This window comes from Chrysemys picta, chromosome 2, assembly GCF_011386835.1.
Source record: "Chrysemys picta bellii isolate R12L10 chromosome 2, ASM1138683v2, whole genome shotgun sequence".
Classification (NCBI taxonomy): domain Eukaryota; kingdom Metazoa; phylum Chordata; order Testudines; family Emydidae; genus Chrysemys; species Chrysemys picta.
In genome coordinates this window covers 131,062,299-131,134,387 of record NC_088792.1, presented here as the reverse complement: position 1 = coordinate 131,134,387, position 72,089 = coordinate 131,062,299, and the positions used below count along the sequence as shown (strand labels likewise).

The window sequence follows — 72,089 nt, the reverse complement described above, 5'->3', positions numbered from 1 at the left end:
ACCAATGGAATGCAGTGATTCCTCCCACCATTGAAGGTGACCCGTGGTACCCTCCTCTACACCAATTAAGTGAGATCTTATAACCTGTAACTGCCACCTTCTGTGTTTTGTCCATGCTACCAGCAAGGATGGAGTGTCCTCTCCATGTGATATGACTGCAATAGCCTGGGGGGTTGATATGGAGGCGCTGCTTTGCCCATGTGTCAGTGTCCCTCTCTACTTCACTGGTTTGGACCAAAGGAAGGACTGGTATCGATACATTTGGAACCAGCTACGCTGCAGGAGTTGCCAGTGCAGTGGAGATCTTCCATCTGCCTGCCTTTCAGGGCTCCACTCCTAGTTTGGTTATCAGCCACAGATGAAGGGCTCAATCTGTCCTGTGTGGATGCCATTGGCAAAAACACTGAGTGAATTTGCTTATCCGCCTTTTGATGGCATTTACTCCATCAAGGGTTCCACTACGCTCCTCAGGTGTTCATCAGCCTGAAGCCGTTGGCGCTTCCTGAGGTTTCTGGGTTAATGAACCGCCGCTCAGCACTCAGAGTTGACCAATACAGGTTGTACCATTTATGGTCATAGGACTAGCAGGTTTTCAATTCTGACCTGACTGAATATCCTGTGGGCCTGCAATTAAATACCTGTCCCAGGATTGCGTATCATGACAAAAATCTTTTATTCTTTGACCTTGACTCCAAACCTTTGTCCTTTTGCAGCAGCTATCTCTTGTTAAACTTACAGCAGCATTTTGAGTTAGGGTGAGATTGTGGTTTGCCCTGTGAACTCACACAGGGAAGTAGTTTGCTTAATTTCTTCCCTGCATAGGGTAGCAGCAGTACCTGTTTCTGCTAGGTTGGGAAGTCTTCAAAAGTTGCTACACAGCCTATTCTGGCTTGGTTGGAAAATTAAAGATATGGTTCCCTTTTTAGTGAAAATAATTGTCTTTGACCTACCTGATGGTAATTGAAAATCCCAGATCCATTCATTCTCCTCCTCAGTCACAACACAGCGCTGATCAGAGCACTAACAAACAACATAGTCAAACTCAGGCTCATCATTATGCTCTCTTGCTGACATCAACTAGGCATATGCTTCTCTCTTGTTGGCAGCTCATTCTACTGCCCTGCTCAACTCTGTCACCTACCCCTACAACAGCTCAATTCTCTTTCCACTCTCCCTCAGCCCCTCTGACCACCCTCCCTGATAGGGAATCTGACCCAATGCATCTAAATACAACTTATCTGCATGTGATTCATTATAGGCAGAAGCTACAGAATACAGACTTGTAGCATCACGATATGAATTGTGTGTCTGACACTGAAATGAGTGGGGGACTAAGAGGCCTGTAAATTACAAGGCCATTTTTATATTTTATAGCTTTGGCATTTACTGTTTTGTTTTAGACTGAGTTGGAATTTTCATATTACTGCAGCTCACCAGATCTTCTTTTTTAGCAGCCTCCAGTATATTTGTGAGACTTTGTCATGGAGCACATTAGGAGATGCTCCCTGGCACTCTGAAAAATAAACCCCAAGCTTCTATAGCTTCCAAAATGTAGAAAACTCCTGGCCAATATGTTTGTAATTATGAAGTCCCTTGACTGAAATGATAGACTGTTATTCCTTCTTTCAGTCGGGAAATGTAGACTAAATGTCATTCATTTCTCATTCTGAAGCTTTATCAAATCTAAGTGGTGCCAGAACAGCTTAATGGGGCAATGGCCAGACACTAAGGTGCCAGATCTGAAGAAATATTTCTAATGGCTACTTCAGAAGGGTTGGGCATTGTGCAAATAGCTTCTCAGCAGACTAAAAAAAGAAAGAAAGAAAGAAAAAAGAAAAGAGCAGGCTAGAATTAATCCCTTCTTGTCCAGTACATGCTTCTAATAGCATTAGCCAGGTATGTATTAGAATGAAGTAGTTCAAGAGGCAGTGTAGCCTAGAAAAATTAGAACTATTTCATCTGCTTGGATGGTCTTGAATTAGCTATTGATATGTCTGATTGGTTGTGCACCCAGTGGAGGCTGAAGTGAGTAATTTTTTTTCTTTGCACAAGCCAGCAGGTTTTGTGCAGACACATTTAGAACCAGGAAGCTATACAAAAATCATCAGGCAATCAGTAATAGGTGTAAAACTGTCATTACAAATTGCCTCTACCATATTGGCTGCATCGTGTGAATATACAAAGCTATTTCTTAGTCTTACCATTTTTATCTAGTTTAAAACTAGCTCTGTTACCACCTCCTAATGTAGCTGCTTCTTTCTCCGTGCACTGCAAAAAGAGTCTAGCTGAAACTTCGGCTGGTTAAGATTGTTGGGAAACAAAAGCTAAGTGAAGAGGGTCAAGTAATCTACTATTTGAGAAATAAAAAAAAACTACTATTTGCATGGACAGATTATCTTATATTTTTTCAATGAAATATATAGTTGGGTGTTGTCATTTTTCAGCATTCATGGCTATATGTCCACAGAATTATATTAATATATTTAGATAATTTCTTTTCATTTTTTTCACCAATTCAAAATATAACTGTGATTCATTAGGCTTTTGGATCATATATGCATAATCTATGACCTTCTAATATGTTTTTAAATGATGGGGTTTTCTTTTATAACTAGTCTTGGAGGGGATTTATTTCTTCTGGCGAATTTTGGTAGTGATTTTAAGGCCTGGTCTGTGCTAGGAGCTTCACAGTAGGGTGAAAAAGCCATACCCCCTGAGAGACGTAGCTATACCGACCTAACCTCTGGTGTAGACAGATCTAGGTTGATGGAAGAATTCTTTCATCAACCTGGCTAGCCATTCTCGGGGAGGTGGATTATCTATGCTGTTGGGAATCCCCTCACATTGGCACAGGTAGTGTCTACACTGAAGTGCTACAGCTGCACCACTGTAGTGTTTAAGTGCTGAACTGCCATGGTAACAAAACAGAGGTAGCAGAAGGTGGAAAAGAGAGATGGGTTTATAGTATGCTTGCTATTACTACACACTGATATATGAGAGTCAGGACATTTTCAGGTACTTCAGTAGGATAATACTGTTTGGTATTTTTTCTGGGGAAGATTTACATTCTGTAGGTTATAAAGGATAATACATTTAAAAGGAAAAAGTGTTTTCTTTTTTCAAGTGGAGAACAATATAACCTCTGCAGTTGGCTAGAGTAGATTCTATTTCTTTGCTAAAGAGTTCAATTGTTAACTTTATACCAAGGAGCTGTTACCTTTCAAGATCTTGAAAGGTAGTTGATTGACTCTTATTTTCAGTCCTATTTTTTTTCAATCATCGGTATACCTCACAGGTAACAGTTCATCCTTCCACTGAACATGGTCTTTTTTCCTATCAAATAAAGCAAGAGGTTGAAAATGCCTTCCTGCCCCTTCTGGATTATCCGTCTGGGTGCATTTGGAAAAATAAAGTTCATTGTTAATTAATGGTCATGACTTTCAGTGATTATGAAAGTAAGGGCTGAGAGCACTGACTAGAATAAAATATACTGTGGAAAATTCTGTGCAAAGGATCTGTTACTACAAACTGGATCTCCTTTGAATACACGAGCAAGTTATGCCAAACTATAATGAATGATGTATAGAAGGGAAGAAGGAGGATCCGGGAAACTATAGGCCAGTCAGCCTCATCTCAGTCCCTGGAAAAATCATGTAGCAGGTCCTCAAGGAATCAATTCTGAAGCACTTAGAGGAGAGGAAAGTGATCAGGAACAGTCAGCATGGGTTCACCAAGGGCAAGTCATGCCTGACTAACCTAATTGCCTTCTATGAGGAGATAACTGGGTCTGTGGATGAGGGGAAAGCAGTGGATGTGTTATTCCTTGACTTTAGCAAAGCTTTTGATACGGTCTCCCACAGTATTCTTGCCAGCAAGTTAAAGAAGTATGGGCTGGATGAATGGACTATAAGGTGGATAGAAAGCTGGCTAGATCGTCGGGCTCAACGGGTAGTGATCAACGGCTCCATGTCTAATTGGCAGCCGGTTTCAAGTGGAGTGCCCCAAGGGTCGGTCCTGGGGCCGGTTTTGTTCAATATCTTCATTAATGATCTGGAGGATGGTGTGGACTGCACTCTCAGCAAGTTTGCAGATGACACTAAACTGGGAGGAGTGGTAGATATGTTGGAGGGTAGGGATAGGATACAGAGGCATCTAGACAAATTAGAGGATTGGGCCAAAAGAAACCTGATGAGGTTCAACAAGGACAAGTGCAGAGTCCTGCACTTAGGACGGAAGAATCCCATTCACTGTTACAGACTAAGGACTGAGTGGCTAGGCAGCAGTTCTGCAGAAAAAGGACCTAGGGGTATGGTGGACGAGAAGCTGGATATGAGTCAACAGTGTGCCCTTGTTGCCAAGAAGGCTAATGGCATTTTGGGCTGTATAAGTAGGGGCATTGCCAACATGATCGTTCCCCTCTATTTGACATTGGTGAGGCCTCAGCTGGAGTACTGTGTCCAGTTTTGGGCCCCCTACTACAAGAAGGATGTGGAAAAACTGGAAAGAGTCCAGCGGAGGGCAACAAAAATGATTAGGGGGCTGGAGCACATGAGTTATGAGGAGAGGCTGAGGGAACTGGGATTGTTTAGCCTGCAGAAGAGAAGAATGAGGGGGGATTTGATAGCTGCTTTCAACTACCTGAAAGGGGGTTCCAAAGAGGATGGATCTAGACTGTTCTCAGTGGTAGCAGATGACAGAACAAGGAGTAATGGTCTTAAGTTGCAGGGGGAGAGGTTTAGATTGGATATTAGGAAAAACTCTTTCACTAGGAGGGTGGTGAAGCACTGGAATGGGTTACCTAGGGAGGTGGTGGAATCTCCTTCCTTAGAGGTTTTTAAGGTCTGGCTTGACAAAGCCTGGCTGGGATGATTTAGTTGGGATTAGGTCCTGCTTTGAGCAGGGGGTTGGACTAGATGACCTCCTGATGTCCCTTCCAACCCGGATATTCTATGATTCTATTCTATGATTCTATGATAGGATACACTATGCAAGTCTATGGTATGTTCTCATATGTACATGCAGAATGTACCAGTTCAAATTTTGAGCAAATATAAAAGCTGGCTCTTTATTATATCCAATATGGGGAAAATTCTTTAAGATATATTCTCACAAAATGATTTTTTTTAAGTTGCAACTTTTGGATAAGGGCAGAAGATTGGAGCTTAAAATGAGAGAGCTTTATTAGGATGAAATTTAGCCACAGCAATCTTGAAATATAGACTCTTTAGGTTAGTCCCCACAACTTTGTTGTGATCAGTCATCCAAAACATTCATCAAGTACAGGAAATGAGACTTCTATTGATTTATAAAGTGAGTGCCATTCAGGGGACTGGCAAGAGAGAAAGCTTCTTAGAAAAGATAAAGCTATTTAAGTCATGGTTGATAATCAGAAAAAATATTAACTATTTGTTCAAGGTACAGAGGAAATAAATTAATTGAAAGATGAAGTGGCATCTGAAGCCCTTTCTAGAAAAAGTAATGAATGCAATGGTGAATTGGGTGCAAGATTCTCACAGACCATTGGGAATGGGACTACGGCGATGTTAAACCACCTTTGTACCCTCCCAGTCCTGGGCTGCTCTGGGGTCTGAAGCAGTAATTTAGACAGCCATGGGGACACATCTAAAATACGGAGCCTACCCTGAGCTGCACTATGAGCTGCAGCAGTGCCTAGAATTTATGCAGTGCTGCATGTATGACATTGTCTCTGACATGCCCCTCTTGTCCCAATCCAGCACCTGGTTTGCCCCGTATGGCAGGGCTTGAGGGGGTTGCGCAGCCTTAAGGCAGGAGAATTCCAGGGGGAAAGACTTTTATGCCACTGCTGTTCTTTAACCTGGCATGTGCATAAAGAGACAGAAGCAGGGATGAAGATTTGACACTAGGAGTTTTAGATTGTGATGAAGCAGAGAAACTGCCCACCAGTACTGCAGGGGCTTAAAAGAGACTTTGGGCCCACCTAGCCCTGCCTCATTATACATGCAGCCAATGCCAGGCCGGGGGGGAGGGAGGAGAGAAAAAAAGAAGAGAGCCTCGCTCAGTTTGGGGCTGACTGGTGAAGAGGCAGGAGTCAGCTGCCTCCCTACCGGAGAAGAATAGTTGCTAGCCTGCCAGTGAAGGCAACAGAGGACCTTTCAGGAGGCAAGCCACACAATGAACTGCACTCTCAGGGCCATGCCCCAGACTGAAAGGACTCTGGTAAGAAGTAGCCAACAGCAGCAGATTTAGAACCCCATAGGAGGTAGCACTCTGCAAAAGCCAGCATCCTGAGGGGCCTAAACCCACTCCCCCCTCATCTGGATTCCAGAGAGCCCGATGATCAAGAGGTGCAAGGATCCTCCAGCACAGAAGTCTGAAGCCATTGACCCACACCCCAGTCTGATAAACCAGCAGGGCCCCAGTGTTTAAGAAGGAAACATTACTGTTCAGGGGTTGACTCACACAGGGATCTGGGCTGGGACCTGGTGAAGAGGGAGGGCCTGGCTCTCTTTACCCCACTGCCAAAAAGACTGAGGCACCTCAGGGAAGCAAGGGGCCAGAAGTCAGGCATGCCAACCACTAGGCGCCAAGCAACCTGGTACAAGGATTTATCCTTTAATGGCTTTATCATCTTCTATGAACAGTAGGTCAGCAAACAAAATGGTATTGCACTGCTGCGCAATATATGCTTCAGCTTTGATGGCAGTGGTGGTGGTAGCTGTCTAATCTATGAAAAAGGTGGCCTGTGTTGGTGCTTAAAGTTATTCTCCAATCATTTTAACAGACAAGTTTGTTTATTATATCTTTCTCCCCTAGATGCAAAGACCTGGAGGCCTATTAGTAAGTTTTACAATATCTCCTGCAAGCCATATAAAATTTCTGACCCAGCGGCTCATACACAGGCAAAGCTTCCATTGAAGTCAATGATAATTATAGAGGGAATTTTGCCATGTAAGGACTGAAAGCTTAGTCCACTGGAGAAAAAAAGTAGGGATTAATTATTTAAAAGAAGAAACACTCTTTAGGGTACGTACTTTCTCTTATTTTATATGTGTACAGTACCCAGAAGAATGGGCCCCCAAACCCAGTTATGGTCTTTGCATTCTACTGCAATGTAATACACTACCACTACAAATGAACTATTGGCAATCTGATAACAACTGGGCAGGAGGTGTGTTGCAATCACTTCTAGAGTTGCTAAGAATTGTGCCTATACTATTATATTGTTACCCCATCTCCCTCAGCCCCCCCGACCTTCATGTTTGTCTCATCCATCTCTTCCATCTTGTCTTTTAGATTGTCTTTTTGTGGCAAGGACTGTCATTGATTACATGTTTTTACAGTACCTAGCACAATGGAGCCCAACCTGGTTGAAGCCGGTAGGTGCTAGTATAATAATTAACAATAACATCATTGTTTATCATTCCATCATTTCTCCCTCCCTAAAATAAACCATCAGCATCAGGGCTTAATGTTCTATTGTTTCCAAAGCAACAGGAGTCTTTGTGTCAGCAAGGGTATATTCTCAATATATTTTTTTTCGGTTTTAGTGCTCAGCAGCATTTGGTAATGAACAATTTGTGATCTGTGGTTTGTTCAGTATTATTAGTAAACAGCATGATGTTTATCAATAAAAAGGCCAGTCGGCTAAATGTTTAAAGCCTCATAAATTAGTAAACTGGAGATCAGCACTGCTCTTTAGTGTCTCCAAGTCCCACTTCATAAATTTCTAATTGTCTGTACATTAGAAAAATCAGATTGAATAGTGAAAAATGAATTACAGTAACTGCTAGAAATGTCTCTTCAGCTCAGAGTTAAAATAAAAATAAACTTACTCTGGAACTAAAAACAAAGCAAATTAAAAAACTCATTGGAACTATGAGTACCCAGCCAGAAATTGTTTTCTACATGCCGAAGGATACTATATACTATAAGAATTGCTTACAATGGGAAAACAAGTCATTTCTGTTAACAGCAGAGCAAAACACATTCTGAAGTTCAGTGTAATCTTGGATATTTCAACTAGTTGTCTGTCTCTTTCTCAGTGAAGCAGGGGTAGGCAACTTATGGCACATGTGCCGAAGGCGGCACACAAGCTGATTTTCAGTGGCACTCACACTGCCCGGGTCCTGGCCACTGGTCCGGGGGGCTCTTCATTTTAATTTAATTTTAAATGAAGCTTCTTAAATATTTTAAAAACCTTATTTAGTTTACATACAACAATAGTTTAGTTATATATTATAGACTTATAGAAAGAGACCTTCTAAAAATGGTAAAATGTATTACTGGCACGCGAAACCTTAAATTAGAGTGAATAAATGAAGACTCAGCACACCACTTCTGAAAGATTTAAATAAATATGGAGATATACCTATCTCATAGAGCTGGAAGGGACCCAGAAAGGTCATTACCTTCACTAGCAGAACCAAGTACTGATTTTTGCCCCAGCTCCCTAAGTGGCCCCCCTCAAGGTTTAAACTCACAACCCTGTGTTTAGCAGGCCAATGCTCAAACCACTGAACTATCTGCTGACCCCTGCAGTAAAGAGTATTAAAGAGAAGATACAGAAAAGTCCAATAAGCGTGTTTCATCCTGAGGAAATTTTTCTTCTTCTTTTGTTATGTTCAGTTTTTTCCATCTAAAGCAGGTCATAAAAATAACAGAATGGTTGGGTTTGGTGATTTTAGGGAAACACTATATAGAGTTCTCTATTAAAATGCAAAAAGCTATATTAGTACAATTTAATGGGTGAGATTTTACATAGTATAAAGTTCACTAAACCTAATGTTATGATTCGACATGACCATAACTTGATCCTTTTACATACATGTCATCTTTTACATAGGTGAAAAGGTTTGCAATGGAAGCCGTATCAGTTGTTTCTTTAAGCTGAATTGCAAATAAATCATTACTCTGAATTCTAGAAAGGAGTTGTTCTTTCACATTTTCAGTCACATCAGAGATTCTTCTCGATGCTGTATTGTCTAACAGTGGCATTACATCCAGCTGCTTATCTTCTCACCAACCATCATGAAGTCTTTCTACTTTGCTGCTGTAAGGAAAAACACTTTCCTAATATGATGAGGTTTTCCTGCCTTTGCAATACTCACAAGATAAGATGAGTTCAGAGTGGACAGTGACTGCATTCTCCTTTTTTTGACACATAGCTCAGTTAAAATTGACAGGCTTCGCTTTTATGTCAGAGTGTTTGATCTCCAACTGTCACTGCAGATTTGTTGCATTGAGACATCCATTGGCAAACACCTCATGCATAGCAGATGATGTGTAAAAGATGAGGCTCAAGAAGGAAGTCAGTCCATTTGATGTTCCATGTAGTTGTCATACTAAGAATCCTCCATCTCTTTGTCCCTCTTTTTTTCTTCCACAGTTGAAGGTACATTTCAGCACTGTCAATAATGGCTGGTGGCTCACTTGGTTTATTGCCCTTGGCATTTTGGCTTAGGTTACTAGACTTGTAGAATCACGAATAAGTTGCAGCTGCAGCATGTGGAGTCCCAAAAGAGAAGTAATGACAATTGGAGCTGCTTCTCCCTCCCATTTAGGGGCTTAAATAAAAGTAATCAGCAGCTCCAGAATGCTATTTTTAACATTTTATTTTTCCTAAAGCACTTTGCTTTGCAAGTGTATGATTAAATTAAATGCAATCCCCAGCAAGTTTTATCTAAGCAGTTTTCACAAGTATAGTTAATGTGTTCACAAATATTAAAATGCAAAACAATTTTCAATGTTTGTCGTCTTTAGAAAACATTTGCCATCCCCTTTTTGCTCCTTGTTTCATCTCTTCTCTCTCCATGTTTTTTCTTCTGTTCCCTTCTCAGCATGTGTTGTCCCCCTTTCCTCCCTCTCCTTTTCAACAGCATTAATGGCAGATATCAGTAGACATGCCTATGCTTAAGTGTCAAAGGGAAAGTATAACTTAAAAAACTGATTTTTGTCAGCTCCTCCTGTGTTGCTCTGACATGTACACAAATAGATATACTGAATCATCTACATGTAGATCAGATTTTTTAGGTTAAAATCACGTTAGCTCCTGCAAGTGGAAAAACAAACTAAACATAGTATGTGATGACAGACTGAGGTATGCTCTCTGCACATGGCAATGACACAGCTAGGCTTCAGATGCCAGAAGGAGCAGGACTGACATGCTCAAATTGCAATCAGCCCACTGTATACTGGTATATTGTAAATTATGTTTTGCAGGTGCTCATTATCCAAAAGAATTACCCCAAAAGTGCTTGGCTTGGTTAGATCAAGAGTAATCTCCATTTTATCCCACTAGCATACCAGGAGGAAAAAAAATCCACATACTATATATGAAAAAATGAGGCAATGCAAAGAAAGCAGAAGGGGAAAAATGTTTCTTAATCCTATATGGACTCTCTTTTTTTCTCCAAAATCCTCCTGCCAGCTCATTGAAGTCAGACAACTGGCATATAGATCAGCAGTGGCATAACTACAGCTGTGCTGATTTGCCAAACAGCTGTTCGAGCACGTATCTGCTTGCTATTCAGTCAGAAACAAGATTATTTTCTTTTGGGGACGTGAAGGGAATCCTGCACAGCTGTTTTACAAAATGTGAGGAAAAAGTACTTCACTCATGTACATAGTTCACTGCCTTTATTGTGCTCCAAAACTTATAAATTAGAGGGACCTAACAAGAGAGAGCTGCAAATTAGAGGAAGGCAATATAGGAAATAATCCTAATATGTCCTTTAAAAGGTGAGGCATGTGGGGAAGGGAAATAAGCATGTTCTTTTCTGTGTGCATCAGATGCAGAGGGGCTTTGTTTTGAATAGGTGACTGGGAATTAAAGTAGGCACCAGCTAGTTTTGCAAGAGCTAACATTGCAGTTTGTCAAGGGCCTTATTGCACTTTCCTTATTCACAGTGGTGAGTCATTCACATGATGGGGCTACTCAAGGGAGAAAGTGCTCACCAATGGTGCTGCTTAGAATAGGTAATGTAAAAATGTTTGAAACGTGAGCTAGCACACTTTAACTACTAAAACACTTTTAAATACTACTAAGCATCTAGTATAGACACTATTCCTAGCACATTTTTAAACTAGTATAAACCTAGTATATATAGTAGGTGCTAAATTATGTTTAAAAACATATTAATTAAGATGTGTTGTCTAACATGCTCAAATCACTAATTATTTTCCTTATCTGGAGAACTCCAGTTCAAATAAGGATTTGAACTAAGGGGGACAGAGTCATCCATCTGCCGTCCACACCAGAAAACTCGAGAAGTGTGCTGCTTGCCTGGAGCTAGAATTCAGGATGTGAACTCAGACTGCTACCCCCTCCTATTTCTCCAGGTGGACACCAATGATATTGCCAAGAATGACTTTGAGTGGTCACTGCAGACTATGTGGCTCTGGGAAGAAGGATAAAGGAGTTTGAGGCACAAGTTGTGTTCTTGTCCATCCTCCCTGTTGAAGGAAAAGGCCCAGATAGGGAGGTAAATGCGTGGTTGCACAGGTGGTATTGGAGAGAGGGCTTTGGATTCTTCGACCATGGGATGTTGTTCCAGGAAGAAGGATTGCTAGGAAGAGATGGGATCCACCTAACGAAGAGAGGGAAGAGCAACTTCACAAGCAGGCTTGCTAACCTAGTGAGGAGGGCTTTAAACGAGGTTCGCCAGGGGATGGAGACCTAAGGCCTGAGGTAAGTAGGGAAATGGGATACCGGGAGGAAACACAAGGAGGAGGGTGCAACAGGGGAGGCCTCCTGATTCATACAGAGCAAGTAGGGCAATTGGTTAGTTGTCTTAAGTGCTTGTACACCAACACAAGAAGCCTGAGAAATAAGCAGGAAGAATTGGAAGTCCTGGCACAGTCAAGGAACTATGATCTGATTGGAATAACAGAGACTTGGTGGGGTAACTCACATGACTGGAGCACTGTCATGGATGGGTATGAACTGTTCAGGAAGGACAGGCAGGGGAGGAAAGGTAGAGGAGTTGCACTGTATGTAAGAAAGTGGTATGATTGCTAAGAGCTCCAGTATGAAAAGCATGTTGAGAGTCTTTGGATTAAGTTTAGAGCAAGGGTAGGCAACCTATGGCACGCATGCCGAAGGCAGCACACTAGCTGATTTTCAGTGGCACTCACACTGCCCGGGTCCTGGCCACCAGTCCGGGGGCTCTGCATTTTAATTTAATTTTAAATGAAGCTTCTTAAACATTTTAAAAACCTTATTTCTTTACATACAACAATAGTTTAGTTATATATTATAGACTTATAGAAAGAGACCTTCTAAAAATGGTAAAATGTATTGCTGGCACGCAAAACCTTAAATTAGAGTGAATAAATGAAGACTCGGCACACCATTTCTGAAAGGTTGACAACCCCTGGTTTAGAGGCAAGAGCAACAAGGGTGATGTTATGGTGGGCTTCTTCTATAGAACACCAGACCAGGAGGATGAGGTAGATGAGGCTTTCTTTGGACAACTAACAGAAGTTTCCAGATCACAGGCCCTGGTTCTCATGAGGGACTTCAATCACCCTGACATCTACTGGGACAGCAATACAGCAGTGCACAGACTATCCAGAAAGTTTTTTGAGAGTGTTGGGGACAACTTCCTGGTGACAGTGCTGGAGGAACCAACTTGGGGCTGTGCTCCTCTTGACCTGCTGCTCACAAAGAGGGAAGAATTGGTAAGGGAAGTAGAAGTGGGTGGCAACCTAGGCAGCAGTGACCATGAGATGGTCAAGTTCAGGATCCTGACAAAAGGAAGAAAGGAGAGCAGCAGAATATGTACCCTGGACTTCAGAGAAGCAAACTTTGACTCCCTCAGTCAAATGGAGGCTAATATGAGGAGGAAAGGAATCCAGGATAGCTAGTTGTATTTTAAAAAAGCCTTATTGAGGGTGCAGTAACAAATCATCCCGATGTGCAGAAAGAATAGCAAATATGGCAGGCGACCAGCCTGGCTTAACAGAGAAATCTTTGGGGAGCTAAAACACAAAAAGGAAGCATACAAGAAGTGGAAACTTGGACAGATGACTAGGGAGGAGTATAAAAATATTGCTCGAGCATGTAGGGTGTAATCAGGAAGGCCAAAGCACAACTGGAGTTGCAGTTAGCAAGGGATGTGAAGGGTAACAAGAAGGGTTTCCATAGGTATGTTAGCAACATGAAGAAGGTCAGAGAAAGTGTGGGACCCTTAGTGAATGGGGGAGGCAACCTAGTGACAGAGGATGTGAAAAAAGCTGAAGTACTCAATGTTTTTTTTGCCTCGATCTTCACAGACAAGGTCAGCTCCTAGACTGTTGCACTGGGCAGCACATTATGGGGAGGAGGTGTGCAGCCCTCAGTGGTGAAAGAACAGGTTAAAGAATATTTAGAAAAGCTGGACATACACAAGGCCATGCGGCCAGATGCAATGCATCCAAGGGTGCTGAGGGAGTTGGCTGATGTGATTGCACAGCCATTAGCCATTATCTTTGAAAACTCGTGGCGACTGGGGGAGGTCCTGGAAGATTGGAAAAAGGCAAATATAGTGCCCATCTTTAAAAAAGGGAAGGAGAATCCAGGGAACTACAGACTGGTTGAGTCCTTTTCTGCAGAAAAAACTGCAGAGGGATACCCTAATGGCACATTTCATAATAATTGAAGTGTTAACCCTGGTGTCCTGCAAAGTTCCAATGTAGGTAATTCAGCCTAACTCCAATTCCCTCTGCAATTTCATTTGAAAAGACATTCTCCACTTCCTTTCCTAAAAGACTGTTGTCTAGTATAGATGTTGGTTTTATATTCCCCATCACAGGCTTTAGAAAATATACTGTATGGACACTTCATATAAAAATTCCTGGGAGGCTACATAGATGTATGTGTGATTCATTTTATGGGTTACACTGTTTTATAAATATTTTCTTTAAAAATAGTAACTTGATATTTCATTTAAAATAAGCAAAAGAAATAATATTAATAATTAATGGTATTAACACTTAACTTACTATTAGCATATCTCTTCCGCTCCCTTGCTGCCACACTTCTTTACCACACAGACGTCTCTAAATCTGAACCAAATCCAGTAGCCAATTAATTCAAACACACTAATCCATGCCCTTACCATGGCCTTTCAAATAATTGCTGCTTTTGCCATAACTTCCTTTGTAGACTCACATCCTATGGCAGGGCTGTCGCAGAATTTCCTGCAAGGACACAAGCTTGCCCTTGTTCTAGATGAGAGACACCGCCCAACATGAAGTACTCTCACAATCTGGTTCATTGCTCCATAAGATCATTTGATTTGGTGTCATCTGATTCTTTCCCCTGTACTGTCTTTGTGTTGTGTCCCATACATACAACAAAAACTATTTGAAGGTTTAAAAAATTTGCTGGGGGAAAAAGATCTGAAAAGTTTTCAAGGAAATAAAACCTTTTCAGGAAGCCATAAAATCCCCAAATGTCTTTAAATTCTCCAACTAGTAAAATAAAACTCATGTTAATTCCCAGACATGAATATTCTTTTAACATAAGAGCCAGCCTTTAAGAATATGTAAGTGGCCTACATTTACTTTCTGGTCTTTTATGTTATGGTGAATATTTATGCTTGCACTGTTTACATGGCAGCATTTCGAACAGAATATCTCCATTTATCTTTGGAAAAGAACAAAGTCAGGCAGAATCACTGCATGTTTTTTTTCTTCAGTGTGCTCCTGCTTTAACAGCAAACTCAGCGCTTACCTATAGGGATTTATCTATAGGGAGCACATATGTTCACTTTACAAAAGAGACATGCTAGGCTGCTGGGCTCAGACACAGGCAAACTTGTTTTTTTAAGTTCATTTTGCCAGGTTATTAGCTTGCTGTGTCATCAGCTATGCTACCTAGTGTTATGATCCCATCAAGTTGCATTAGAACCTGATCCAAAACCAATTGAAATCAATAGAAAGACACATTGATTTCAATGGTCTTTGGGTCAGGCCCTATATGAGGCAGTACTTGGACAGCAGATCTCCAACTAACACCCATGCGCTACAGGAAGCAGTGCTGGAAATTCAGTAGGTGACATTTTCCTTTCCTTTTGCGTCAGTACTAAACCTGTGCCCTAGCATGGTACTAGGGGATTCAGAAAAGTCATCTTTGTGAGGCTACAGTAGTGGAGTCTTCCTCATAATGACCCTAATCCAGTGGCGAGGAGCTTATCACTTTTTGAAAATCAGGGTCATATTTATTTAGGAGGCAAAATATGCATTTGGGAGCCTGACTTTAGACCCTAACTGTGAAAATATTACCGCCTGAGAATATATTATCCCTCTCTAAGCTGTGTGACATAGGATAGGGGAGAAACGTTTCTTCAAGCTGCATGGAGAAGACTATTCATTTCTACTTATCTAGAGCTGTATCTAAAACTCAGAGGCTCCAGTGAAGCAGGTATATAAGTCTTAACATTTCACAATGGGGAAACATGGTGCTTAAGTGACTTGGGGTCATTAAAATATCAAATAGGTGCTTGATCCAGGGTGTGAACAAAAGACTTTGGCTTACAGATCAAGGCCCATCCCGGTACTCCTCTATACTACTCAGACATGTCATTCAATCTTCTGCATCTCAGGTTTCCTAGGAGAATGGGTCTAATAATAATATTTAGTACAGTCATTGTACTTTTTGATCCATAATTCTCAATGTGCTTGCCAAAGTTGTTAACCATAAATAACCTCATTTTACAGACAGCATAGCTAAGCATGAAGTTGAAGCAATTTTTCTGAGAAATACTGTGGTCTAGTGACAGCAGGTCACAATTTTTCAAATGAAAAAAATCAGCAAAAAATTGCCTTTTTTCAAAATAGATTTTTTTTTATGAAACTATATTGAATTTTTGGGGTTCTCTACAGTAACATTTGAGGGGGAAATTAACCTGTTATTTGTTTTTACTTAGGTTCTTTGATTGTCAGTTTTTGATTTCTGGTTTTCTGTTATGAAATTGCCAGTTTTGGTTAGGCAGTTTATTCACATGATCACAAGACCACATAAATTTGATTCTAAAAACTACAAAACTTGAAAAACAGCTTTTTAAAATCCAAACAATGAAACTGGTCATGGCACGGATTACTGCTCCATATGAGTAAGAGTGAAAAAATCAGATCTTTGGTAATTTGTAGAAAAAAATATTTTTAAATGGATATTTTGTTTATCCTGCAAACTCACGTGTATTGTACAATTATTGTACAATTATTCATTTCTTTCAGCACTGTAACTGTCTTGTACTCTTAATTGTTTTTAAATACATCCTAATAGACTTAAATGCAATAAATATCAAGCAATTGTATACAGTAATAATATTTGATTATTTAATAGACCATGAAGAAAAGAACTTGATTTAGCTGAGTGTCTATTTTCTCTGTATCTTTTAATAAGGATACCATGTCTCACAGTAATTATACCATGGAGGTTTTCTCATCACTGTCATGACTAATGTAATCCACACTTGATTAAACCATATTGAAATATCAGGAGTTTCAATTTTCTTCCAACAATCTGTAAGGATACATCTAGTTATGTAAAGTCCAACTATACCAAAGTACTAAATGTAAAGTGATACTGTGACACACAGTACCTCAAAATAGGACCTTGTAACCCCCATATCACTATTCATATATGGTTGTGATATTCATACAAAACATGCCATGTAAGATATCACATGAAAGGTCATGATCTGTTGAAACCCATTATTCTGTCCAAATAGATATATCATTAATGTGTACGAAGTTATGAGATTTTTCTGTATGGCTGTTACTGAAATATGTTATAAGTTTGAGTCTCTACTGCTAGGTGATGAACCACTCGCAGGAGGGTGTTAATCGACCATTAATCAGCAGGAGAGTTGAAATCAAAGAATATACAATTCAATGACAGTTGCACAAGTACCATACAATGGGGACTGCTCAACTTTATGACTAAGTTGCATAAGACCACACCAGGGGGATTGCTCAACCCTGTGACTCAACAAAGCCCACCAGGACATGTCTGGACCAGTGTCTTCTAGGCACATGGACTAAGGACATCAAATAGGGGACAGGGGCATCATGCTTTTGCCTTTCTCCTCCCCCACCTACCCTGGAAGCAACAAGAATGCTGGAAAGACAGAAGAATTCAACTGAGGAGACTGGTCCAGGCTTATGTCGACAATAAAGAGAGAGGAATCTGTGTATTAAGAACTGTAACATCCAGTGGGGTGAGAAAATTGCTTGATCTAAATACTACCTAGTGTAATAAGGTTTAAGATTTAGATTGTGTGCTTATCTTTTATTTTCTTTGGTAACTATCTGTGACCTTTTATGCCTATCACTTATAATCACTTAAAATCTATCTTTCTCTAGTTAATAAATCTGATTGATATTTTACCTAAAACAGTGTGTTTTGCTTGAAGTGCTTGGGAAACCTCAGCTCAGATTACAAAGGCTAATGTATGTCCTCTCCACATTGAGGGAGGGGTGGACTGGGTAATAAACTTATACTGGTCAGGCTTCTGACCAGGGCAAGATGGTACAGTTGTGGGGTGTAAGGCTGGGAGGAATTGGCTGGTGCCAGCTTTATTGTCAACAAAACATGGTACTAGAGCCCTGTAGGGGCTACAGGTACACTAACACAGGTATGCCCACTGCAATGGTACAGGTTCATTCAGCATAACATGACTCAGTCCTCTAGAGCAGCACAAATATGCCCCTCCTATGATTTCTTCATTTATACAATGATACAAACAAGTTAGGTATTACACTACAGATGTTCTTAGTTACCACTCTAATCCTCATACCTGATAGTTCGAACAAAACAGCCTTATCCTGTCATCTCCTCCTTATCTTTACAAGGGGTTGGTATGTTCTTGTACCATCTCTTAGGAATGTATTTACTTAGTTACTTGAGAGATCTGTGTGTTTTTGTACCATCCTCTCCAGTCAGGAAAGTGCTTACTTGGCTAGCTGACACCTAGTATGTAACTATTCTGCCAAGGCCAGGGCTCCTTTAGATCACACTTTTAGTTATGCCTAGGGATCCAGCAAAGCCTAGAAATATGATCCTCCAATGTATAAACAAGGAAATATTGAGTCAGAGTAATGCTGTTGTTGTTTTATGTCTATTTGTCACTGATGAGACTGCTACTGCAATACTATGTCCAGTTCTGATATCCATAATTCAAGAAGGATGATAATGAATTGGAGAGAGTTCAGAGAAGAGCCCTGAGAATGATTAAAGTATTGGAAAACATGCCTTATAGTGATAGACTCAAAGAGCTCAATATAGTCAGCTTATCAGAGAGAAGGTTAAGGGGTAACTTGATCAGTTCATAAATACCCATATGGGGAACAGGGCTCTTCAATCTAGCAGACAAAGGTATGACACAATCCAGTGGCTGGAAGTTGAAGCTAGACAAAATCAGACTAGAAATAAGACATACATTTTTTAACAATGAGTTATTGGGACAATTTACCAAACACTGTGGTGATTGGCTTTCACTGGAAATTTTTAAATCAAGATTGGATTTTTTTATAAAATATACTCTAGTTTAAATAGGAATTAATTCAGGGGAAGTCTATGACCTGCGTTATGCAGGAGGTCAGACTAGATGATCACAGTGGTTCCTTCTGCCTATATAATCTATACATGTAGCTGGCGTAAGTCAATTAGTGGGCAACCAATTTTCCATCCCTTCATTGCTTTTACTAATTAGCCCTATGAAAAAAATGAACACAGGAAACAATGAGTAAGATGTTTTTCAGTAAGTATGTGACAAAGGAGATAGAGTTATATCTAATTTAAAATTAGCTTCAGGAAGAAAGCCTGGCTGCTGCCTGGAGGCTCCCGGTTCCTCACTGGGAGCCCAGAAGCCACCCACACTCTGGGTGCAGAGCTCTCTGCTGGGAGCCGGGGGGAGAGAAAGGGGGGACAGCCAGGCTCCCAGCAGTGGGGAATGGGGAGCCAAGAGCAGTGGGGCAGTGTGTACATGAACCACTGAACTAATTACTGCAGTGGTTGTAACTCGACTTACATAACCTAATTAACTTGTTACATAACTAACATAGGTTAACTTAAGTCTGTAGTGTAGACATGCCCCACCTTTTTTTTTTGTTAGATTGCCTGGAGCCTCCCATCAGAGATGCGAAGGGATTGTAGCATGTTGGTAGATTCTGTCTCCTGTTCCACAGAGCCATCTGTGTTCTAGTCTGGAAGCTACGTCCTGCTCACTTTATCTGCCACCAGTAGTGACTCTTCTGGGCAGGAACTTATGCTAACATCATAGCGCTGGATTCTCAGTAACACGTGTTTAAGTCACTTGGGTGCACTCAGCAGTGGATTTTTCATGATGCTTTCTAATGGCATGTAATCACACTGCACATCCATGTTGTGATCAACAGTGAACTGGAATTGTACCTTTCCAAAGACCACAGCTTGTAGCTCCTTTTCTACCCGAGTATAGTCCCTTTCTGTGTTTGTCAGAGCTCTGCTAGCAAATGCTATGGGCTGGTGGCTTTGCATCAGTGCTGCTTCTAGGCTTCCTTTTGCGCATCACACTGTAGCTCTTGCTATGCCATAGGTTGTCGCACTTTAGGACTGGTGCATTACTTATGATTTTCTTTACTCTTTCCAATGCTTGTTCTTGGGTCTCTGACCTTTCCTATGCTGCAACATTGCATGTCAACTGCTGGGGTAGAAGGGATCACAGGCTTCTGATAGGTGTGTGCAGAATCTGGAATTGGCCACCTCAGTAAATTGCTGGACTCCCTTCATGGGTCTCGGCATTTCCTTCATGGCTGTCAGTTTCCCAGGGTACAGTTAAAGTCCCTCAGAAGTCAACAGATGTCCAATATAGGGGACCTCGGTTCCCCTCTGCATTAGCTACTCGGCATTTAGCCTAACATTCTGCTCCTGACACCTCTTTAAGGGTTGTCACAGCCTCTTCCTTGGCCTCTCCTTCTTCTACAATAAGAATGTCATCAGCTACATTCTTGATGCCCAGGAATCCTTCTAACATCTGGTTTAATTTACACAGGATCACCTCTAGGGCTTAGCTGATGCCCATAGGCATTCACATTCAGTGGTACCCTTCTAAAGGTGTGGTAAAGGTTGTCAGGTGGCTGGCTGGATCATCTAGCTCAATATGCCACAACCCCTTATTGACATCTCAATAGCAAACAATTTTCTAACCGCACCATGCCCTTCAGCTGTCCATCTCCTTGACATATCTCCTTATTGTCTGTTGGAATGCTGGACAGGGCCAGTGGTGTCTGTTCTCCCTCCTCTCTCATGTTGAGGACATTTCAGTGTTGTACTGTGATCAAATCTATGGTTTGCACTGCCCTGCTGCCCTGCAGTGAGTGGTACCAGGGTGTTGCCAACTACTCTAAACTCCAAGCAATAGTGTCTCTTATTTCATGGGTATTTTATCCAGAGCTTAAATTTGCCCACTGGCATCAGAATGATTTTATTGTACATACTCAACACTTGGTCACATTTCTCCAGTCTAATCTTGCTGTGTATCTGTGTAGCTCGGATTACATTGCAGCTGGTGCCATAATCCTTCTGGAATCAAATTATTGTTGATCTAATACCATAGTTACAAATGTGGCAGTTGAATGGCTGGCAACCTTCTTCTGCAGTGCATGTACACTGAGAGTCTTTGGATCGCCTCTTTGCTGGAAGTCTACGTCCTCAGTCACTGCATGTACTGTTGAACTTTTCTTTCTGGGCTAGCTGTGGCACTGGGACATCAAAGCTTTGTTTCCTACATCCCCTGCACCAGAGAGGCTGAACATTTTTCCTTCTGCCTTTTGTGCTGATTTCCACAATATATACACTGGATCGTGATGCCTGCATTCTTGGTGAGTCTGTCTCTGTCCCGCTTCCTGGGCTCTTTCAGCTTGAGACTGTGTACTTATTCTGCACTGGTGTTGTCAGCGGCCCTTGCTATTTGGAGGTATTTCTCTAGGGTTAGATCTGTTTCTCTCAACTATTTCTCCTATAAATTGGAATCACATGTACCACAAAAATTTTGTCTGTAAATAGGGAATATTTCACTTCTCCAAAGTTATAATGTAGATGCCAGAGTTCCCAGCTCTGTAATGTAAGTATCTTTTCCCTCTTTTATTGCTTGGTTTCTGGTAAAAATAAAACAATTTCTCTCTACAGTCTCATTGTGTCTGGGGTCACAGAACTCATCAAACACTTTTATCAGCTGTTCCAGTATTTTGGGCATTATTCCTGGCAACAGCATCCCACTAACTTGTCATCCTTTTTTCCCAATGAGATAGTAAAAAAGCTTCTCCCCACTCCCCATGGTTAGCTCAGTGTACAGACTCAATTCTTGCCTGAATGCTTGTGCAAAGTTTTTTGTCTAGAAATCCAACATTCCTAGTGATCTGAGTCCCTCCTTGCCACCTGTTTACTCTCTTTCTAGATGTCGCTTTGTTTTACTTTTAATCACACTTTTCCCTGCTGTGGGTCTCACTAGCAATCTCCTATGCTTCATGTACAACATGCTGGGTAATAACAGGAAAGGAGTCCATGTTTCTAAAACTAAACTGACTCTTTACAGAAGTGCTGCAATAGCAGCTAGCATTCTATCCAGGTGCAGACAGACTGCACTCCTGATGCCTCCTCCTGTCCCAAGTCACATGCAGGTCGCTACCAAAGCTGCATTTTCTTGTCTTTTGCTGTTTTCTCTCTTTCCCTCCCCCGTCCGTGTGTGTGTTTTAAGATGAAACAGGATTGAAAACTTTAAATAAGAAAATCTGAGAGGTATCACTTAATGCTGACTCTGTCATTATTCCAACAAGGACATCTGATATCATCCAAGAGGCTGACAAACAAGGTTTTTTTTCTCTTTGAAATACTTGAGATGCCAATCTGACTTCAGGCCTCCAGGTATTGTTAGTGCTAGAGAGAGTTGTTAAGGCTTCAGCATTGTTACTGCTGCCAGTGCTACTGTTATTGGCACTCGATGTCATCTGCATTAGCAGACAGTGCAGCTTGCTGATTCAGCAAACTTTGATGTTACTCACAAAGAAAGACCACAGGTCTTTGGCAAAGGTGCTCGGCCAGGTTTATGTCAATGAAGCACAGTTCTAGCACCCTGGCTCTGTGGTTACATGTGCGCTAATATATGTATGCCTGCTACAAGGTACCCGCTCAATCAGCACACCAGGATACCTTCTCCCGGCGAATACAAAGTTGCCTCTCCTATGACACATTGATACAAAGAAGTTGCGTATTACTCTCCAGACCACCCTTAGTTACCACCCTTATCCTTGTACCTGCTAGTTTGAACAAAACATCTTTATCCATTATCCTGTCATCCCAACCTTATCTTACAAGGGGTCAATGTGTTCCTGCACCATCTCCTAGGAAGGTGTTTACATTGTTATTTGAGAACTCTGGGTGCTCCCGTACCATCCTCTCAGGTCAGGAATGTGCTTACTTGGTGTTAGCTAATACCTGGTGTGTTGCTATTTTGCCAAGGCCAGGCCTACTCTGGTTCACAGCCTTTGGTTCACACTGTTACGTATGCCTAGGGCTCCAGCAAGGCCTACACCAGGCACTATCACAGCAACAATAAATGTTTACCACATTTTTAAAAGATTTTAATATTTTTATTTTGCTTCCTTTTTATTACTTTTTAATTAATGTGCAAAGACATTTTTGTTCTTAAAATTTGCACACCAGCAAAATCAAGACCTTGCCAACGTAATCCTAAACTAAAATTACCATTAATGTTGCAGCAGTATTAACTTGTCATATCCTAAAAACCCAGTACATTCCTCAGAGTAATATAGAAAAAAAATAGTAGTAGTAATCACAGGTATGGCAGTTTCCTGCAACATCCTGGATGAACCTAATTGAATTAAGTTTAAGTATCTTAGGAGCTCATTGTGTTAGAGATACAAATGTTTATGTATTATTGTGGCACTGTATATAACAGGGATCGGCAACTTTTGGCATGCGGCTGCGAGGGATGTGCTGGCCGCGGCTTCTCATAGCCCTCATTGGCCTGGAACGGCAAACCACAGCCAGTGGGAGCCGCGATTGACCAGACCTGCAGACGCAGCAGGTAAACAAACTGTCCCGGTCCACCAGGGGGCTAACCCTGGTGGGCAGTGTGCCGAAGGTTGCCGATCCCTGGTATACAACACCTTTAGGGAGGAGACCTGACTAATGTGATATCTGGGAAATGATATGAGCTTCAAAGGGCTATTTGTATATAAAAAAATGACTCTCAGATCCATGGGAGTGCTTGTTCTGAACCAAGACAGTTATGAACTTGTGACCAAAGGAAAACCCCTTGGTGTCAGGGCCTGCAGCAGAACTAGTCTGGAAGCAGGGCCTGCAACAAAGCCAGCCTCTAGGCAACCTAACAAGTTTGTTGTAGGCTGCCTGACTAGCTACACTGCCAGAGTGGTTGGAAGAGTCAGCAGTTCTTAAACCCAGCAGCAGCAGCCCAATGTCTACTCAAAGCATTTGCCTATAGCTGTGATAGCTCCTGCCTTAGTCCTAGCCCTGCTTTTGCCTTGCTTTGCTCTACTCCAGGTATCCAGGTCCTGACCCTTGGCCCTGATTCCTGACTATGGTTCTGACCCTTGACTCTAGCATCTGGCCTCTGACTCTGATCCTAGGCTCTGATTTCTGGTGAGTGACTCCTGCTCTAACCACTTGGCATGACTGCCTATGCCCCAATCTCTGACACTTGGTGCGGCAAAGGACTGTTTATCGTTCAGAACCCTTGTTGGTGTTAGCATGGTCTCTAGTGAGCTTATTAGCATGTGTGTAAGTTCTTTTATTGTTTTAATGTTCTCTGTAATGCTTTTATCTTCAGAATCAACGTGCTTGCTTAGAAAAGCTGTGTGATACCTTATAACTGTGAGCAGTTACCCTGCTTACAGCTTCAGAGGAGAAAAACACAGCAGGCCTCCTTAGGCAGTCTGACTTGCTGAGGCATAGGCTGAGAGCTGTGCAGCTTGGAAATACCCTAGTTAGGAGGGAAAGAGACATGTGTCTCTGCCAAAGAGAGATGATTTATAGGGAACTGGAAATTTAAGAGCATATGCCCTTGCTGGACCACAAGAGGGATTCCCTGTACTGTTACAGTGGTCATTGCTAATAATTCTTAGTACAGTATTCCTTTAATGATTTTAAAAATATTTGCATTAATCTATGACTTTAAATACATTATTATTATTATGGTAGTATCCCCAATGTGCTAGGTGCTCTCTACACACACAGGAACACTAACTCAGGAACTGACCAGTATAAAAGTAGGTGCATGTTCTGAAAAGAGTTTAGAATAACAAATCACATAACTGTGCACAAAAGTGGGCAGATGAGTATTGAAGAACCAGATTTATATATTGAAATATCTGTTTTGCATGTTCAAAACCATAGTTGCACATACAAAGTCATCCTATTTCAAACTTTCGTGTTTCACAGAAGAAGTCACTCCCTGTTGGACATTCAGCCTCTTCAGTGACTGGTTGATAGTAGCGAGAGAGCAAGTCCCATTATTTTATGAAAATGTTCCTCTCTGCTGCAAGTGGAGTTGTCTTCATTACAGAGCAAGTTAATTAGAGTGGGAAGAACATAAAGTTAAAAAAACAACAACTCTGTTGCTAACAGATACAAGGATAATAGAAGTAAAATATAGATAAGAAAGACATGGTATAAACAATCACAAACCAAACTAGGAAAAAATGAATTATTGAGCTGCTTTCTAGATCTGTCTATCCTGCTCTGCTGCTTTAAAAAAAAAATCACACATCACATTGCAGCGGCTAAGAAAACAATGTGTAGCACCAGTGTATCTCTTCTTGTAAGCAGTACATCTGATTAAACAAACACTACTGTTTATTTACCTGTGTCTGCATTTCGGAGAGGAAATATATTAACATGACACTTTCCTAGCCCTGGTCTACACTACAAATGTATGTTGGTTTAATTACATCACTCAGGAGTGTGGAAAATCCACCCCCCCTGACCAACGCAGTTATACCGACCGAACTCCCACTATACACAGTGGTATATCAACAGGAGGGCTTCTTCCATCAACATAGCAACCATCTTTCAGGGAGGAGGAGTACCTATGCCGACGGAAGAAGCTCTTCCATCGGCATAGATAGCATCTTCACTAAGCGCTACAGTTATGCTGGTGCAGCTGTGCCACTGCAGCATTGTAAGTGTAGGCAAGCATTCACTTGAATGGTGACTGCTTTGATCAGCAGGAGGTAGACCAGGCTCTTACAAACATGCAAGATATATCAGAAAAACAAATATTTTTTTAACCAGTCATCAGAATAAATGAACCTTGACAACAATAATAATTTTATGCAGTGTCCCTTGCTAGCAGCTATGGGTTTCATGTCTACAATGAGTATCTGAATGACTATCATGAATTATTAAAATTATCTAATATATTCAGAACTGAAAAGTGCAGTATGACTTAATATGAAAAAGAATATTAGCCATAATATGACAAAATAAATTGAAGCACTTTCATGAGCCTGTCAACCTATTTTTGCACTCATATTTAATACTAGTGGTCTTAAACAAAATACTGACAGAATTTAATAAGGGATAAGATCACATTATGCTCAAAAGCATAGGACTCTGACTCAGTCTTTCTGTAAAGTATATTTGGCCAAAAACTAGTTGGCTGTGATATTTGTAGCTGGTAGAGTTTCATCCCTTGTCCATCAGATTGCATGCACAAGAGTAATTTGGTTAACATAGCTAATGAGTGGAGAACTAAATCTAAAAGTTAGATGTTTATTCTTCACTGTAAACATTGAGTACTACATGGTAATTTAATCTACTACCCTCAGAGATAAATTCTACTGATAAGAAAGCATTGTCTTTTGTTATTAAGCTGGTACCACTAACTTGAACTATATGCAGTTTGCACTAAACACAGGGTTTAAAACTGTACTAATGTGAGATTTCATAAAAATATAAACATAATAAATCCATTTATGCAATCCTCAGCATTGAGGTAGCTAAATGGTTTCACATACTGAACAAATGGCTTCCAGTGTATAGTATATTCTGCTATAATTCAGTTTCTGGAGTAATCTTACCTAGCTTTGCATTTGTAAAACATGTAATCACCCTAATTCCTACAAAATAATGAAGTGCTGAGATACATCACTCCAATACAACAGCAGTGTTATTTATTCCTCTGTAGAAACGGCATCTTAATTTCCTAGGTGAAAAGTTGAAAGGATTCTGGTGATACCCTTCTATAAGAAGATGACTGTGATACTGCTTAAGAATGTTACTATCTAATATATGTTGTGTTCATATAACTCATAGTTAATGCTGAAAGTGGAACCTTGCATTAAGTATAGTCATGTTCCAGATCCTATATATTTTTTGATATGCACCAACAATAATACATAAAACTAATAAACAATAGTTACTACATACATACAACCCAAGGCAACGCCTAACTGTTGATAGTGTCAAGTATCAGAGGGGTAGCCGTGTTAGTCTGGATCTGTAAAAAGCAACAGAGAGTCCTGTGGCACCTTTAAGACTAACAGATGTATTGGAGCATAAGCTTTCGTGGGTGAATGCCCACTTCGTCGGATGCATGTTGATAGTGTGTGTTTGTGTGGGTGCAATGTAAAGGTTCTGGTGCTATGCAGCGGGGTTCAGGGCAGGTACTCACGAGACAAGGGAGTGCTACTTCCCACTCCCCATGCACCTCCCACACCTGCTCCAAGCAGGGCCGGCTCCAGGCACCAACTTCTCAAGCAGGTGCTTAGGGCGGCCGCTCCGGAGAGGGGCGTCCAGGTATTCGGCGGCAATTCGGCGGACGGTCCCTCACTCTGCCTGGGAGCGAAGGACCTCCCGCCGAATTGCCACCGCAGATTGCGATCGCGGCTTTTTTTGTTTGTTTGTTTGTTTTGTTTTGGCTGCTTGGGGCGGCCAAAACCCTGGAGCCGGCCCTGGCTCCAAGCCCGCACCACCTTGCCCCCACTCCCATCACAGCTCCTTCCCCATTTTTTCCAATGCCTTCCCGCTGCGGGTGCCACACAGATCAGACTAGGCTCCAGACACCGTACTGCCAAGCCTAGGTAACTGTGGGTGAGGAGGGGACGGGGGGGCTCAGAGGAAGTGCTATGTGCTGGTGCCTTTCTCAGGCATGTCCTGCTCAACCGTGCTCAGCCTGACTTCCACTGGGCAGAAATCTGAGGGTGCACTTGACCCTGCATGCCCATCCCTGCATGTGTCACCTCTGCATGCAATATATTAAGAATAACAATAATTCCACTACTATTATGATGAGTACTATACATCTGAAGAGAGAAAGATCAAATTAAAATTAATAAAATATAATACATAAAAATTGGAATCTAAAATACCACATATGTAGTCTATATGGGTTAATGTTCTGAAATAATTAAATTTGCAATTTCTGGATTTTTGAGTGCTTGTTCCAATATTAATATTGCATTAACAATAGTTTGGGGTTTTTTTAAATGTAGTTTTCTAATTGTTTTAAAAAAATCACCAGTAAAGCATGCATGCTCCTTGAACTGCAGCTGTATGGATCGTGCAGCTAATATGTTGCATTGTCAGTATGGCAGTTTCAGGGTTTACTGCATCTTTGAACCCCCTCCTGGTCTTCCTTGAGGGCACCCACTTAAGGTTTCAAGCTTTCTAGCTGTCACCTCACCTGCATCTTGCTCCCCCCAGACTGGGGATTTAGGCTTGCAGTCCCTCTGCACCTTACTGTGCCTTCCCCAGGAGGTCTGATTGGGGTCCAGCATCTGTGGTTAACCGTTCTCCAGGGACTACAATAGTGTGTACCAGTTACAAACCAGCCATCACAAAGCAAAATACATTTATTCTCAGAGCAAAAGCATTACAGAGAAAACATTAAAACAACCGCACACATTCTAAAACCTTAGCAGAGCTCACCCCCAACTGCAACATCGGTTATTAGTTCATGTCAGATTTCAGTTCAAACAGTTTACTTATTTCTTTACTCAGTTAGGTACTTTCTTTTCTGACCTCCTATAACAGGTAATCACCAAAGAATGACCTTCTCCTCAAAGTAAAACTTCAAAGGGGTGTGTTTTTTGTTTTTGATTTGTTTTGCAGAAATGGTATTGGGGAATCTTGCATTAATGAACCCCTAGTGATTCTAGATTATGTATAAAACCCACCCCCAGTGAGCCAGGAACATACAAATACACATCACCTGCATTGATACAAAGGGCTATGAATATTCTACAACGCATACTGTTTGGCCCATCTCAGTTTCTGATTTTTTGAGGTTTTCATGCTTTAAGCATTGCCACTGTGCCTCAATGGGTCACAGCTTGAGAATGCCAAATTCAGGACAAACTGCTGAGTAATAGGAAAACTCATCCCCAAACTTGTGGTTATTCTAAAATTAGATTGTACCAAGCTAGTAACAAAAGTGAATCTCTGTATCAGCACACTGATTAACAAGGACTCAAACCCACAGTCTCCTGAGGCATCCCTGCCCTTGGCTCACCAACCAAACACTGGACTGTGTGATGAGTGGTTACTGAAAACCAATCCCATCAGGCATAGGGTCTTCCCAATCTCAAGAAACCAGCCACTTAGCCAGATCAATATAGTTCACATCTTACCCAATAATCATGCTGATGCCAATCCTCTAGTAACTAAAAAATAAAGGTTTGATAATAAAAGAAAAGAAGAAGAGATAAATATACGTACGAGTGATTTTTCAGTGTTCATAGATCAGGACAATAGCTGTGATGGAATAAACTGCAAGCTTGCAAAAATCTCTCTGGAAATTACCCAAGCATATTGGGGGGGAGGGGGGGTCATCAGTCCTTGTTCAAAGCTTCCTTGTTAGAAATCCAGTCCAGAAAAATGAAGCAGGAAATGAAGACAAAATGGAGATATCTCAGGGGGTCCTTTTATATCGTTTGTGCCACGTGCATGGATTTTACTGTCCCAAACAAAGCTCACAGCCTCTGTTTGTGGGAAGTTACTAGTCCAAGATGGAGTCCAGGGTCACATGAGTATATCACATGTCCTTACATGCTTTGATGACTCAGAGGGGCAGCCATTGCCATATTCTTGCCGGGCGTCTACAGTTTCTTGTATGTTCTATTGTTAGAGTGAAGTGTCCTTAGTGGGCCTTCAACACATAGCTATCTAGCCTGGATGTAAATCTTATATGGTGGATGTTACCCAGGAATACAACATATGTATAAAATACAAGTTCATGGCCAATATTCATAACTTTAGATACAGAGGTGATACATGCATATAAACAGGATAATCATACTTTGCAACCATAATTTTTCCATTGACACCTTACATGACATAATGTGTACAAGATTTGTTGCAATTGTATAATAGTGGTAATATCAATAATTTAGATGGTCATATTCAATCATACAAGCATCGCAAGCATACTATATGGTCCCCAAAAATGCTGCTTGTGGTTGCAATATCTGTCACAGTCAGCTTCTAGCTCTGGAGTGAATAGGCCTGCAATTATGCAGTTGCTGTAAATGTTCTCGTGTGCAGCTAACAAGTTTGTCATACTTAAAAGCTCCAAAATTCCTTGTTCTGAATCTGTTAATCCTCTCATTCTTATATTCTCCTTGTGCTTTGTCAACTGAGTTTATGCAGTCCTATAACAAAATTATTGTGTATTATATACAGTGTGTAATTGTTATTTTGCACTAGTCGTGCTCAATCTGGCCTTTTTAAGCATTCATAACTTTATCATTTTAAAATCAAGAGTTACCAAACTTAGTGAAGCATATTCATCAGGGCCTATTTATATATCAGTTTTGATGTTCTGAGTTGTCCCTGCAAGAAAAAAAGTTTATGCAACCTTTTTATAATGAGAAAAAAATCACTGCATTTTGTTAACCCTCAGATGAAGCCAAAACAGCACAGTTGCCAACTTTCACATGGTAAATAAGCACCCTGACTTTCACAATAAGCCAAAAATCAAGCTAATCCCATTTCAAAACAAGGCCAAAACAAGCCAATCCCTAAGAATCCCAACGATCTATGTGACTAGATCCCCCAGCGTGCAGTCTGGGACTGTGGTGGGCCTGCTGTGCACCCCTGACTCTCTCCCCCCTTTGACCCTGCTTGCCCCTTGCCCCTGCTTACCCCCCCTTGCCGGGAGCCAATCAAAAAAAAGAAGCAACAAGCTACAAACCAAACAAGCAGCAAGCCAAAAACTAGCCAACAAGCAACTCACAAACCAATTAAGCCAAAAACAAGCCCAATTTCTGTGTTTTTTTCCACAGGTTTAGCATGTCTGCAAAAGAGTAAACGGAATTTTGTTCAAATTTTAAAAAAGAAAAGAAAAAAATACCGTAATTCAGAGACCATGCATAGAAAATTTTAGCCTAAAACATGAATGATTCAGAAGGCTTGAGATGGTTACAGAAACATTAATGACTTTTTTGTACCATTATTATTTATGAAAAATAAATTAATGGAGATATCCTATCTCCTAGAATGGACCTTGAAAGGTCATTGAGTCCAGCCCCCTGCCTTCATTAGCAGGATTAAGCATTGATTTTTGCCCTAGATCCCTAAATGACCCACTGAAGGATTGAACTCACAACCCTGGGTTTAGCAGGCTAATACGCAAACCACTGAGCTATCCATTCTATATGCATCTGAAGAAGTGGGCTGTAGTCCACGAAAGCTTATGCTCTAATAAATTTGTTAGTCTCTAAGGTGCCACAAGTACTCCTGTTCTTCTTTTTGAGCTATCCCAGTATCCCCAGTACATTTATATAGAACATAAAGTGTACTAAGACAAGTAAAAGACTATTTCTGTCCTTAAATGCTTACAGTCTATGGTTACATAAGTACGGTCATACTGGGTCAGACCAAAGGTCCATCTATCCCAATATCCTGTCTTCCGACAGTGGCCAATGCCAGGTGCCCCAGAGGGAAGGGACAGAACAGGTAAATCATCAAGTGATCCATCTCCTGTCACCCATTCCCAGCTTCTGGCTTCTGGTTAGACATTACATTAGAGCTCTCATGTGCACTACATTACACAGAACATCCCAATGTGACCGACCCCAGGTGTTCAATAATCAAAAATCAGAACGCCCAAAATCATGAGTTAAAAAATATTCCTGTTTTTTTTGTCTTCTGGTTTCTGAACGCCCCCTCCCCCCCATATGTGTGGGCCAATTACAAGTTGAGAATTTAAGCTTAAATATGTGAAAATTGCAGGCCCCAGCTAGGGTGACCAGATAGTAAGTATGAAAAATCGGGATGGTGGTGGGAGGGGTAATAGGCGCCTATATAAGACCAAGCCCCGAATATCAGGACTATCCCTATAAAATCAGGACATCTGGTCACCCTAACCCAACTCCCCTCTGACCCCGCTCTCTGACTCCTTCCCCTTGTGCACAGCCCTTCCCACTTTGAGGCATGTCTCCACAGTGATGTGCCTGCTCCAGGGCTTCAACTCCTCTGGCAGATGATGGGAGAAATTGCAGGCCGCTCAGAAAACTTTAGTGAGCTGCCTGGGTTTTCTTGTGAGATCACAAGAATTCCCCAAATTGACCCAATATCACAAGTGTTAGTAGCACTGGTATGTGTGAGGAAATGGTCTGGGACAGGGAGCAGCTGGCAGGGGAGGGGAAGAAGACCTTCCTCAAGCAACTCTGGGTCTCTTCCAAGGACCAGAGAGAGGTCTGTGACGGAAGGAGAATTCTCTGCCTTGTGTATTTCTCCACAACTCCCAGTACTCCAAGTCAAGAGCCATTCAAGATCACCACCTGCAGCTGCACCACACATGTGAGTTATTTCAGAGCTAGGGTTGGAGTAATTCCTGCCTGGCTGAGTGTGGTCATCTAATGGGTTCTCCTACCTCCAACTAGCCAAATTAAAAATAAAAACCCTGGTACTGAATAGTTGGTCTTGTCCTTGTACTCTTCTCTCCTTCTAACCACTCATGACTGCCAGACCGCTGCATGACTGCCAGACCCTTTATCATGCAATTTCTATTGCTGGGGATTACCTCTTCTCTTCCCTACTCTAGCCCCACACTCCTAATCATCTAATTCTGGTTAAAGAGGAAAAAAATGTTTGGACTCAATGACCCTTTTTCTTATTCTGCCTAACTGTGCTCCAGAATGGGGATATTTGGCCATGGATTTATATCTACTTTTAATTCATTAATAGCTACAGAGAATGTAAATATATTTTCAGTTATTTTATTTATAGTGATTATGATAAAGTCTATTTTCTTTTGATCAGTTGACATTCTCGAGTATATAATGCCAAGAACACTCATTTAATCAAAACCTATTTCATTATAATAGCCACTTTATTGAGATATCTCTCAGAGAACCAATTTAACTCAAGATCGTTTTAGCAAGAATTCCTTTCAATGACATCTTCAGCCAGTACTAAAGGGTTGAGAATATTTAGTCAGGTGTTAAATAGGGATGAAATTCTAAGGTCTGATCTTTTATTACAGAAACTGCTCATTAAAAATGAAAAGAAAGAAGAATGGAATACATGCAGGGAAAATCATTGCTATGCATTTATTCTGATTTAGCACACTCACTCCCTCATTTCATTTCACTCAGATAAGCTGTTCACCAAGGTGTCCCCAATTAAGAGGATTCTATACCTTCTGTAAAATATCTTCAGGTGTCTTAGTGTAGTATTGTATGGTGTATTTAGTACTGTATACATTGCACTTTCTGTACAAATATGTTGGCAATATTTGTATAATTAATTCATTTTCATAACTCTCAAAATGCAAATAATCAGATTTTAATGATTGTTTTGTTAGGTAGATGATGATAGTTCAATAGTTTTAACAATTTTAAAATATATTCTAAATTGTCATTTAAAATAAAAAGATTTCCGTTAGAAAAAATACACTTGATTTAGTGGAACCTCTGCTTACATGATAAGACTCTATCAGGTTAAGAATAGATCCAAGGTAATGTAAAATGTCTGACTTTAAACAATAGAGAATGTGAAACAAATATTGGGAGAAAATATGAGTTCAGGAATAAAATAAATACACATGTAATACAGAACATGAAATCTGCATTATTTATTGGTCCTGGGATATCAATTGTGTGTGTGAGACGATACTTCAAGATCATTAAATATAAGTATTGTTAGGCAGAAGTTAACAATTCCCAAACAGGTAAGTTTATTGAAGAGTCAGACCCCGGCCCACATCAGGGCTCAGTTTTATGGGACCTGAGAGCATTTAAGGCCTAAGCCAAGAAGTGACTTAAAGACTTTATGGAAAAATGGAAATGTTTCTTTTTTGTAACTGTCCTTTCCTTCAGATTGTTTATGAGTGTTGTGATAACCAAATTCTTTTTGATACTTGATAGCGTGCTCTATATCATGATTTTCTAGGCAAGTGGTGTAAGTGCTCCAAACTTTAGTTCCCCAATGCTCTAATTCTTGAAAGGTTCACGCATAAGCAGCACGTGACTCCCACATTTGGGGAGCTGTGCCTGCATGCTGGAAGCTCCCTAGAAGAGTAGATGGCACTGGTGCCCGGACCGTGGCCCCACCCGCTGCTCTGCCCCAAGGTCTGCCCCCTCTTGGCCTACTCCCCCCAACGCCCTGCCTACACTCTATCCCTGCTCTGCCCCAGGCCCCACTGTCATTCAGCCCCCTCCCCCAAAGCCCAACCTGCCGCTCGCACCTCTTCACCCTCTCCCCTGAGGGGCTCCCCCGCCTGCACCTCTCTGTCCCTTTCCCCAAGAGGGCCCCTGCTGCTAGTGCCTCTCTCCATCCCTTTCCCTGAGTTGCACCTCAGGGGAAAAAGAGGTGCGAGCAGCAGGGCCATGGGGGAAGTGGTGGAGAAGCATGAGCTGTGGGTGGGAGGAGCCTCAGGGGAGGGGGTGAAGGGGTGCAAGAGGCAGGTGGGTGGGGGAAGCATGGGGGAAGGGGGCAGAGAAGCTCGAGCGGCAGGTGGGGGATCCTCAAGGGAATAGGAGCAGCATTGTCGGGGCCATGGGGAAAGAGCAGGACACAGAAGTGGTGCCTTGGGGTGGAGCATGGCCTGGACGACCTTTCGGCAGCGCACTCCAAAGGCATGCCTCCAGAGGGAGGTGCACCATATCCTGTTCGGAAAGGCTAAGCCTTCCCTGGCCTCTGATACCCACCACCCCTGGGTTCACAATAAACAATTATTATGCATCTTATTATAAAAGAAGATATTTTGCTTAGGGGAAAAGATAGCATGCAAATACTCTACATACAAAGTCTAAAGCCAATGTGTTCAAAACTGGATTCTTAAAGCCAGGTCCTAAATCAACTGGTGACTGGATGGGGATGGGAGTGGAGCCAGACAATGATAGTGGAAAATGTGATGAGGTGAGATTGGAATTGTCCCTGCATTCATTCTGACATGAAGTTTGGCAGCTCACTTTTATCAGAGCTAGTATGTTACTAGCTCCCCATCGTGCGGAAGGACTGTGGCTATGGCAAGAGTAAATCTGAACGTTGGATAATTATGTCAATGAAGGATTTTTAATAGCAAAAATGTTTTTTGTTTAGCGTATTACATTTATGAATCATTGGTGGTTTCAAGCAGGAAAAAAATAAAACTTGCCCTCGTGTAGCCTTAGGGGACTACATATATTCTTCATTTTCTTTACTGAACAGTTAACAGCTACTTTATTTCAGCTTACACAGCTAGGGCCCAGGCTGTGGGAGGGGAATGCTGATCTCAGCAGAGATGTGAGCTGTGAAAAAGGAGATCCCATGGGAGGCAGAGAATCCCATAGATGTACTTTGGTCTCCCTGCCTACATGAAAGAAAAATTTCATCCAGCTGCAGCAGTGTGCTTCTTATTATGCTGCAGAAATCAGGGGGCCTAGCTACAGAATGTAGGTCTATTGTGCTGCAAAATGCATGGAAACCTGGTTATAGTACTGATATTGGCAAAAATTTTAAGGAATTTGAATAGTTTTGGACTATAAGAAAGCCACTTAGGAGAAAAGGGGTGATTATTAAGATGGATATATGCATAGTTTTCCATTCAGTCTTTCAGAGGCCAATGACTCTGATATAAATATTTTGAAAATTTTTACATCTTCCTCATAAAGTCTTTTTGTCACCTCCCTGCATAGAGGCGTTCAAATACTCAGTTCTCATAAATCTGAGGCTTGATATAGGATGGGAATAGTCTATGTAATGCTTAGCAATTTGGAATTCTTATATTCTGCCTAATAGCACGTTTAAGGTTAATAATGCATTTCTTCAATGATCTTAAGGCCTCTCCCACACACTTGATACCACAAAGGTTATTAATAATACAGAAAATGTTATCTATATCACATACACAGTAATTCTTGATCTCATATTTTCTCCCAATAATTGCCTCATGTTCTCCATTGTTTAATCTCAAACATTATACATTGCTTTGTATCTATTTGTAGGGTGATAAGCCACTACAGAACAAAGTTTAGTTTAAACAGGGATTGAAATAGTTTTCTTTCTATAATAAGTACTTTTTAAAAAGGAACTTCGGAAAATATTTACATACTAAATAATTAAATATTACTATCTGACTAATGATAATACATTAAGTAAAAATGTAATTATTAATGTTAAGCATTTTGGAAACAATGAAATTAATCATCCCGATGAACAAATATTGCAAATACATTTGCATAGCAAGTTTAATTGATACATTACCTTCTCATGCTAAGTCATTTAAGATGCTTTACAGAAGATACAGAACATTTGATGAGGCACCAGAAGTCCTTTTTAATTGGGATATATTGGTTAGATGGAATATCAAGTAGATTAATGGACTGATGATTTAAAAGACTTAAAATGAAATTAAATACTGTACTGAATATCAGTGCAGACATCAGACACCAATCTTGGCTGAGCAAAGCATTTTAAATTCTCAGTACCAGATTCTAATATTTATACTGGTGTAAATCCAGATTAAGTCCACTGATTTCTGTATTTACATTATTATAACATATCAAAATCTAGCCCCTAATTTGAGCCTTGAGTATGGATCACTCTTTGGATGGTAATGGGGCTTGAAATTCTTGGTGTATCCACAACTGATTTTTAATATGCAGAGTTATTGTTCCTGAACCCAAACATAGCTCCCCCAACCTTTCACAGAGTGGTTAGGGGTGTATGTATGGAACCTTTATTTATTCTTGCCTCACTCATTGATAGGTGTCTAGTGCACAGACATCATTAGTGTTGGCATCAGTTGACATTCTTGATGGCATTCTTAGCCAAAGATAGAATGGCATCGACTGAGTGACCCCTATCTATAAACTCATGGGTTCATCTGTGCTGCTGCTACCGTTGGTTATGCTGCCTGTGATGTATCTTTTCGCCGGATAAACACTTAGTTCAGTCTCTAAAATTGTCCTCTTTAATGAGAGTCAGCCACTGTTGTCTAGGTGGGAGAGTCCAACACCTCACTGATGCTCAAATAAGTCAGCTGTTTTCTTGCAGTAAAATCATTTTTAAAGAGAGAGAGAGTTCAAAACCTTAGCTGTGGGTTGGTGGTCCTTTTCCAGTTGTGTGTGTGGGGGGCTATTTTGTACCTGATGTTTTGTCAGGTTTCATATACCCTCGCATAGAGGTTTCCCTCAGAAATAACAAATACACATATGCATACACTCCTGCCTCTCTCTCCACCTGCCACCTCCCCACCCTGCAGGCCTTCCAAGCATTCCCTTCCCCCCCCCCACTGCAGAGAACCCAGGAGTCCTGGCTCCGAGCCCCCTGCTCTAACCCACCAGACCCCACTCCTCCCAGAGCAAGGAGAGAACATAAGAACGGCCCTAAGGGGTCAGACTAAAGGTCCATCTAACCCAGTATCCTGTCTGCCAACAGTGGCCAGTGCCAGGTGCCCCAGAGGGAATGAACAGAACAGGGAATCATCAAGTGATCCATCCCCTGTCGCTCATTCCCAGCTCCTGGCAAACAGAGGCTAGGGACATCATTCCTGCCCATCCTGGCTAATAGCCATAGATGGACCGATCCTCCATGAACTTATTTAGTTCTTCATTGAACCCTGTTATAGTCTTGCCCTTCACAACATCATCTGGCAAGGAGTTCCACAGGTTGACTGTGCGTTGTGTGAAGAAATACTTCCTTTTATTTGTTTTAAACCTGCTGCCTATTAATTTCATTTGGTGACCCCTAGTATCTCCCCTTAGCTGTCTCTTTTCCAAACTGAAAAGTGCCAATCTTCTTAATCTCTCCTCATATGGAAGCCGTTCCATACCCCTAAACATTTTTGTTGCCCTTTTCTGAACCTTTTCCAATTCCAATAGATCTTTTTTGAGATGGGGCGACCACATCTGCACACAGTATTCAAGGCGTGGGCGTACCATGGATTTATATAGAGGCAACATGATATCTTCTGTCCAATTATCTATCCCTTTCTTAATTATTCCCAGTATTCTGTTTGCTTTTTTGACTGCTGCTGCACATCGGGTGGATGTTTTCAGAGAATTATCCACAATGACTCCAAGATCTCTTTCTTGAATGGTAATAGCTAATTTAGACCCCATCATTTTATATGTATAGTTAGGATTATGTTTTCCAATGTGCATTACTTTGCATTTATCAACATTAAATTTCATCTGCCATTTTGTTGCCCAGTCACCCAGTTTTGGGAGAGCCTTTTGTATCTCTTGGCAGTCTGCCTGGGTCTTAACTATCTTTAGTAATTTTGTATCATCTGCAAATTTTGCCACCTCACTATTTACCCCTTTTTCTAGATCATTTATGAGCATGTTGAATAGAACTGGGCTCAGTACAGATCCCTGGGGGACACTACTATATACCTCTCACCATTCTGAAAACTGACCATTTATTCCTACCCTTTGTGTCCTGTCTTTTAACCAGTTACTGATCCATGAGGGGATCTTTTATTTATTTAAAGTGTAATTTCCCAAGTTTATTTTTGAAAGGACAAAAAGTCCAAAATAGAATAAATGGTCATGATTCATGAATGGCATTTCTATTACTAGAAGAGTGTGCTGGAAGATTCTTTAAGTATTAATGATATAGCTCTCCCCACACCTGGAAGTAGTGCTGACACTTCTGTGTTACTTCTAGGTCAGTATTAACAAAGCTTTTGCAAACACATATGACTCTGTTCCCTGCTTCTACTTGTACCACAGCATGAACAAAACAATGTTTGGTTACAATGATTTAGGCCAAGAACTGTCTTTGTTATGTTTGTACAACATCTAGCACATAGGGGCTGAGGCCTCTAGGTGCTATTGAAATACAAATAGTAATATAAAGCTGGTTTGGATTCAGGTTGCTTGCCTAGAAGTTAAATGTTTCACATCTCATTATCAATCCCCTTTTCTCTCCACTCCATCCAGGCAAAAGCACTATTTCACATGTGAACTGGCTGATTTTCTAATTTTAACTTCACAGTTTTACATAAACCTTACCCAAAGAAGTCTGTGCACAACATTATGGATTAATAGGCTAAAAGTTCAGTTTTCAAACACGTGAAGCATTTTTTTTATTTTAGAGACCAAAGTGAAATGATGGCCTAGTAAGCTACAATTAAACGTTATACATATTCCATTTAGTGTATTTTTAAATGCAAAATTCAAAACTGAAGGTTTTCCCCTGGAAAATCCTTGTGTATCCTTGGCATTGTCCAAACAGCCATCTTTGTTGGATAAAAGAAAACCTGTAAAGAAAATCAAGTGTTTAAACATATTATATGAGTATTATCTATATATACACAGGATTGTGTGATCATTATGGATATGAAAGGAATACAAAGCTTGGAATACAAGCTGTCAGGAACAGTATCCCTGATGATGACACAGCACAACTTATTGCTGAGCTCTGTGACTTTATCCTCATGCACAATTATTTCAAATTTGGTGACAATATATACCTCCAGACCAGTGGCACTGCTATGGGCACCTGCATGGCCCCACAATATGCCAACATTTTTATGGCTGACCTGGAACAACGCTTTCTCAGCTCTCGTCCACTCATGCCCCTTCTCTACCTACGCTATATTGATGACATCTTCATCATCTGGACCCATGGGAAGGAGACCCTGGAAGAATTCCACAATTATTTCAACAGCTTCCACCCCACCATCAACCTCAGCCTGGACCAATCTACATGGGAGGTCCACTTCCTAGACACCACCGTACAAATAAGCGATGGCCACGTTAACACCACCCTATACCGAAAAAACCACCGACTGCTACGCCTACCTTCATGCCTCCAGCTTCCACCCCGGTCATGCCACACAATCCATCGTCTACAGCCAAGCACTGAGGTACAATCACATCTGCTCCAACCCCTCAGACAGAGACCAACACCTACAAGATCTTCACCAAGCATTCTCAAAACTACGATACCCACACAAGGAAATAAAGAAACAAATCAACAGAGCCAGACATGTACCCAGAAGCCTCCTGCTACAAGACAGGCCCAAAAAAGAAACCAACAGAACTCCACTGGCCATCACCTACAGTCCTCAGCTTAAACCTCTCCAATGCATCAGTGATCTACAACCCATCCTGGACAATGATCCCTCACTTTCACAGACCTTGGGAGGCAGGCCAGTCCTCGCCCACAGACAACCTGCCAACCTCAAGCATATTCTCACCAGTGACCATGCACCGCACCATAACAGCTCTAACTCAGGAACCAACCCATGCAACAAACCTCGATGCCAACTCTGCCCACATATCTACACCAGCAACACCATCACAGGACCTAACCAGATCAGCTACAACATCACCGGCTCATTCACCTGCACGTCCACCAATGTTATATATGCCATCATATGCCAGCAATGCCCCTCTGCTATGTACATTGGCCAAACTGGACAGTCACTACACAAGAGGATAAATGGACACAAGTCAGATATCAGGAATGGCAATATACAAAAACCTGTAGGAGAACACTTCAACCTCCCTGGCCACACAATAGCAGATGTAAAGGTAGCCATCTTACAGCAAAAAAAACTTCAGTACCAGACTCCAAAGAGAAACTGCTGAGCTCCAGTTCATTTGCAAATTTGACACCATCAGATTAGGATTAAACAAAGACTGTGAATGGCTATCCAACTACAGAAGCAGTTTCTCCTCCCTTGGTATTCACACCTCAACTGCTAGCAGAGCACCTCACCCTCCCTGATTCAATTTCAGAGTAGCAGCCGTGTTAGTCTGTATCCACAAAAAGAAGAACAGGAGTACTTGTGGCACCTTAGAGACTAACAAATTTATTAGAGCATAAGCTTTCGTGGACTACAGCCCACTTAATCCGAAGAAGTGGGCTGTAGTCCACGAAAGCTTATGCTCTAATAAATTTGTTAGTCTCTAAGGTGCCACAAGTACTCCTGTTCTTCTCCCTGATTCAACTAACCTTGTTATCTCCATACTGATTTATACCTGCCTCTGGAGATTTCCATTACTTGCATCTGAAGAAGTGAGGTTCTTACCCACGAAAGCTTATGCTCCCAATACTTCTGTTAGTCTTAAAGGTGCCACAGAACCCTCTGTTGCTTTTTATGGATATGAAAGCAGTCCTTCCCCTTACACCTTGCTGCTGGTATTCTTGCCTTCTCAGGGCTTTTGTAAGCAGTTTTCTGAAGCCAGAACAGTCTATGATAGTCTTTACTTGACAGGCACCCTCCATTGTGAAAAGACCTCCCTGATTTCTTTCCTGAACAGTTAGCCCAATCTATTTTCTATCAGACTACTGAGATGGTAGTTTAAGACAGTAATGATTCCTGATTTAGTACATTCCTTTTTGCTTCAATGTACCTTGTGAAGAGTCCAGTGATGTGACGAGGATATCAGTGAGATTATTGAGCATGTTCCAGATCTCAGTGCTGTTAAAGAGATGCCTGTTGGTGCCATTGTCATTGCTAGACAGTTAAACCACTTACAGAATTTTTTTCAGTTTTCACTGTAGTGTAACACTAAGCTTTATCATTTATTCGTTGAGTGCTGCAAATTAGTTTTTGAATGTTTTGTGACAAATTTTCAACAGTGAGTGCAATATTTACACCCACAAAATGCACATGCAACCAGTGTACTTCTCCAATACATGCACTTTTATTTTCAAAAGAGTCATTTGTTTACACAAATGAGGTAATTTCACTTCCAAATGCAATTTGAACCCATTTTGCCTCTGTGTATGTTTGAGGTGACTTGCCTTTTGATGCCCTCCAAACAAAAAAAAAACAGGATTCTGTTTTTATGGGTAAGCAAAAAACCATGGATATATTCTGCAAAAGACAGTAACAATGTGTCAATACAAACAGTGTATAAAAGGCTTGCCAGTATAATATATGCAGTCAAAATTTGTAATCAGGGGGGATGGAATTAATATGAAAGTTAGAGCACAAGATGACAAAAGCTAGAAAATTCACATGTAAGGCTTTACTTGCTAAAAATTTTAATTAATATTGAGGAACACTGTTTTTGAAGCAAATTACATGTTTGGCTTGAAAAAAAAATAGCCACCCCCAAGTGATTAGGCCTCATTTAAAGGCTATTCCCAGAAGATTTACTTTGTATATCTAAAAAACATAAAATCTGTTATTGGTTTCCCCTTATAGAGCAAATTCTAAATTGATTTTCTTCAAATGTGGCACACAAAAAATTCCTACATGAATCAGGGAGTTTGAGTATCTCTGGAAGTACTCCATCGCTAAGTTAAAACAACAAACACCCTCACTTCCTGCTCAGAACCCTATTCTGAAAGGGAAAACAGGGCTCTGTGAAATACTCTGCAAAAGTGAAAACACTCACAATTTGCACTTTTCAAGTTCATATTGTGTTTGTGAAAATTAAGTAGTGTGTGTCGATTTTTCAATGAAAGCAAACATTCAAAGTTAAGTTTAGAATTTATTTCCACTATCTGCAATCCCATGAACATGATTCATATACTGCATATTTAAAGCTAGCTTGGGTATGTCTGCATGTGCTGCAATCACACCTCTGATTGCAGTGTAGACATACAATGAGGGAGGAGTTATAGTTAAGCTTCTGTGTGCAAGATAATGAGAAAAATACAGTGTAAGTGCTTTTATCCATACATTTACAATCAATATAATAAGCAGCTGGAGATCTGATTATTAGTATTAGTACAAGATGGAGGAGAAAATGATCTAGAAACAATTAGTCAAATCTCCCGCTGAGTGTGATTACTTACAAACAGGCAGCCCAGGTTCTAAGAAGAATCAGAAACCTGACGTTCTTTGAGATGTTTTGCCTCAAGATGCATTTCTCATCATTGCCTTTACTTTCCATAAAAGTTCAGGGCAGGGTGATAAAATGGTGAAATTTGGTCTACAATAAAGAATTTAACACAATGTTTAGGGAATCACAACTGCTCTCTCCCTTGTCTTACTGTTTGTAGATAGAAGGCCCGCTTGTGTATTTTGTAGGGGGCATGGCTAGCTGGGGTAGCTGATTCAAAGAGATCAGCCATAAAAAACAGGAGAGGAGAAATATAAATTAAATATGTCTAACTGGTTAGTGTAGGAGCACACACCCTCAACAAAAGGGGGGACAGCAGAAGGGCTGGCCAGGAACAGCCACATCACTGTGTCAATATTGCTAATCCGAAGTGTTCAAAAATCATGAGGCAAGCCCCCTAAATTTTCGAGTGGCTTAAAAATAATGAGATTCAAAAATTAGGGTTACCAGGTGTCTGGTTTTTGACCTGAATGCCTGGTCAAAAAGGGACCCTGGCGGTTCTGATCGGCACCGCTGACCAGGCCGTTAAAAGTCCAGTCAGCAGGGCTAAGGAAGGCTTCCTGGTCGCCGTGGCTCCACCCGGCTCCTGAAAGCAGTGGCATGTCCCTCCTCCGGCTCCTATGTGTAGGGGCAGCCAGGGGCTCTGCACGCTGCCCCTGCCCCAACCGCCGGTTCTGCAGCTCCCATTGGTCAGGAACCATGGGCAATGGCAGCTGTGGGGATAGTGCTTGTGGATGGGGCAGTATGAAGAGCCTCCTGGCTGTGCCTCCATGTAGAAACCGGAGGGGGGACATGCCTCTGTTCCCAGAGCTGCTTGAGGTAAGCGCCACCTACACCCCGACCCCCTCCCATGAGCCTACACCCCTGACCCCCTCCTGTGCCCCATCCCCCTGCCCCAGCCCTGATCCCCCTCCCACCCTCTGAACCCCTTGGTCCCAGCCTTGAGTACCTTCCTACACCCCAAACCCCTCATCCCCAGCCCCACCCCAGAATTTGCACCCCCAGCTGGAGCACTCACCCCCCTGCACCCCAACCACCTGCCCCAGCCTGGATCCCCCTCCCACCCTCTGAACCCCTCAGCCCCAGTCTGGAGCCCCCTCCTGCACCCCAAATCCCTGGCCCCACACCAGAGCCTGCACCCCCAGCCCCCTACCACATCCCAACCCACTGCCTCAGCCCTGAGCTCCCTCCCGCACTCTGAACTCCTAATTTCTGGCCTCACCCTGGGAGCTTGCACCCCCAGCCAGAGCCCTCACCCCTTCCCACACCCCAACAACCTGAGCGAGCCTGGTGAAAGTGAGTGAGTGTGGGTGGTGAGAGTGAGCAACAGGGGGAGGGGGGATGGAGTGAGTGGGGGCACAGCCTCGGAGAAGGGTCGGGGTCGGGGCAGGGCCTCAGAGAAGCAGCGAGGCAGGGGGGTGGGGCAAAGATGTTTGGTTTTGTGCAAATAGAAAGTTGGCAACCCTATCCAAAAACATTAAATGTTTGGATTTTTATTAATTGTCTTCAAGCTATTCAGCTTTTAGGCAGCCACATTTTCAAACTGAGGGGATTGAGGAGGGAATGCATGCCAGCACCTTTGCACTCACCATAGAAAACTGGGCAGACCTGGGAACAGGATCTAAAAAAAAAAAAAAAAAAAAAAAAAATCACTCACATTAGCAAGTAATTATAGACTGAATCATAATGTGTTTTTGCTGAATATCTATACAGCATGTAGTACAATTTAACACTTTGATCTGGTGCCTGTAGTTCCTTTAATTCTGGCATTTCTTCTGAGTGCTTCACTTTACAATCTAAATAATGTTCTTTTAACATAGTACACGTGCGAGTGTGTGCACATGCTTGTGTATATAAGGGCAGATTTATCCCTTTACCCAATCTGACTCTCACTTTTGAGAAGTGACTGAATGAAGAAAAATAAAATCAATGCAGTCAAACTTCAATTAATCTCATGATTTATACAGCTCAAGATTTGATTACATTTTACTCTATTTGAAACTATTTTAGATTTCTTCACATTACAGTAGTAAGCCGTTGTGTTTAAAAGGCAACAGCCCAATGAGAATCTATTCTGTTGTAGTTGTGACTTATTACAGGGCTAAGGCCAAATCCAGCAATTCCATTTACTTCACCAGAGTTACACCAGGGGATGAATTTATTCCCCAGTGCCTGTACTGTGATTGAAACCGGACTCATAAATAAATTTAGGCCACTGCTTTTTAATCCTCCCTTAACTATATGGCCAGTGAACTGACTGGTTTTCAATCTGTTCCACTGAGATTTGCACTCTTAAATTTAGGTCACTGCCCTATTAAATCCTTCCTAACTATATATCCAGGGAACTGATTGGATTTTAATCTGTTTGACATTATAATTAAGTCTCACATTTAGTTTAAAGTTTTATAATTGCAACACAGCAAAAGAGAAAGATCAGAGGTCTCCCTTGTTCAGCTGAAGCATCAGAGCATTTCTACACATAAAGAAGAGGTCCTAGCACCACCAGCAGCAGAGCAGCATTGGTCCTTGTGTATGTGGAATAGAAAGAGACATGCAGCTGAAAGGGGCACCCTGACAAGTGGCCACAAGTGAAGGGTAAAGCCTAGACATAGGAGCTGCAGTATAGCTACCTCATCATTGTGTATCTTCCAACCTGGCAGCTCTGCTTGCAGATGCCATAGAGCTGCTGGAGAGAATTTTACGCTCTGTTTGCCAAATTTAACTCGCAGGAGCAGGCAATCAGGGCTAGGGTGACGCTTGGAGTCAGATGTGGGGATAGGTTTCTCCACATAAAGGAGGAGGGAGATATCACAGCTTCTGGAAAAAAGGGTTTATCGGAGGATGTCATGCTGTCGCTGTTGTAGATGCTGCCACAAAACCAGACAGCTAGAGAGATGAAGGAGCAAGAGGGCTGTGCTGATGAGAAATGCCAAGTGGAAAAATAATGACCAAGAGCAGGAAAATAGGTTGATTTCTTAGTGTGAGAGTGGGATAGGTAGCTGCTGCCACAGCTTCTCTCCACATGCCTTATTAATCTTGGATAAGATAGAGCCTACCAGAAAAAGCTCCTCTTTCTCACCTGGGTTTACAATGTCGAACAATAGTCAAAATTTGAAGAAGGCAGAGCATATCTGCCCTGCATTGCCCTTCTGTTCACACTGTCTCAATTTAATTGAGAGAATTCCACAGTGGGAACAGAGAAAGGATGTCATCTACAGAGCTTTATGGTCATGCTGCAGCTCTTTGGACTTACTTAAAAGGCACCTGTAGATGGGCAGACTCACCCCTGCAGTGCCTCCTGCTGGTCTCTTCCGGGAATTAGCTCGTTCCAGCTCCGGAGCGCCTTCTCCCAGTGGTGTCCCGTCCGTCATCTCGCCCTTGCTTGGCGTTTGGACCCGCATTGCTCCCTGCTCGGCGACTTCCTCTTCCGGACCACAGCTCTCAGGCAGTGCCCCTTAGTCCATCTGCACCCCCTTCGGGGGGGGGGGGGGGGAGGGTGTTGATCAGCAGTCTCTCTATGCCTCAGCCACCATGTACAACTACACATCCCAAAGTCTAAACCCTCTTGTCAGGGATCTGGCGTAGTCTATAATGGCCGCTCCTTATGGCCAATGGCTGGGTGTACTGCAAGGGGGAAAGGGGGGACCCAGGCCCGCCCTCTACTCTGGATCCCAGCCCAGGAACCCTCTGGCAGCAGCCTTGCTGTCCTCCTTCTCTCCCCTCCGTCTGTCCACGTCCCTGGGCCACTTCCCCTTCGGCCCCTCGCACTGGCTAGGCCCTTCCCCTCAGGGCCTGCAGTCTGGCAGACACCAGGCTGGAGTTCCCTTCTGCTGCCCCAGGCCTGCCCAGCACTGCGCTGTCCCAGGTGCTAGTCTCCCCCTCTGGAGACAGACCTTCCCCTCTTGAAGGCCTGGGACAGACTGACTCTTCTCTCCCTGAGCAGCCTTTTTATAGGGCTGAGTCGGGCCCTGATTGGCTGCCTCCAATCTGGGCCCCAATTGGCTCCCACTAAGCCCTTCTCTGATTGGCTGCCCGTCTGCGCAGGCGCACTGGCCTGCTGCAGTCCACACTCTCAGGGAGTGGGGCAGTCTGCCCCACTACAGCACTCAAAGGAGGTTAAAGTTCGTGGCTTCTCATCTTTTTAAATTGAAGGCCCTCAATTGTACAGAAGGTATGGAGGGATGGCAGAAGATAAGAAGCCACCACTGGGACCTGTTGGAGTTGTCTCACCCTTTTGGACAGCCTTCCTCTTTCTCATTCGCCTCCTAAATGCCTCTTAAGTAGGTTGAGACAACTTCAGTCCTGATACATACTGTAAAAAGCCTCACAGCTGACCTCCTTTCCAAATGCATTACAAGTGGCATACTGGTGCCTGCCACATGGTCCCAGCAGCATCAGCATTGTAGATTTGTGCATAATGAAAGCAAAATGATATTTCCAGCAGTTGTTCTATCAGCCACTTAAGGACAAAAGCTTCCTTTATCCAATTTTTGTACCTCAGTGCTTTTCCTCAGTTTTCTTCACACTGCATGCTCCAGTTAAATTCTTGATTTTATTCATGTGTTTAATCCAATGCCTACTTCCAAGGGTTTCCAACCTGCCCCTGAGCCACCATTTTTCTCCATGTGTCAATGGGTGATTTTTTTAATGTCCTAAGAAGGTCACCTACCTTAGGCAATCTCTGACCATTTCAGTTTATTTTCTTAATTAAAATTTTATTTATTAAAGCTAATGTTAAAATTATCTAATACACAGGTTAAGGAAAGCATGTCTATACATCTGGACATAATGCTTAAATTATCCAAAAGTGCAAAGTTTGGTTTAAAAGTCATAAAATACATATAGTACTTAGTCTGCAATATCCCAAATTTAGGTGAATAAATTTAACAATACAGTTTAGATATTAGCTTCCAAATATTCAGGTACATCACTCATAAAAGATTATACTAAGAGTAGCTTGTGGAAAGCAAATATAGCAATGAGTGTAGATTGTCCCTCAGGAAATATAATCCATCAGAGAAGTATTTCAGTTACTTTCCCGACTTCTCTTCTCAGTGGCACTCCAGCTCATTTCTCCTGGTATTGCCGATGTCCGGTGATGTGTTTTAATAGATGGCCCTTGACCACCTGATGGTGTCTGATACTATGAGTTGCCACATCAGTTGAACATAGCGCTGACTGATTCAGCATTCTGGCAACACTCACTCATTACTGGGATCCCATGCGTCCAGGGCTCCAACAATCAGGACATATGTTTGAACCTCATAACCCCTAGCTCTCAAGGCATCAGACATACAGCTGTGTTTCTCTACCTTTTGAGCTCGGGCATCGTGGAAGGCCAGGGTCCTGTTCTTCAAGACAACTGTGACATTCACCAAGACAACTTTCTTCTGTTCCTCATTAGTGATGGCAATGTTCAGTCACAGTTGATGGTCTGTTCTAGCGATAGCGGAGTTACACTGTAGGCTAACCCAGACTCTTTTTTGTTTCCCTTTTACAGAGCACTAAAATAAATATTTCTGTAACCACCTATTGCCATTGTTATTCTGTTGTCTGTACTCTTACTTTCCTTTTCACTATTTTGCTATTAAGATCTTTGACTCAATTTTACACAGCAATACCAGAAACACTCGTTGATCAAATATTTTTCTCTTTAAAACAGATGGTGTTCTACTCTTCATCATCCTGGGTAGCTTCCCAATATATCCTAATCTATATTTTCTCTTCACTTTTTGCTATAAAAATATGCTTAATAGCACTGTAGTTAGCTTTCCAAATAAACTCATTTGTCATCCTTCTCAGTGATATCACTTCCAAAAACTGTAGTTCTTTCTTGATGCATAACATTTTCATGTGGCATCTGCTCTACAGAATGCATCTTTGATCTTAGTTTAATATTGTTCTCTCATACTTTGTGATCAGCTACTTTAATGACTCTAGGTCTTCTTTAGTTAATGCAAGGAATTTAATATAGAGAATTTGAGATGCATCACTAAATCTCAAATGAAGACCTTTTTCTCTCAATTCACCCTAATATATATCTTGCTGTATTTACCAGAATACTGCATGTGTTTAAATTTTATACTGACTAGATTGGGAAGTATCATATCTCCTTATTAGAGAGATTTTCCCAGCTGAAAATTCATTTACCTTCTTATACATCCTCATTCTTGGTGATCTCCTTTTGCAAAGATACTTTGAAATACTCACTATTCTGAGTTATCTACCTATTTATCATCTTATGTTTACATAATTCATATTGATACCAAATGCTTTTTTCCTGGTAATCTGTGAGAGCTAATGGATAGTAATTACTTAGATGTATTTGCTTTTGTAATTATGTTTCACTTAGTGCAGTCAACCACATTAAACCTTATTTTATAACTCTATCTAACCTGAATGATACACCTTATTATATTGCCTTAGTGAGCTATAAAGCATACTCTAGGAAAACTGATCTGCTTTAACTAAATTATGCACCTTATTTTTTTTTGGTCTGTCTTATTCCTCCCTCTGCCAAATGAGGGTAAACAATATGCATCTGCTCCATATGTTATGCTCAACTTATATGAAGAAAGCTGTCAGGAACAGTATCCCTGATGAGGCCATGGCACACCTGATGGCTGAGCTTTGTGACTTTGTCCTCACTCACAACCATTTCAGGTTTGGGGACAACTTATACCTTCAAGTCAGTGGCACTGCTATGGGTATCCACATTGCCCCACAGTATGCCAACATTTTTATGGCTTCCTCAGCTCTCATCCCATAGCGCCCCTCCTCTACTTGTGCTTGCGCTATGATATGACATCTTCATCATATGGACCCACAGGAAGGAGGCCCTTGAAGAATTCTACTTGGATTTCAACAATTTCCACCCCACCATCAACCTCAGCCTGGACCAGTCCACACAGGAGATCCACTTCCTGGACACTACAGTGCAAACAAGTAATGGTCACATAAACACCACCCTATACCGGAAACCTACTGACTGCTATACTTACCTACATGCCTCCAGCTTTCATCCAGGACACATCACACAATCCATTGTCTATAGCCAAGCCCTAATATACAACCGCATTTGCTCCAATCCCTCAGACAAACACCTAAAAGATCTTTAACAAGCATTCTTAAAACTACAATACCCACCTGGGGAAGTGAAGAAACAGATTGACAGAGTGAGATGGGTACCCAGAAGCCACCTACTACAGGACAGGCCCAACAAGGAAAATAATAGAACACCACTGGCCATTATGTACAGCCCCCAGCTAAAACCTCTCCAGCACATCATCAACGATCTACAACCTATCCTGGAAAACGATCCCTCACTCTCACAGACCTTGTGAGGCAGGCCAGTCGTTGCTTACAGACAGTCCCTCAACCTGAAGCAAATACTCACCAGCAACTATGCACCACACCACAGAAACACTAACCCAGGAACCAATCCCTGTAACAAATCCTGTTGCCTACTCTGTCCCCATATCTACTCTAGCAACACCATCAGAGGACCCAACCACATCAGCCACACCATCAGGGGCTCATTCACCTGCACATCTACTAATGTGATATATGCCATCATGTGCCAGCAATGCCCCTCTGCCATGTACATTGGCCAAACTGGACAGTCTCTACATAAAAGAATAAATGGACACAAATTAGACATCAAGAATGGTAACATACAGAAGCCAGTAGGAGAACACTTCAATCTCCCCGGACATTCAATAAAAGATTTAAAAGTAGCCATCCTTCAGCAAAAAAAGTTCAAAAACAGACTTCAAAGAGAAACTGCAGAGCTACAATTCATTTGCAAACTTAACACCATTAATTTGGGCTTGAATAGGGATTGGGAGTGGCTGGCTCACTACAAAAGCAATTTTCCCTCTCTTGGTATTGACACCTCCTCATCAATTATTGGAAGTGGACCACATCTACCCTGACTTAATTGGCCTTGTCAACACTGGTTCTCCACTTGGTTCTCCCTTCTCTTCATGTGCCAGTATATTTATGCCTGTATCTGTAATTTTCATTCCATGCATCTGAAGAAGAGGGTTTTTTTACCCACAAAAGCTTATGTCTAAATAAATCTGTTAGTCTTTAAGGTGCTACTGGACTCCTCGTTGTCTATATGAAGAAAGAAGCAAATAAAATGAAATAAACAATTCTGTATATAATTTCAATATTTCGAGGGATGGGTGAATTTATCTGTGTAAAATAATAATTAATATTGGGCAAGTTTCTGTTGTTGTGCAACTCCCATTGATTTCAATATAAGGTTTTTTTTTTTGCAAGGAGTACCTCTAGAATGATGTCTCTAGGCCTTTATTTATGCCTGGAGACAAACCCACAACTTTACTGAGGTTGCAGAAATCTTAATATCTCTGTTTGTGTGACAATTTTTGCACACTACTTGCAGCTTCAGGCTTAATCTTATTTCGAAAGCAGAAACACTAAACTATTATTGTAATATTTCTGATCCAGTTGAAACCCTGATGTACTGTCAATCTTTTAAAAGAAGCTTATTCGAGAGATTTCCAGCAACATTTCCCCCCCCCCCCGCCAAATAGATTTGGATAAATTCTGTCAAGATTTGGACACACATGCCATCTTTTTTTGGGTGGGGGTGTTTACATGAACCAATTCCCTGAATGTTTGGAGGAGTGCTCTTTATTGCCACCACTTGTGAAACATAGTGTTAGAGCCACTGTGATGAACCACTGGAATTTCATATCTCTGTCCTTGTACATCATGACATTGAAAAGGATTCCAAAAGGGAACCCAAAGAAGAAAAGTAAAATTCAGAATAAGCTCCATGTTATTACTTAAATGAAAGGTAATGATGTCAGAACAATAATAATATGTAGATCTTATATAGTTGTTTTCAATCAATAGATGTCAAAGAGCTTTACAAAGAAGATCAGTCTCATTATCCCCATTTTGCAGTTAGAGAAACTTAGGCCTGGTCTACACTACGAGTTTAGGTCGACTTTAGCAGCGTTAAATTGAATTAAGCCTGGACACGTTCACACGACAAAGCCCTTTCTTTCGACGTAAAGAGCCCTTTAAACTGATTTCTTTACACCACCTCCGATGAGGGGATTAGCGATAAAATCGGCCTTTGCGGGTCGGAATTGGGGTAGTGTGGACGGAATTTGATGTTATTGGCCTCCGGGAGGTATCCCACAGTGCTTCATTGTGACCGCTCTGGACAGCACTCTAAACTCAGATGCACTGACCAGGTAGACAGGAAAAGCCCCGCGAACGTTTGAATTTCATTTCCTGTTTGCCCAGCGTGGAGAGCACAGGTGACCACGCAGAGCTCATCAGCACAGGTAACCATGATGGAGTCCCAGGATCGCAAAAGAGCTCCAGCATGGACCGAACGGGAAGTACGGGATCTGCTCGCCATATGGGGAGATGAATCAGTGCTAGCTGAACTCCGTAGCAGTAAAAGAAATGGCAAAGTATTAGAAAAGGTCTCCAAGGCCATGAAGGACAGAGGCCATAAGAGGGACGCACAGCAGTGCCACGTGAAAATTAAGGAGCTACGGCAAGCCTACCACAAAGCCAGAGAAGCAAACGGAAGGTCCAGGGCAGAGCCGCAAACTTGCTGCTTCTACGCGGAGCTGCATGCCATTCTAGGGGGTGCAGCCACCACTACCCCAACCGTGTGCTATGACTCCCTCACTGGAGAAACACACAGGAAGAGGGTTCGGGGAATGAGGAAGATGAGGATGGAGGTAATGTAGGTAGCTCACAGCAGCAAGGATGCGGAGAAACCGGTTTCCCCAACAGCCAGGATATGTTTGTCATCCTGGACCTGGAAACAGTAACCCCCGAACTCACCCAAGACCCTGAGGGCACACAGGGGAGCTCTGCTGAGTGTACCTTTGTAAATATTACACATGGTTTAAAAGCAAGCGTGTTTAATGATTAATGATTAATTTGCCCTGGCAATCGCGGCCAGTACAGCTACTGGAAAAGTCTGTTAACGTGTATGGGGATGGAGCGGAAATCCTCCAGGGACATCTCCAGAAAGCTCTCCTTCATGTACTCCCAAAGCCTTTGCAAAAGGTTTCTGGGGAGGGCTGCCTTATCCCGTCCGCCATGGTAGGACACTTTACCACGCCAGGCCAGTAGCACGTAGTCTGGAATCATTGCATAACAAAGCATTGTAGTGTATGGTCCCGGTGTTTGCTGGCATGCAGACAACATCCATTCCTTATTGCTCTTTGTTATCCTCAGGAGAGTGATATCATTCATGGTCATCTGGTTGAAATGGGGTGATTTTATTAAGGGGACATTCAGAGGTGCCCATTCCTGCTCTGCTGAACAGAAATGTTCCCTGCTGTTAGGCACGCGGTGGGGGGGGAGGGGTGAAATGATCATCCCAGAGAATTGGGTGTGGGGGGGGGGAGGGGGGTTAGTTGGGTTTGTGCTGCATGTTAACCCGGAAACCGCAGTCCCTCCTTTTACATTGCAAACCCATTTTAAATGGCCAACCCAATTCATCCTTGATATGGGAAATGAGGGCGCTGCTGTTTGAAACCATTCCCACATGTTAAGAAGGTTAAAAAAGCCAAAAGACTGTGGCTTACCATGGCTGCCTGCAAGCCGAAATCTGTTGCCTGGCACTGAGTGAGTGATCTCTCACACAAAACTGGCAGGCCCTCACTATAAGAGGAAAAATGCGACCTTGTAACGAAAGCACATGTGCTGTGTAATGTGAACAGCAAAATGTAACGTGAAAGAGTGTACCCATTGTTCTCTAAAATGTATCTTTTTTAACCACCTCTCCCTTGTCCTCCACCAGCTGCAAATGTTTCTCCTTCACAGAGGCTAGTGAACATTAGAAAAAGAAAACGGAGGACGCAGGACGTTATGTTCATGGAGCTGCAGATGTCCTCCCACGCTGATAGAGCACAGCAGAATGCGTGGAGGCAGTCAATGTCAGACTTCAGAAAAGCACAATATGAACGAGAGGAGAGGTGGCGGGCTGAATCGCGGGATGAACAGAGCAAGTTGCAGGCTGAAGATGATAGGTGGCGTCAGCTTGCAGATAGAAGGCAAGAGTCGATGCTCCGGCTGCTGGAGCATCAAACTGATATGCTCCAGCGTATGGTTGAGCTGCAGGAAAGGCAGCAGTTGCAGAGACCGCCGCTACAGCCCCTGTGTAACCAACAGCCCTCCTCCCCAAGTTCCATAGCCTCCTCACACAGACGCCCAAGAACACGGTGGGGGGGCCTCCGGCCACCCAGTCACTCCACCCCACATGATTGCCCGAGCATCAGAAGGCTGGCCTTCAATAAGAGTTAAAGTTTTAAACTGCAGTGTGTCCTTTTCCTTCCCTCCTCCCCCACCCATCTCGGGCTACCTTGGCAATTATCCCCCTAGTTGTGTGATGAATTAATAAAGCATGCATGAATGTGAAAAAACAATGACTTTATTGCCTCTGCAAGCGGTGCTCAAAGGGGGGAGGAGAGGGTGGGGTGGTTGGTTTACAGGGAAGTAGAGTGAACGGGGGTGGGGGGGCGGAGGGTTTATCGAGGAGAAACAAACAGAAGTTTCACATCGTAGCCTGGCCAGTCACAAAACTCATTTTCAAAGCTTCTCTGATGCGCACTGCGCCCTGCTGTGCTCCTCTAACCGCCCTGGTGTTTGGCTGCGCGTAATCAGCGGCCAGGCAATTAGCCTCAACCTCCCACCCTGCCATAAATGTCTCCCCCTTACTCTCACAGATATTGTGGAGCGCACAGCAAGCAGCAATAATAATGGGGATATTCTTTTCGCTGAGGTCTGAGCGAGTCAGTAAGCTGCGCCAGCGCGCTTTTAAACGTCCAAATGCACATTCCACCACCATTCGGCACTTACTCAGCCTGTAGTTGAACAGGTCCTGACTACTGTCCAGGCTGCCTGTGTACGGCTTCATGAGCCATGTCATTAAGGGGTAGGCTGGGTCCCCAAGGATCATGATAGGCATTTCAACATCCCCAACGGTTACTTTCTGGTCCGGGAAGAAAGTCCCTTCCTCCAGCTTTCGAAACAGAGCAGAGTGCCTGAAGACGTGAGCATCATGTACCTTTCCCGGCCATCCCACGTTGATGTTGGTGAAATGTCCCTTGTGATCCACCAGGGCTTGCAGCAGCATTGAAAAGTACCCCTTGCGGTTTATGTACTGGGTGGCTTGGTGCTCCGGTGACAAGATAGGGATATGGGTTCCGTCTATGGCCCCACCAGAGTTTCGGAATCCCATTTCAGCAAAACCATCCACTATGGCCTGCACGTTGCCCAGAGTCACTACCCTTGATATCAGCAGGTCTTTGATTGCCCTGGCAACTTGGATCACAGCAGCCCCCACAGTAGATTTGCCCACTCCAAATTGATTCCCGACTGACCGGTAGCTGTCTGGCGTTGCAAGCTTCCACAGGGCTATTGCCACTCGCTTCTCAACTGTGAGGGCTGCTCTCATCCTGGTATTCTGGTGCTTCAGGGCAGGGGAAAGCAAGTCACAAAGTTCCATGAAAGTGCCCTTACACATGCGAGAGTTTTGCAGCCACTGGGAATCGTCCCACACCTGCAACACGATGCAGTCCCATCAGTCTGTGCTTGTTTCCCATGCCCAGAATCGACGTTCCACGGCATGAACCTGCCCCAGTAACACCATGATTTCCACATTGCTGGGGCCTGTGCCTTGTGAGAGGTCTATGTCCATGTCAATTTCCTCATCACTCTTGTCGCCGCGCTGCAATCGCCTCCTCGGCTGGTGCGGGTTTCGCTTTGGCATGTCCTGGCTCTGCATATACTCCAGGACAATGTGCGTGGTGTTCATAGTGCTCATAATTGCCGTGGTGATCTGAGCGAGCTCCATGATCCCAGTGCTAGCTATGGCGCCTGGTCTGAAAAAAGGCGCGAAACTAGTATCTGACGGACCAGGGGAAGGAGGGAGGGAGGGAGGGAGGGCCGAGTGACGACATGGTGTACAGGTACAGGGAATTAAAATCAATAAAGGTGGCTGTGCATCAGGGAGAAACACAAACAACTGTTACACAGAATGGTCCCCCCAAAGATTAAACTGAAAACCCTGGGTTTAGCAGGCCGTTGATTTCACGGAGGGAGGGGAAGCAAATGAATACAGAACATATCTATTTTTTACATCTTAATCCGGCAGCCGACGGTGCAGCATGACTGATAGCCACTGCAGTACAACGACGATGGATATCAATCGTAATATGCCATTTTCTACCAAAAGGCAAGGGGCTGCTGCTGTGTAACAATGCAGCCCCACATCTGCCAGCCCCACGTCTGCCAGCACCCAGATTGCCCTCGGCCTCTTCTGGGTGCTTAGCAGACAATACTGGGCAATTGGCAGAAAATAGCATATTACGACTGATAGCCATCATCATCGAGACAGTTGCATGTCTGCCCAGGTGCCCATGATTGACAGCCACTGCAGTACGACAATGACGGATACCAGTCGTAATATACCATCTTCTACCAAAAGGCAAGGGGCTAGTGCAATGCAGCCCTATGGCTGCCAGCCCCATGGCTACCAACCATGCTAAACTGTCTACCGCCAAAAGGCAGTTAGCTGCTACTGCTGTGTAGCAATGCAGTACCACGTCTGCCGGCACCCAGATGACATATGGTGATGGTGAGCTGAGCTGAGCGGGCTCCATGCTTGCCGTGGTATGTTGTCTGCACAGGTAACCCATGTAAAAAGGCGCAAATCTATTGTCTGCCGGTGCTCTGACGGAGGGGGAGGGGCCTGACATGTACCCAGAACCCCCCGCGACACTGTTTTGCATCATTCAGGCATTGGGATCTCAACCCAGAATTCCAATGGGCGGCGGAGACTGCGGGAACTGTGGGATAGCTACCCATAGTGCAATGCTCCGGAAGTCGACGCTAGTCTCGGTACTGTGGACATGGTCTGCCGACTAGAGCACTTAGAGCATTTTATGTGGGGACACACACAATCGGCTGTATACAACCGATTTCTATAAAACCGGCTTCTATAAATTCGACCTAATTTCGTAGTGTAGACATACCATTAGTCCTAGTTGTGTTCTGTCCATGAGGTAATACTGCCTCCCTACAACACAATAGTATGCCGTTCATTCAAATTAACAGATTTAATATAAACAGGTTGAAGGATAGAAAAGGGTTTAGTTAGCTTAATTTAATGAAAAAAAAAAACGTGTTTTATAGTTTGTGTATAAACTGCAGGTTTTGTTACCAGTTGTGGGAAGGCCTTGAAATAATACAGCTTAACTGGAAAAGCTGGATCTGAAAGGTAACTGATAAGACAGAAAGAAGAAGCCCCATTTAACAGGGACAGTTAATAATAAGAAAGGATTGTGCGCGTTGAACGAGCAATGACCCCAAAATGACAAATTGATCATGTATCTCAGAATTTTCAAACTGGAAAACAGCAAAAGTAATAAGAAAAGATATTCATATTTACCATACACTCGAGAAATAGCCATACAGTTATTGAAATGCCTTCACTTTGATTGGCTAACAGACATCACTAGCTAGTGTACTATGAATACTGAGAAATAACAATATCATAATTATATAAATTGGAGACCCTATGTACACTATATTCTTATATGTGATAACTTTTTGAAAATATTTTAACATTGTATGTAGAAGAGATGGAAGGGAAAGGTGAATGTAGAATTATTAGGTAACTATAATTTTCCAAAAAGAAAACTCCTCCTGTTAAATCCTTTCTGTTGTGGTTCTCTGGCTGGTACTGAAGCTGTTTCCAGTCCTGCTCTAATGGAGAGGCTGATTGCTATGATGTGTAACATTGGCGGTGGAGATTAAGGGCCAGGGGGTGGGGGGAGAAATGTGGAAAGCCCAGAGAGCTGATCAGAAAAAAAAAAAACCTGCTACTGTTTTTAATACTTAGGACATGTCTCTTCTAATTATCCACTTTCAAGAGTCAAAATGCTCACCTAAGTGGTTTCCTCGTTTATTGTTAAGCTATTTAAAAAGTCAAAGACAAACACATTCGGGGATTATAACGGATTTTATTTTTTATTGAATGAAAATTGGCATGATATAAATTAACTGTTATTGCCCCCATGAGACATAAGTTTTCTACCAATTTCTACCATTTATACCCAGGGTTCTGTATAAAACAGCTCCTCAAAATGTGTAAAGAGGTTTTTGACAATTTGTTCTTGCAGAGTTTTTTTTTAAGAGTTGTTTCCATTTTTCTCTTGCTGACATTTCTTTATACGCAGGAAGCCAGGATTTTGTGAAAATACAGAACTGTAAGGAAGTGTGAATGAATAATCCTGAGGGTGAGGAAGCCAGACAATGAAGCAAGTGAATGTGAGACTATGAGTGAACAGCAGCATCACCTAGTGGCTAACAACTCATTATTAAGTAAAGTGATTATAGACACAATTTGCAGTTTATTTTTAATAGGAAAATTGGGGGCGGGGAATTAGGGGAAATGCATACTTTTGGATAGAAATGGCATAGCCTAGGGATTCAAGCACAGTCTTGGGAGCCAAGAATTCCTGCATTCTTATCCCAATTCTGTTCAATTATTCTTTTTGTGGCTCCAGGGAACTAAATTGTGCCATTGGGTATAGCCCTGCATTGAGAGCAGGGCTGGCTCCAGGGTTTTTGCCGCCCCAAGCAGCCCCCCCGCCTCCCCCCCCCCCCAAAAAGTCGCGATTGTGATTCGGCGGCAATTCGGCAGGAGGTCCTTCACTCCGAGCCGGAATGAGGGACCCTCCGCCGAATAGCTGGACGTGCCGCCCCCCTCAGGAGTTGCGGCCCCAAGCACCTGCTTGCTAAGCTGGTGCCTGGAGCCAGCCCTGATTGAGAGTGATCCTGAGTCACAGGAAACTTGCAGCACAATCAATTTGTGGTGTACAAAGGGAGGGCACAGGGTGTCCTATCTTCTGGTATGCTGCAGCCTGCTCTCTAAGGTTTGCCAGACCCTATTAAGATCTAGTGCAGAGAAGGGGCCAGGTTTCTGAGATGTACAGCATGTGAAATACCCACTTACTAGTTTGTAGCACATTGTGGCTAGCAGGAGTAGTCCACTGTTTGTCAGAGAATTAATGCAATGTGACAAATGTCATATACACATGAGAAATGGACAAGGATTGAAGAGTCCAAGTAACCTGAATACCTACTAGTACCACTGAAATACCCATGAGTAAACAGGTAACCCATAGTCTGATTTCCCTGTGCTTCGATGAACATGGAGGGAGGGAATACAGCCTTTTGGGGCCCTATTCTTTCTTGCCACAGGATCTCACTGAATCCCCTCTGCTGGGATTACTGGATTGAAGGCCTACAGGGATTGCTTTTCTATGATGATCAGCTGGATTCCCTTAATACAACTTGAAGCTGTCTTAATTTGCCCTGGGTCTCCTCTGCAGCTGTTACTGAGTACTGAATCCACAGGATGATTGAAGAAACGACATTGTTACCCTGAAAACTGGATATGGCTGCCCCTAGAATAACCTGCCTATCGCCCCCTTAATCTGTCCCTCCCGAAGTATGGGTTTCCAGGGCAGGTAAGGAAACACTAAAGGAAATGGTAGTAACCTTCTGATAAAATGATTGACACAGGCAGTGTTATTTTTCCAAAAATAAAGTATCTTTTATTAATGTGACTAATAATCCTGACTAAAATGTATTCTAAGAATAAAAATCAGACTCAAGTCCCTTATTGCAAGTTAAAGAGCATTTAAACCGCAATAGTAGACAGTCTAAATTATTCTAAATGATGCGCTCTGTTGCTGCTGCTGCTGCTGCTCTGGTCAGCTCCAGTTAACAGTACTTTGAAAAGTTCCTTCGAAATTCTCTCTCCTTCTCTCTCTCTCCTTCCCAGCAGCTCTTCTCGCTGGCTCCTGACTGCCAGCACACTGCCTTTTATACGCTCTATCCAAATTTTATTTTATACTATCTATTATTAACCCTTACTGAATGTTAGGATATAGATATTCAGGCATGCCTGTAAAGGCCTATACTTTAAGAATTTAAGTGTATTTTTATCACTTAGCTAGTTATAGAGTTATAAAACAAAGAATCAAAATCACAAGTCCGCCTGTGTATGGGCCTTCTCTCACTAGGATAGTCTGAGGTCTTGTTCTTAGGCTAAGGCAGGGGTGAGCAAACTATGGCCTGGCAGGCCGGATCTGGCCCCTCAGGGCTTTGGATCCGGCCCACAGGATTGCCCCCCGTGGCACTGCGGGCCCCACGCCTCTCTCAGAAGCGGCTGGCACCACTTCCCTGCGGCCTCTGGGCAGGGGGCCAGAGGGCTCTGTGCGTTGCTGTCCTTGTCTCCAGGCACCGCCCCCGCAGCTCCCATTGGCCAGGAATAGGGAACCACAGCCAATGAGAGTTTGGGGGAGGTACCTGGAGGCGCGGCAAGGGCAGCGCAAGTGGAGCCCTCCGCCCCCCTCTTCCCCCAGGGGCTGCAGTGCTTCCTGGAGCAGCACGGTGTGGGGCCAGGGCAGGCATGCAGGGAGACTGCCCTGGCCCCAGTGTGCACTGCTGCCACCCCGGAGCCGCTTTACGTAAGCAGCACTGGACTGGAGCCCGAACCCTGCTTGCACCCCGCCCCCCCCAACTCCCTGCCCTAAGACCCCTGCCTGCATTGTGCACCCCTTCTGCACCCCAACTCCCTGCCCTGAGCCCCCTCGCACACCCCACACCCCTCCTGCACCCCACCCCCTGCCCTGAGACTCCTCCCGCACCCTGCACCCCACACCCATCCTGCACCCCTGCCCCTAGCCCCCTCCTGCACTCTGCACCCCTCCTGCACCCCAACCCCCTTCCCTGAGCCCCCTCATATACCCCGGACCCCTCCTCTGCCCCCATTAGGGTGACCAGATGTCCCGATTTTATAGGGACAGTCCTGATTTTTGGGTCTTTTTCTTATATAGGCTCCAATTACCCCCCACTCCCATCCCTATTTTTCATATTTGCTGTCTGGTCACCCTAGCCCCAATCCCTTGCCCTGAGCCCCTTCCTGCACACCGCACCCCCTCCCATACCCCACACTCCCTCCCGCATTCCAACCCTCTGCCCCAGTCCTACATTCATGGCTCTACATGCAATTTCCCCGCCCAGATGTGGCCCTCAGGCCAAAAAGTTTGCCCACCCCTGGGCTTAGGCCTTTGGCTTAGCAGCAGGGGCAGCCATAAGCTGGGAAGCGTAAGGTCCCATCCTCACATCCCAAACCAGTCACATTGAAATAAGGTGGTATTAGGCTGTTGGGAAGACGATCCTGTCCTGATAATGCCCATCACCAACAGATAAAGAAACACATTTTAAGATAGCATCCTGTTTGGCAAGAAATCACTTACTAATGGTTGTGGTTGTGAAACCCTCATTTCTGTATTGTTTTATCTTTATGGCCCCCACTTTTCTATGGTTAATCTGTCTGGTTCTCTAATTGTTTCTGTCTGCTGTATAATTAATTTTGCTAGGTGTAAGTTAATTAAGTTAGTGGGATGTAATTGGTTAGAGAATTATGTTACAATATGTTAGGATTGGTTAGTTAAATTTCAGTAAAATGATTGGTTAAGGTATAGCTGAGAATATTACTATATAAACTGGGGTCAAACAGGAAGTGGAAGGGGAAATTGGAATCATGCTTGCTAAGGTGGGGGAACGGGAATAGGGAATGGGGACCAGGGAATAGGGCACAGGCAAGGCTCTATGGCATCAGAGCTGGGAAGGGGGACACAGGGTAAATGCTTTGTAGCATCAGAGCTGGGAACAGAACACTGGGGAGCTATCAGCATATAGAGATAAGCCCGACTGGTGTGAAGGGCTTCGGAATGCTTGCTTGGAAACTAACCCCAATAAACATTGCATTGTCTGCGCTTCGGACTTCTGGTCTTTTGCTGCTTGCTGTCTGCATGACAAAACCAGGGAAATGGGAGGGTTGAGGGAAAGCCCTCTAACACTGAGCATGCTCTCTATTAACCATTACCTCATCCTTAGCTACCAGGAGAAGAAGCCTCAAACCAGCCCAGGCTGGAGCTGCTTTCCTTAACCTCCTATTCCACATGCTCACTTGCATTGTTTTTGCCTCACAGCAATGATTTCTTCATCTGACTTTGCAGCCCAGGCTCCAGATCTAGCCTACTTCATGGCCATTCTTCATTTTATGTAACTCTCACTAGTGGGCATGCTCAGCTCAGATATAGCATTTTACCTATAGCTCTGGTCATGTGACCTACAACATAAATTGGTAAGTGACCTGCAGCTTTCAGTTGGTGAAGTGACTTCTGCTTATTCAAGAAAGAAGCCAGGGACACAAAATAGAGGTTAAGACTACAAAATGGAGTCTGGAGAATTTCACCAGTATCAGGTGATACCTGGCTCTGCAGGAGAAGCACTGCCTGGACCCAGCAGAGCCATGAGGAGGAGCTGCCATCCATATGGAACACTCTTCTCTCCATCAATCTGGAGAGCCCTTTCCTGCAGAACACCAAGATCCACAGGGTAGGGAGGTTTCTCCTTATCCAAACTCTGCAGCCCTCTCCATGTTCCTTCCTTCAGGGGACGCTTCATAAAAAACTCTGAAAGTTCAACCCTCTGGAATTGTCCTACCTCTATGTCCCCTTCTGAAAGTTTCTTCGATGGAGGTTGTGGTTTAGCCATCAATTAACATTGTATCCCAAAGAGTATGCACTGACTTTTCAATGAATAAAGAAAAGACCAGGAAAAAAACTACACTGGCTGGCATTCTCTCACAGAAATTTGTTTTGTTTTGAAAGAACTGTCCACAAAACAATCATTTTAAGACTTTACTATATAATTCCAGCACCTGTGTCTTCTTAGCATCCAGTACAAAGATTAAAATTATAGCAGCAGTATAGAAAGTGCTTCTTAATTGTGTGTTATTCTGTTTCTAACAAGCCACATACAATAAACAGCATAATGTATACTGCTCCATCCTGTATCATCTCCTCTAAATTCCTATCTGTCTATGAGTCCAATTCATAATTTCCTTTTGCATTTGAAAATTCTCCATGATCTTGATCCATCCTACTTCTGGTTTTACATCCACCTATTCTCTCACCAAGTTACTCCTATTTTGCAATCTCTGCCTCTCTTCCTCTGTTCCTTCTTCCTGACCCTCCACATTTAGGAGTTGCTCTTTCACTTGTGCTGCCAGATGCATCTGGAGCCCTGTCCCTCAATTTTTCTCCCAGTCATTGCCTTTTTATCTGTCTTTGTTGATTACTTCCTCTTTCATGTCATAGTTAACCATGGGAGATGACAGGTGACAGATTCAGTGAGCAGAACAGGGGTTTGAGAAGGTGACATTCATTGTATTCCTAGGCTGTTAGTTGATTCATAGAACATTTTCTTAAATCCTGTGCAGTCATTGTTGTGGAAGAAAATTCCCTTCTGTAAAATCTCATACAGCATTACTGTACCAGGTGATTGTCAGTTTGGAGAATCTGGGCTGCCATCATCTGGAAAGAAAGTTAAATTTTCTCATTGATTTTCTATCATTCTTTGAAGACAATATTGACTGGATTTGGTCTGGCGAGGCCCTTTACATAGATGCCAACTGGTACTTAGACATGACATGACCCTTGTCCCATCCAGGTAAGTTTTCATCAATTTCACTCCCTACAGTTCTCTATGTGTTGAGGAAGCTTTGGGCTACTACTCTGCATCTCTGGGTCAATAAAATAAATTAAGGAGGTATTGGTTCTGTTAATGTTAATGATCACTAATGACTAAGGGTGCAAGGTGCCAGCTTCCTGCAAATTAGTAATCTTTGTATATTGCTGTAGAAGCCAACTATTGATGTTGTCTTTCTTGCAAAACAGTGCCATTTTTTGGAGAAGGTTATCAAAAAATTATTAATGATGTGGATGATGGGATTAACTGCACCCTCAGCAAGTTTGCAGGTGACACTAAGCTGGGGGGGAGGGGCAGATACGATGGAGGGTAGGGATAGGGTCCACAGTGACCTAGATGAATTGAACAGGAGTACTTGTGGCACCTTAGAGACTAACAAATTTATTAGAGCATAAGGTTTCGTGGACTACAGCCCACTTCTTCGGATGCATACCTAGACGAATTGGAGGATTGGGCCAAAAGAAGTCTGATGAGGTTTAACAAGGACAAGTGCAGAGTCTTGCACTTAAGAAGGAAGAATCCCATGCACCACTACAGGCTGGGGACCAACTGACTAAGCAGCAGTTCTGCAGAAAAGGACTTGGGGATTATAGTGGACGAGAAGCTGGATATGAGTCAGCAGTGTGCTTTTGTTGCCAAGAAGGCCAACAGCATATTGGGCTGTATTAGTAGGAACATTGCCAGCAGATCGAGGGAAGTGATTATTCCCCTCTATTCGGCACTGGTGAGGCCACACCTGGAGTATTGCATCCAGTTTTGGTCCCCCCACTACAGAAGGGATGTGGCCAAATTGGAGAGAGTCCAGCAGAGGGCAACACAATGATTAGGGGGCTGGGGCACATGACTTATGAGGAAAGGCTGAGGGAACTGGGGTTATTTAGTCTGCAGAAGAGAAGAGTGAGGGGGGATTTGATAGGGGAGTTCCAAAGAGGATGGAGCTAGGCTGTTCTCAGTGGTGGTAGATGACAGAACAAGAAGCAATGGTCTCAAGTTGCAGTGGGGGAGATCTAGATTGGATATTAGGAAACACTATTTCACTAGGAGGGTGGTGAAGCACTGAAATGGGTTACCTAGGGAGGTGGTGGAATCTCCATCCTTAAGAGATCCCTTTTAAGGCCTGGCTTGACAAAGCCCTGGCTGGGATGATTTAATTGGGAATTGGTCCTGCTTTGAGCATGGGGTTGGACTAGATGACCTCCTGAGGTCTCTTCCAACCCTAATATTCTATGATTCTACATTGGCCAAACCGGACAGTCTCTACGCAAAAGAATTAATGGACACAAATCTGACATCAGGAATCATAATACTCAAAAACCAGTGGGAGAACACTTTAACCTGTCTGGTCATTCAATGACAGACCTGCGGGTGGCTATATTACAACAGAAAAACTTCAAAAACAGACTGCAACGAGAGACTCCTGAGCTGGAATTGATATGCAAACTAGACACAATCAACTCAGGATTGAATAAGGACTGGGAATGGCTGAGCCATTACAAACATTGAATCTATCTCCCCTTATAAGTATTCTCACGCTTCTTATCAAACTGTCTGTACTGGGCTAGCTTGATTATCACTTCAAAAGTTTTTTTCTCTTACTTAATTGGCCTCTCAGAGTTGGTAAGACAACTCCCACCTGTTTATGCTCTCTGTATGTGTGTATATATATATCCTCAATATTTATTCCACTCTATATGCATCCGAAGAAGTGGGCTGTAGTCCACGAAAGCTTATGCTCTAATAAATTTGTTAGTCTCTAAGGTGCCACAAGTACTCCTGTTCTTTTTATGATTCTATGATTCTGTGATTCTAAAAACTGGTAAAGCGGTAACTTTGGCATCATCCTAATTTGAGGTTTCTTGGCTCCTTTCAGCTGGGCTTTCAGCCTAGCTATAACATGGAGGCTCCCCTGGTGTCACTGGCTGATGATGGACCAAGATCAGACTAAACTAATATGTAACTGTTATTCAACTGAAAAGAAATTCCAGAGAATGCAATCTAAATGGCAGTCCTGCATGCTCCTCACGAGAAGCTTTCAAGCTGCTCTTTTACCCAACTTTCTCCCTAGACTACTTAGGCACAATTGTAGTTTAGAATGAGGTAAAAAATTTTTACTTTTTGCTGTGTCTGGACCCTTTCAACTGAATCAAAACAGCACACTTGGACTCCAGCTTAGCCCATGTGCATACACTGTGAGGCAACAGACTCTTTAGGAACTGTACTAAAATACAATACTGTGCAAAACACACACTCTGTGTAACACCTACAGTTCCATTTAGATGGTATTTTACGAATAGTATAGTAACTAATTATTTTTGTAACATCTCTGTGATAAATTAGCACTACAAGTGTAAATAAGTAATATAATTCCTTCTGTTCATACTGGCGAATTAAAATGCTTGATAAAATTTGCATGAAACATTACATATAATTTGAATACCTGCATCTTAAATAATACAGCAAAACACCCCCACTGCACAGCTTACTCCCATAAAGCCAGCAGTTTTCCCTCCCTATTATCCATCAGTTTCCCTCAAATACATCAGTTCCCCCAACAACTCTACAATCCCATTAATGACCCTCCCATAATTTGTGTTTCCTGTTCCCACTTCCACTGCTGGGGTAGAGGACAGGATATCTTCTCTTAGCAGTGTTTACCTAGAACCTGCACTAATGATTATGGGACTTCATTGAATAAGGTACTCCTCTGAAGACCTCAGAGACTTGGCAGCAGTGTTATTGGATGGGTTTTCCCTGCTCCTGTTGCCTTCATAGGGCACTATGCTTTGCAAGAAAATCTTTTAGGATTGGGGGCAGTGGGGAGTAGCTATCTGAAGAATCTGCTGGGGAAGAGCAGAACATGATATACACTGAAGACCCAGGAACATGGTGGATTAGCTGTCTGATCACATAAAGAAGGTGTGGGAGAGAGGGAGAAAAGATTACAGGGTTCCCCTGGACATATCTAATGTTAGGAAGTGGATCTAGGGATTGTTGGAGGAATGGAACACTAAGGGCAGTTGTCAAAAAGAGGCATGGTTCACTGGCTTCCCAACCATGTAAACCACCTCAGCCTATGTACACTGAACTTCTATGAGCATGAGCTAAGGTACAAACACACCAAATCTTTAAGTGAGGTTTCATTTCAGTGGATCTGAGGTGCAGCTGTGTTTTGTAACATAGACTGTTTGTAAATGCCTGAGGAGTATGTTAATAAGTGTCCAAGTTATAGTGCTTTACTTTTTACTTTGCTTGGTGTGGTACAGGGGACTGGAGCTTCAGCCACTCTCAGAGCACAAAGGGAACAAAAACTTGCCTCAACAGGGCAGGTTGAGACTTCCCTTGCATAGGGAATTCTTGGCTGGCTCAACTCCACATCGACCCCTGCCATTCCTGCCTCTGTCATAGGGGCATGTGGAAAATATAAGGGAGTTGCTGTAACTTATGTTGGGGACTGAAAGGCCCCCAAATTTGGGAAATACAAAGGTGTCTTTAAGCCACCATTGTCCCCCTTCCCTTCTGATCCTGTATCTAGCACTGTTTGGCTGGACTAGACTACATGGTTCAGGAGAATGCCTATTGTAACTTATGTCCACTGGTCAGTGTATTATAAACCTCTAACCCGATATAACGTGACCCGATATAACATGAATTCGGATATAACGCGGTAAAGCAGTGCTCCGGGGGGGCAGGGCTGCGCACTCCGGCGGATCATAGCAAGTTCGATATAACGCGGTTTCACCGATAACGCAGTAAGATGTTTTGGCTCCCAAGGACAGCGTTATATTGGGGTAGAGGTGTATTTCCCACTCTGTGCTTACTCCACTGAGGATGTGAGTTTGTTACAAGTCCTAGCCACAGAGTATAGCTCAAATTGTAAAGACTTCTGCTTTTTTGCTCTAAAGATGCTCTGCTGTCAGTCAAGATGGTAACTAGTGCATAACCACCGCATCATATTCATGACACCGAATCCAAGCACACGGACCTGTGCTAAGAGAAGATACTATATAATGAATAGCTCTGTACAGTATGTGTTCTCAACTATAATTACCAAAAGCCATCTCAAAATATAGAAGACAGATCATTGCCAGCAGTTCTGGAAGGAATACATGTATTCTATAAACCTCTATGAAAATACATTATGATATTTATTATTTATTCCAATATAAATAGCTATGCTGAAATGAAGGTACTTTTTCCTCCAAATGACCAACACAGGGCTTAATCTGTGTGGCACAATACAATGAACACTGAAAGTAAGCAGGTGCATATTAATGCAAGTGCCATATTATTCCTAAAGTAGACTTGAGGATGCATTAAAAAGTTGCACCAATGGAGTTATCTATTTACCCACAGGATGCATGTGTGTAATTCTGAAAAAAGTATTCTCCTAAAATAAATGAGCCTTTCTGACTGCTCTACATTCTGTAAGAGAAACTAATATCAATCTGCTAGTGTGAAGCCACATAATGGCCAGAGAACTGTAATGCAGTGTGACCTCTAAAAACTAAAGGAGAGCAAGTTCTTTATAAACTAGAGGCTAGACATTTGGATAAAACATAACATATCCAAATTTATTGCTGGAAGTGAATGTGATCTGAAATCTAAAATGTGTGTGGTGACTGTGATACCCAACTAAATTATTTAAACACAGTTCCGTATTTTTGTTCTATTTCTAAAAAATACCAGGGAAAAGCAGTGGAAATTATAGGTTGGTAATAATGTAAGAGAGCACATTTAAAAAAACCAAACAATGAAAAGCCAAAGAAAAAAGGTACAACTTCTCAGCCTGTAAGCAGGAGTTAGACACTATGACCTGGTCCACACTAACCCCCCACTTCGGACTAAGGTACGCAAATCCAGCTACGTTAATAACGTAGCTGAATTCGAAGTACCTTAGTCCGAACTTACCGCGGGTCCAGACGCGGCAGGCAGGCTCCCCCGTCGATGCCGCGTACTCCTCGTCAACGGCAAGCACTTCCGGGATCGATCCCAGAAGATCGATCGCTTACATCTGGACCAGGAAGTAAGTATAGATGTACCCTATATATTAAAAATAATATGATAGAAATACTTCACACAGTGTTCCTTGTTGCAGATCCTGACAAAGCACTGCATGCTTATTTCACATTGTCACCCAGCACTTCTGGCAATTCCTACTGGTCCCCAGACTGAAGTCTCAAATGTGCTAATGTTTTCCCTGAAGCATCCAGGATCACACTGTCAGTTTTTCTGTCAAGTTAGAAAGCTTCTTTTATAAAGTGTTCAGCAACCTTCTTATGTAATGGTAGAGAAATATATGGGACATGAGCAGGCACCGTGTAATATTGCAATAGACCCAAAATTGTGGATTTTGCAGTTTTAAAGGGTGCCCCTCAATTTTCTAGCTCCTGAGTTGACATGTTTTAAATTGATAGTTCATAAAGTCTGCCTTCCTTTAGCACCTGATAGCAGACCTCAGCAGTGCTATCCATGAAAAGGGAAAAAAAGAAGACAAAAACAGAATAAAACCAGCATTGGATAAGCTGAAGTGAGGGGCAAAAAGAGAGAGATGGAGACAGAAAAGAAGAAGGCAGTGTTGAGAAAGCGACAAAATCTAAGCAAAGCAAAAGGGAATGGGAACAGGAGGAAACTGGACAGAGAGAAAGGGACATATACGAATGGATGCAGAAGGAAAGAAAATTCTTTATATGTTTCTCCCCAAGTAGAAAAAAAATATCAGTGTGACATGTTAAAATCAGACGACTTGGGAAAACCTTGTTATTATGGTCAGTCTCCAAAGGAGTAATTTTGGAATCCTGTATTATAAGAACATCAGAAAGGCCAAAATGGGTCAGACCGTTGGTCTTATCTTCCAACAGTGGCCAGTGCCAGATGATTCAGAGGGAATGAACAGAACAGACAATTTTTCAAGTGATCCATCCCAGGTCGTCCAGTCCCAGCTTCTGGTAGTCAGAGATTTAGGGACACCCAGAACATGGGGTTGTATCCCGACCATCTTGGCTAACAGCCATTGATGGACCTGTCCTCCATTAACTTATCAATTCTTTTTTGAACCCAGTTATAGTTTTGGCCTTCACAAAATTCCCCAGGAACAAATTCCACAGGTTGACTGTGAATTGCGTGAAGAAGTACTTCCTTATGTTTGTTTTAAACCTGCTGCCTATTAATTTCATTGAGGACCAACAGTTCTTGTGTTATGAGCAATAAACAACACTTCCTTATTTACTTTCTCCACCCTACTCATGATTTTATAGACCTCTTTCACATGAGCAGTGGGTGGAGCCCCCTTTGGGGAGGCTAGCCCCAGCTCCGCCCCTTCTGCCCATGGCCCCTCCCCCCCATGGCCAGAGCCCCAAGTTCCTCCCCACCTGGAGGAGCCATGCACCCCCGCCCCCCATGACTGAAGCCCCAAGCCCCCATTCAGCCCGGAGGAGCCCCAGGCCAGCTGCAGTCGCAGCATGCCTCCCCTCCCCAGACCCCAAGCTGCCCAGGGAAAAGCGTCTCTCAAGTCTGGAAGCAGCTTTTGATATGCTCCATGCAGATTCCGGGGTGAATGAGGAGGTGGTATGTGCCTCCTCAACTGCCCTGGAACCTTCATGGGGCATAATAAATCAAAAAGTTGCCCCCAAAACCCCGCAACTGGGGATCCGGTGGCCATAGCAACACCAGTGGAGTGGCCTATTATAACCACCGCCCATGCTCTTTCATATCCCTTCTTATTTGTCTTTTTTCAAAGATGAATGGTCCCAGTCTTTTTAATCTCTCCTTGTTTGGAAACTGTTCCATACCCCTAATAATTTTTGTTGCCCTGGTCTGTACATTTTCGAGTTCTAACAAATCTTTTTTTTCAGATAGGGTGACCAAAACTGCGCTCAGTGTTCAAGATGTGGGCATACCATGGATTTATATAGTGACATTATAATATATTCTGTCTTATTTTCTATCCCTTTCCTAATGGTTCCTAACTGTCTGTTAGCTTTTTTGACTGCTGCTGCACATTGAGCAGATGTTTTCAGAGCTCTATCCACATAGATTCCTAGATCTCTTTCTGGAGTGGTAACAACTAATTTATAACCATTTTGTATGTATAGTTGAGATTATGTTTTGCAATGCTCATTACTTCGTATTTATCAACATTGAATTTCATCTGCCATTTTATTTCTCATTCACCTGTAAAGCCCATTTTGGCAGCGACATTGACTGGCAGCAAGCGGTCGGCTGCTGGGCCTTCTGGGGAATCCTCCACTGAAGAGAAGTGGTTCAGCCCTGAGTCCATTTATGAGTCAAGGCTTGGATATCATAAGTCCACTGGGGAGGGGATTACCAGCGCTGGGTTGGCAGGGACCAGACCTGTTGAGGTGGCACTGGTCCACAGCATCAAGCCCCCAGGGAGATGGGTCCATTAGTTCTGTTGAGCCTGCCATGGAGGTGTTGCCCCTTGGAGAGGTTTTAATCAGGGGGTCTGGACTGTCTCTTTTCTCTGTATTTCCTGGGGAAATCCCCCTGTTGTCATCCTGGGGTGAGCCACAGGAGGCAGTATTTCATAGAAATCATAGAAATGTAGATCTGGAAGGGACTATGATAGGTCATCTAGTCCAGTCCCTGCACTCCTGGCAGGACTAAGTATTACCTAGACCAGAGGTGGCCAAACTTATTGACCTTCCGAGCTGCATATGACAATCTTCAGAAATTCAAGAGCCAGGGAGTGCCTACCAGAGCTCACAGCTTCAGCCCTGTGTGTAGGGTGACCAGATGTTCCAATTTTGTAGGGACAGTCCCGATTTTTGGGTCTTTTTCTTATATAGGGTCCTATTACCCCCCACCCATTGTCCTGATTTTTCACATTTGCTGTCTGGTCAACCTACCTGTGCGCCTGCCAGGTCTCGGGGCTTCAGCCCTGCAGGGAGGGGGGTCTCGAGGCTTCACCCTATGGGAGGCACCTGCCAGAGCTCGGGGCTTCAGCCCTGATCCCACTGAAGCTTTGCGCCCCAGCAGGTGTGCCCCACAGGGTTGAAGACCTGAGCCCCATAAGGCTGAAGACCCGAGACCCCCATCCCTGCTGGGCAGAAACCAGAAGTGACATGGTGGGGGCGGAATGTGGGAGTCATGTGCCCCTCCCAGATTTTTGCCAGGATTTGCTGGCCCCTTTTGGTCACATGGTACCACCAGGCCCCCTCCCTGCATGGCAGCTGCTGGAGCCGGCAAGCTGGGAACTGCAGCTGTGGGGAGAGGCAGTGGCAAAGTGCTGGGAGTTGCAACTGCTTTTGCTGCTGCCTCCCCCCATGGATTTAAAGCAGAGGCCCCTTCTTGCAGCTCCCAACTGTTTGCAATTTCCTCTCCCCAGCTGGTTCCCAGTCCCATTTGTTTCACTTACAGGCTCCCAATCCCAGGCTCCTTGTCCAACCAGTCTCAGCATCTCCCCCATCAGCTCCAAATCCTACTCTCCCCCCAGCTCTCAATCCCAAACTTGTTGCCCAGTCAGTACCAAGCTCCCCTACAGCCCCTCTTGCTCCTAGTCCTAGTCTCCTTGTCTACCTAGTTCCATTCTCCACCCCTGTCTTAGTACTAGTCTCCATGTCTATCAAAGCCCAGTCCCCAACAAGTCCCAGTCATGGTTTCTCTCCCCACAATCCCATTCAAGTTCCAGTCTTACTAGATTTCTTGTTGCAATCTACTCCTTTTCCTTCTGCCCATCCTTGTGCAGCTTTTGTTCCCTCTGCATTTGAATCAGGTGGCTTCCTCCTCCATTCTGCTTTTGCTCCAGCAGAAGGATAAGTCAGTAAGAACACAGGAGAGACAGGCTCCCTATTCTCAGTTCTGTTGCCCACAGCAACCAGGCCCAGGAGCAGCAATTACAAAGAAATTTTAGCTGTGCCCCTTCAGCTCTGGGCTGGAGCATGCTCAGTTGTTCTGTGGGGATGGCACACATGCAGTCTGTTCAGCAGTAAGAGCTGTGAGGGGATGAAATATGCTCAGCAAGGATGAATCTTCAACTATTTTAGCTGCTCAACTCTGAGAAGTGTCTACTGAGCATGTGCAAACTGAGATTTTTGAAAAGTTATAACTAGGCTGAAGTTTGATGGATTTTCATGGGGATGACAAACCACACATCTCTGACACAAAAGCTGCCTCCCTGCCAAATTTTAAGTCCCTGCTCGAAAGCATGGAGGTGCAGAGCTTCTTGAAGAAGCTCACCAGAATGTTTTAACATTTCAAAA

General features: G+C 43.0%; 1 long non-coding RNA gene across 1 annotated transcript; it reads right to left on the bottom strand.

Moving 5' to 3' along the window:
* Positions 1-41,046: 41,046 nt before the first annotated feature.
* On the bottom strand, positions 41,047-46,122 carry LOC135981123 (uncharacterized). The gene is made up of 3 exons (XR_010598086.1): positions 45,513-46,122; positions 43,818-43,849; positions 41,047-42,318 (listed from the first exon to the last, which is right to left on the bottom strand). It is a non-coding gene; the product is annotated as an uncharacterized LOC135981123 (long non-coding RNA).
* Between the last annotated feature and the right edge of the window lie 25,967 nt (positions 46,123-72,089).